Source organism: Oreochromis aureus, linkage group 17 (genome assembly GCF_013358895.1).
Source record: "Oreochromis aureus strain Israel breed Guangdong linkage group 17, ZZ_aureus, whole genome shotgun sequence".
Taxonomy (NCBI): Eukaryota; Metazoa; Chordata; class Actinopteri; order Cichliformes; family Cichlidae; genus Oreochromis; species Oreochromis aureus.
Window position 1 is genome coordinate 27,139,503 of NC_052958.1, and position 72,089 is coordinate 27,211,591.

General features: G+C 37.2%; 1 protein-coding gene across 1 annotated transcript; it reads right to left on the bottom strand.

Moving 5' to 3' along the window:
* Window positions 1-22,569: 22,569 nt before the first annotated feature.
* Window positions 22,570-56,080, bottom strand: LOC120433840 (mucin-5AC-like). The gene is made up of 22 exons (XM_039600788.1): window positions 55,931-56,080; window positions 52,745-52,846; window positions 52,450-52,617; window positions 52,214-52,324; window positions 50,221-50,676; window positions 49,927-50,094; window positions 49,691-49,801; window positions 47,945-48,400; window positions 47,651-47,818; window positions 47,415-47,525; window positions 45,669-46,124; window positions 45,375-45,542; window positions 45,139-45,249; window positions 27,583-28,056; window positions 27,289-27,456; window positions 27,053-27,163; window positions 25,292-25,765; window positions 24,998-25,165; window positions 24,762-24,872; window positions 22,999-23,472; window positions 22,668-22,872; window positions 22,570-22,579 (listed from the first exon to the last, which is right to left on the bottom strand). The coding sequence occupies exons 1-22, from the start codon at window positions 55,974-55,976 to the stop codon at window positions 22,570-22,572; spliced, it is 4,827 nt and encodes a 1,608-aa protein (XP_039456722.1). The 5' UTR covers window positions 55,977-56,080.
* Between the last annotated feature and the right edge of the window lie 16,009 nt (window positions 56,081-72,089).

A 72,089-nucleotide genomic window follows, 5' to 3' on the forward strand; every position in this document is an offset into this window, starting at 1 on the left:
GGGCAACATTCGAGGAGGACTCGGGAATCTCCAAAACTGTTGAGGGTTGTCCTCAATCTTAATCCTGTGTTGGGTGTAGATTGTTGTTTCAAATTATTGTAAATTTTTCTAGGACGACAGCGGCGTCTGTTAAGAAGCGCATTTTCTCGGAGGTAACGCTCCCTCCTGGATAAAGACGTTTATCCTTGACCTAGCGGCGACTAATGGGATAGTACGGTACGACAAACCGGGGAGGACTGGGGAAGCTCCAAAATTGCTAGGGGTTCAAGTCCCCTATTCTTGCGCTTTTTTGGCAACCTGTAAATTAAGTTAGGTTTAGAAAATCTGGACAGAGCAGTTCAAGTCTGGTCTGATGAATTGATCGCAAAAAACCTGAGGTTTGCCCGTTCGAGTCGGTTATGTTAAATTTTCGAAATTGGTAGGTGTTAAGAGGCCTGAAACCTGTGCAGTTGTAATTAATAAGACGTCTGTAATATAAAATATGAGATCTATGAGTAAGATCAGTCTCTGTGTCAGTAATGCACAGCCGGATGTGCACTGATGGTGTGTGTAAATGCAAATGAGCAGCGGGGACGCACAGAGAGGGTGGTTTCAGTTTCGACAGAATTGAGCTTTTTGCTAAATGCCTGTATATAAGAGGTTGGTTTTGCTTATCACGAGAGTGTACATACAGTTTGAATATATTAGTGTGGATGTATAGTAAATGACTGAATTTTGATAGATGTATATTTCGTGAGCCATAAATGTTGGTGTGTTTTATTTTTCAGTTATGTGTGTGTGGGGAGAAGCGGGGTGTGAGACGATGAGAGGTTTCAGTTTTCTTTTTCTTTTTTCTTTTGACTTGCTCTTTCTGATCATGGAAGGCATGTCCAAAATACTCGTATGAAAGCGTATTTCGAGTGATTTTAACCGTGTGAATGCTGTCAGTATTTGAGTTGAGTGACTCTGCATGATTTGTCTGAGTGAGTGGAAAATGGAAGTTTGAGAGAGAAAAGGCAGTGCGTGTGAGACGATTTATGGCGTCTGAAAGAGGTTAGAACATTTAAAGGTGTGTGTGAAATATATTTCTTGTGTGATGAAAAGTAGGATGTGCTAAAGTTTGAAAGTGCTTTTAATTCAAGAAATGCATGAGTGATGGTATGAGAGGTTGAGTTTCTTTTCTCTCAGTTCAAAAACACATAAGCATATACACTTGGTTAATTGTTTGGATGGTTGAAAGAGCTCTATTTAAATGTGTGGGAGTGAAATGAAGGTGTATTGTTTTTGGACTAAGATTTAGTAGAATAAAAGAGGGCCTGTAGACTATAAATACAAAGAAAAAACAAAGGAGTTAGATTAGTTTGAAGAACAGGAAATATGGCTCTGTGTACCGGGGCTGCAGCGACAGGAAATAGTGAACAGGAACTTTGCATGCCCATATATGGGAACTGAGTGTGTAAAGAAAGAACACAGAGAGACAGACGAGTCAAACTCGAGGGAGATGAAGCAAAATGGAGGTTTTAAGATGAAAAATGAATATAATACTAATTGTATGCTTTAGTGTGTCAATACAGGTGGACTTCTTTCAACTTTGGAACCTTGAGACGACCTTTGAACCTTCTGACGAAGTTGTGTTTTTGTATTTTCCTACTCAGTTGTATATAGTATTTGTATTTGTATTTTATTCTATTGTATATATTATTCTATTCTATTTTATTCTATTGTATATAGTATTTTATTTTATTTTATTGTATTTTATTGCATTCCAGTGTTTTCTAATTTCTGCTACATAACTTTGCACTTTTGCTGTAACAAAACAAATTTCCCACCTGTGGGACTAATAAAGGCCATCTTATCTTATCTTATCTTATCTTGAGTGCAGCAGCAGAACAATAGATTAACAGAATTGGGAGAATAAGCCAGTCTTTGGCTCGAAATTGTGCGGCTTGATCTCTCACTTTGTCCCTGAAGCTGAGAAGAAGTTCAAAGGACAGTTAATCGCCTGATGAAGACCGACAGAACATCGTGGACTTGAATACAGCAGGCAAACGACAGTGCCACTGATCCATTAACACTGATGACGACTGACGACCAGCAGCAGCATGTAAGAGTAATGCAACATGTACTGTGAAAATACAGGCTGGGCAGTTGAACAGTGGGAAAAAGAATTGTGGAAGAGCACTGGACATTGAGTGATATTTTGCCATGCTGGGACTTAATCTGAAAGAAAGACTGTAAAGAAACAGAGAAGAAGACAACAGCTGAGTTGAGACTGTGTTTGCTGGAGCTTTGAAGCACGAACAGGACACTGTGAATGAAAAAGAGACCGGTGAGAGATGAAGCTGGACGAGTTTGACTGCGAGAATATAGGATATAATTGGATTGAAAATTGAAACCTGAACTCATGAATTGTTTAGGGATGTCCACCACAGCATGACAAAGAGGTAAACATTAGAAAAGGTAAGAATAATGAAAGAAATAATTGTCATTACCTTAATGAATAGAAAACACACATACAAATTGTTACATGTGAGATTATTTTTGAAATGAATCAGAAGTGAGATAGTTTGAATCTAAAGCTCAGTGGTGAAATGCATAAACTAAATATGAATATATAGGATGCAATGAAGAAACAGCTTACACGTAGTGTACATTAACATGAATAAATAGCAAGGCAAAGAAGAACTCAATGAATTAATTTAATGAAGAAGCAGTTTACACTCAATTAACATAAAATGCAAGGAAGAACACGCTTACATGCATGGCATAATTGGTATTTCTGACCAGAGATAGAGAAATGGGTTATTTCACCACTGGTGATAATAATGAAAATGTCTTAGTTTTGTTATTTTCAGGAGTAAAGCAGGCTTGGACCAGTTCTCCAGACGCACCAGTCGGAAGAAAATTATAGGTTAACATCACTGGATAAGTTAAGGCAAGTTTCTGGTTGAATTGTTCACAGAATCTTGTGTCCATGAACCTGGAAAACAGGCCCTAGCTCCTGGCTGAAGACTAGGAGTGCTTTATTTAAGGTGGGAAATCAAAACAGAGGGTTAGTAATTCGGGGAAGGAGAAAACTGACTGTTTAACTGGAGGGTTGGAAAGGTGTCTGACGGACTGCGAAGCCATAGATGCAAAATACCACACACAAACAGAAAATGTATTAACCGTACAAAGACAAGCTCATGAAGCTTGTCTAATCAAAGCTTGATGCATAGAGACATTGATTTAAAACCTGGCTAAGAACATAAGCATATGCAATGAAGATCTGCTTGCTGCTTGTATGAATGAGAGAATGGTGTGAATGGTTAATACAATTGATGGAAAGATTTAAAATAGATGGAAAAAACAAAAGAAAAGTGTTTATAAGAGTGACTCAGGAGTGCTCTTGCACTGATTGATCAAAATCGGTGATTAGTATAGAAAGAAAATGAGAATAATTCAATAATGTGATAAGGTCTAAACATGTATTTTTCTTGTCAAGGTGGTTGTTGAAGAGTATTTGGAGAAATATAATGGTAAAGTATCAGGATATTTGATTACGGTGGTCAGGTCTGTTCAGAGGGGCAGATTTGGACAGGAAATTTATAATTTAAGGATGATACGTTGTTGAAATTGGTTTAGATCTTATGCAGAATGAAAACATATGGCAAAGTGAGGAAGGGAGACATTGTGCAAACGGTCTTTGATCTTTTGACGAGGTTTTCGGTGTGTTGAACGGGTGAAATTTAAGATTGTTTCAGATTTTTGAGGCTGTTGTTTTATTTCCAGAGAGGGTGTTTGATTAAGACATGGATATGTCTGAGAGGGGCCCCAAAAAATTTTTTGTAGTAGTAAGTGCACTCAGGAAAAAACCTGTCAGGTGATTTTGTTTTGTACTTTGATGAGCTAATAATCAGCTCTCTTTTTTCATTTTTGTTCTAAGCAGGCCTGGAAGACAGTGAACGGACGGCGTTGACAAAATTACCAAGTACGAGAATCAGGTGGGCTTTACAGAATTATAATTGATTACAATCAGAGACTGAGTGGCGGCGAGTCCCTGTCCAAAAATGATTGCAGCGTGTCAATCCAGTCAAAAGTATAGTGAACTATTTTCCTAAAAAGGAAAGCGAAATAAAACAACTGATTGAGCTCATTTTGCTGATGTGGAGCATCTGATGACGTGCGCAGAAGGCTGCAGATCAGCAAAAAATATCATGTGTGAATGCATGTGAGTGAATGCGAGTGATGGGACCAAGAGGGGAAATAAATAAAAGGTTGACAAACAGGAGGAGTGGAAGACTTAATTCTGGGGATGTGGATGTTTGTTTTGAGAAAATTATTTACTGGGGTTGGATTATGTTATTACATTATAGAATGCTAAATGCTAAAAGGGAAACATTGATGTAACTCAAGTTACCATGAACTGAGGTGACACATGATTAATAACTGTTCTGTGTAAGTTTATTTTGTGTTATAACACAGGTTGGATCATAAGTGGGGAAATTGAGTATGAAATGTGAAGTTCTGGTTAACACACAGGTTTTGTTTCCAGGAAGTTCCAAGGATCCAGACTTTCCATGGAGCAACGATTTTGAGGAGATTTGACATGATGATTAAATTGATTTTGTTCCTTAAACACAGGTTTTCAGGGCTGGAGCAAAATACCGGAGAGGAGGATGGCTGAAGTGTTCTGAGAAATGAAATGACTAACCTTTTTTCCTTTTAATTGGTTAAGCTTGGGTGGAGCATTTTGAGTTTTTTGCCACATGAGATGTGTCAAAAAGAGAGGGGTTTAAGATTTAATTTGAAATGGGTTTTAGTATGATTTTATAACTATTGGGGTTGTTTGATAATTTAGATATGGTAAAACTGAGGCAGAGATTGTTAATTCTAAAGAAAGGAGTAAAATGAACTGAATTCTGTTTAGAAGATAAATTGCTGGGGTTAATAAGAAGTTGTACACCAAATTTAGAGGGAAATTGTGGGAATAAAGGATATGCTTTGGGGAAAATAGTGAACATTTGATGAGTAGAAAATGTGGGATTTCTTTTTGATTTTTAGGATAAGATGTCACAGTGACATAATGTTAGAATGTTGTTAGAATGTAGGCTTTAGAAACAGATAGTAAATAGATTTATTTTTAGGGTAGAGGAGAGCTTTCATGAGGATGTTAAAAGTCTCGCTGACTCAAATGAATAATATTGGAGATTATATATGTAGAAATGATTTTTTCATACACATTGCATTTTGGTGCCTTTAACGGAGTTGTGGCTCAGAGAGTCGTCTCTTGAGGGTCATAAACTTTTGGTTAACGTTATGATTAGCCAATCTACTGTGAGAAGGACCTGAGTTTTGAAGGATTGCACGCGCTTACAGACATATAGAGCTCATTAAGACACATGACAGTACTGATTCCAGGCAAAAGGCCTGAAATCCATTTAGCATTTAACTGAATAGGAGTTTCGCTGGTAACTAAATTGGGTGACATGTAAAATATTGAGATAACACATGCAGCTCCAAATGAGTCTTATTATATAAAATGCAGCTACAGAATAACGAACGCTTGTCGAAGTGACCGAGGTTTCTTTTTTGCTTTAAACCAGGTCCAAAGGGGGGAAAGCTTATGTATTTTGGTTAAGACTGATAAAATATAATGACTGATAAAATATAATTAGAATGTACCATTACATTAAGAGCAGCAAAATGAAATAAAATGATATATTCAAACAGGTTATCACCCAGGAAATGGGAGCTCAAAATACAGTTAGAGTTCAGCTTTTAGCTATGATGAAGTTTATTTAGGAGCTATTGATAATGTGCTTACACGTAGTGATTAAAGTGGTTGTTTTTATCATCCTTTTAGTAGAATAAGCCGTTATAATGATTTTCTTGATACATTTTCTTGTAATAGGTGACTTTAGATGAGAGGTAGGCCCTTGCAGCAGTGACAGTTTGTGTACAGGATGTGGGTGATCAGATAAGGAACAACAGGAAACGTATGACAGCAGTGCTGTAAGACTGTTAGAAAGCTGTAGATTGAGATGAGTGATGTTAAGATTATATAGGAATAAAAGTCAAAAACCAAATACGAAATTAGGTTCATGTTTTGAGTAATATTAGCTGGAATCAGGTTTGAATAAAGAGAACTAGAGAGGGTCAGAGCTAAGAACAGTGATCCTAATGTCCATGATGTCTGGGATGGACAGGGGAGCAGCTGAATGGGCCAAGGAGTGACCCAACATAATGTATGGCGACCTCTGGTGTGCCAGAGGTCGAGAGAGGGGATTGAGAGGAATAGAAATATTTTCCTGCTATCATTTGCTGCTATTTTTATAATCATCATTACCATTTCATGTTAATAGTGATGTTGCTTTCACAGATGCATTCAGATGTTCAAATATATTGGTATTATATCAGTCTTTATTACAAGTCCAGTTATAACCACGTCGAACTGTTGAGTTGAATATATAATATATAATTTTAAATGCTTTTCTAATGCTGCTATGATCTCAGTGTTTCTGTGTAGACTGCAGGGACAGGAAGTTATATGTCTTTGAAGTTGCAGGCTGGTGCAGAAGTGAAACCGAAAGCAGAGTGAGCGTAAGCTGAAAGAGTAGGGTGTTTATTCAGTAGATTACATATATAGTTCCATTTAGGTTATTATATGTAAGGGGAGCCTCTGGTCACGTGAAGGTCAGAAGTGTAACGGGTGAGATGTGAGAGCATTTAAGGGCGAGACATATACATACAGACACAAATAGTGAGAGGTCATGACACGTACGCAGTACACAGCATGCACGCGCCCTCGCACGTGCACACACACACAGATATAAACTCTTACCTACTAAATGAGTTTTAGACTGCAAAGTTGTGCCTGTATGAGTGACATTTTGTACAGGAAGTGCACCTGATGTCCTAGGAGATAAGCGACAGCGAGGATGGAGACAGGAAGCATCAGCCGTCGACACGAAGATGATGTTCTATGTTAAAAGTCATTGTGGTTTTGGTGTGACGTATTTCTGCCTAGTAACAGAAAAGGGGGCTGTACTATCTTAACCCCATAAAACAGTTGTCTGAATATGAGAAAGACAGTTCAACACTGATTGGGTTGTTGAACTCACACATGTGTTTATTAAAATACTGTCTAATTGCACACCGGACCGGATCTGTGGTTATTTATGGATTCTTCTCTCAACATTGAACCCTTAACACATGCTATTTAAAAAACAAAAACAAAAAAACAAAACAGCAAGAAAAAGTAAAAAGTGAGCATTTTACATCTGATTTATTTCAAAAACAGGGATCCACAATGAGATTTTGAGCAGTACGGTAAAAGTGTAGACTCTCTGTTGGAGAGTGGGCAAGCCATTTTTATCTCGACAAATTTTGGATGAAACAAAGAAAATTTCCAGAGCCAGTGTGTCCCCTCCCCTCATAGCACCCCTGCCCACTTGGCCCCCGTATCAGGCGAGTATGGAAGGCTGGATAGCCCATGACGGGTAAGATCCCACCTCGAAACCCTGGGACAACCTAAGGCAGGCACAGTCACGATTACTCGGCCTCAATCCCTGTGAGCTCAAACTCACTGGTGAGATGAAGTGAAGAAGACGGGACTTCAAGGGTAAAACCGCTGGGCTGAGGCAGAGGAGGAAATGTCATTAACAATGACCAGAGATGAGCCAAAGAGAGAAAACACTCCCTGTCTTTCAGGGTAAATTGTTCACAGCGCCATGTCTCCATACACCTGACAAGTGGGCCCTAACTTCTGGCTGAGGACAAGGAATGCTGTTATTTAAGGTGGGAAATCAAAATTGGGGTTAGCAAATTTGGGAAAGAGAAAACTGACTGTTTAAGTGGAAAATTGTGAAGGAGTCTGAAAAAACCACAAAAAAAACATACACAATCACACACACAAATAGAAAATGCATTAACCTTAGAATACAAAAGAGTTCATGAAGATCAGATTGCAGGTTTAGCATAGGAGTCTGTTTATCATCTTGTCCAACTCGCTTAGTGTGTTGTAGTTTTTAGAAGAGAAAATTCAGAATTTAGTGTTGATGGTGTGCAAGTTGTGTGGCGTTTAACAAGATTTTCTGTGTATTGAGCAGGTGAGATGATGTTAGTTGACCTGAGAGTGTCAGGACCCTGAAGAACTTGTGGCAAAAGGTTCTGTGTTTAAGATTGTTGAGGTTGTTGTTGTAGTGATGGGTTACTTCTATCGGTTAGATTTGTGTTGTTTTCTTATTTTAACAGAGGGAGTTTTATTGAACATGGACATGTCTAGAATTGGGCCCATTATTTTTGTAACAGTGCACTTAGAAAAAACCTGTCAGGTGATTTTGTTTTGTGTTTTGATGAGCTAATAATCAGCTCTCTTTTTCTCATTTTTGTTCTAAGCAGGCCTGCAAAAGAGTGAATAACAGCGCTGACAAAAGTCTCGGGAGAACAAACATAAGGTGACCTTCTCCAGATTACAATGGGCGGAGGAGAAGGCTAAGTCTCTGTCTAAAAGGATTGCAGCGAGCCAATCCAGTCCAAAAGCAGAAAGAACTATTTTCCTAGAAAAAAGTAAAAAGAAAATAAATGAGTTGATTTTGCTGAGAGTGGAGAATCTGATTATTTGTGCGGGAGTCTCCACTATTAGCAATACCCGATGTTAATGGTAAATGGTAAATGGCCTGTATTTATATAGCGCTTTACTAGTCCCTAAGGACCCCAAAGCGCTTTACATATCCAGTCATTCACCCATTCACGCACACATTCACACACTGGTGATGGCAAGCTACGTTGTAGCCACAGCCACCCTGGGGCGCACTGACAGAGGCGAGGCTGCCGCACACTGGCGCCACCGGGCCCTCTGACCACCACCAGTAGGCAACGGGTGAAGTGTCTTGCCCAAGGACACAACGACCGAGACTGTCCGAGCCGGGGCTCGAACCGGCAACCTTCCGATTACAAGGCGAACTCCCAACTCTTGTTAATGAGTTGGGATGTTAATGCGTGTGAGGGGATGTGTGTAAATGGACGGTGACTGGATGGACGAGGACCGACTGGACACTGAGATAAAGATTGGACTAAGGTTGGACACATGACTGATAACTGTTCTGTTTTAAGTTTCCTTTCTTATAACACAGATTGGATCATAAGTGAGGAAAAACTCAGTATGAAATGTGAAGTTGAGGTTAACATACAGGTTTTTGTTTCTAGGAAGTTCCAAGGATGCAGGCTGTGGATGGAGCCAAGAAAAGATTTGACATGATGATTAATTTGATTTCATCCCTTAAACACAGGTTTGAAGGGCCGGAGCATGTATACCTAATATGATATGACTAACCTTTTTCTTTTAATTTCCTAAGCTCGAGTGAAGGATTTTGAGTTTGTAACACATAAGATGTGTCACAAAAGGGGGGAGTTACAGGATTTAAGGTTTAATTTGAAATGGGTTTTAGGACCGAATGGAACCAACCAGAGAAAGGAGAAGAACAGAGCACAAAGACACCTAGTTGTTTACATTGCAAAGAAGATCAAAAGCTTGTTAGACACAGGTTATAATGGGAGCATAAAAGTGATGAGAGGGACTTTATATAACATAAAAATCCTGCAACAATTCTTAAATTGCCCAAACACAGAGTTCAGACCGGATATGCGCTACCCGTTAAAGGGGGCGAAGAAATCAGGCCTAAGTTTTAAAGATGAAATGGGTTAAATCGATAGAGGATGTTTCCAAAGGTTGAGAAAATAATGTAGGACCTTTTACCAGGAGAAAGCTAATTGTATCTTTTACACTTTACAGTGTGCACTGAGGGAAGTCAGGAATAGTTTAAACTAGGATTGAAAAAATTAAACTGGGTGAAAAGGGGGTGTAGCAAGTAGATTTAGGGCAGCTCACAGCCTGGCGTAAACGCAAGGTGCTGTCACACAGCTTAAGTTATCTGCCGGAGGTTTCTTCCTGTTAAAAAGGGAGTTTTTCCTTCCCACTGTTGTCAAAGTTCTTGCTCAATAGGGGGTCACATGATTGTTGGGTTTTTCTCTGTATCTATGAAGCGCCTTGAGGCAACTTTTGTTGTGATTTGGCGCTATATAAATAAAATTCAATTGGATTGTATTGAAGTAAACTTAAATGTGATAAATTAGGAATTAGTTCATTTCTTAAGTGAGAAATGAAAAAGGTGGACTGGTGTTAGGAATAAAAGAAATATTTTTAATGTGCACACAGCAATGCATCAGGGGTTGCCAAAATAATACAGAAAACAGCACATGTTGGGAGAGAACACTGTTAAGGTTCAGAATATTGAGGGGAAATCCAAAAATAACCACAGATCCAGCCGGGTGCAAATTAGACGGCATTTTAATGAATACACATATGCGGAGCCAACACTGCTCAGATTCAGTATTGAACTGTCTTACAAAAGTCAAAACAAAGACTTTATAGAGGTGAGAATTGTACCGCCCCCTCTTCTGTTGCTAGGCAGATTTAATATAGCATACGTCAACTCAAAACCACAATGACTTTTAACATAGTTTAAAACAGAACATCTTCTTCGGGTCGAAGCCAGGTGCTTCCTGTCTCCATCCTGCCCAGGCTTATCTTCTGGAACATCAGGTCCACGTTCTGCACAAAATGTCACTCATGCAGGCACAACTTTGCAGTCGCAAGCAAAACATAATTAAACTTTTACCTACTCAAAGGAGTCTATCTAATATGTGTGTGTGCGTGCACGTGCGGGGGCGCGTGCGTGCTGTGTACTGCGTACCTGTCATGACCTCTCTCACTATATGTGTCTGTATGTGTGTCTCGCCCTTAAATACTCTCACATCTCACCCGTTGCACTTCTGACCTTTCACCAGAACAGAGGCTCATCCTTACATATAATAACCTAACTGGAACTATATATGTAATCTACTGAATAAATGTTTTAATCAAAAGCCTCTACTAAAAGCTTAATACAGTTTCATATCCTACTCACAGTACTTGCATTCAGAGTCTGCTTTCAGTTTCACTTCTGCAAAAGCATGCCTTGCAGACGTGTTTCCTGTCCCTGCTCTTTGAGTGCTTCACCCACTGAAGACTTCAGTATAAGAATATAAAAACATTCAATAGATTCAACTCAACAATTTAAAGTGGTTCTTCTGGATTTGTAATAAAGACTAATATAATACCCATATATTTGAACATCTGAATGCATCTGGATGCAACATCACTATTAATAATGAAATGGTAATGATGATTATACTAATAGCAGCAAATAATAGCAGTAAAATATTCCTACTCCTCTCAATCCCCTCTCTCGACCTCTGGCACACCAGAGGTCGCCATACATTATGTTGGGTCACTCCTTGGCCCATTCAGCTGCCTCCCTGTCCACCCCTGACGTCATAGACATTAGGATCACTGTTCTTAGCTCTGACCCTCTCTAGTTCTCTTTATTCAAACCTGATTCAACCTAATATTACTCAAAACATGAACCTAATTTCGTATTTGGTTTTTGACTTTTATTTTTATATCTCATTCAACCGTACTCAGCATTTGTAAACCTCTGAAAGCGCTGTCTTTAAGAGGATCAAAGGAAGCACGTCTCTGCATGTGCTTCCTGTTGCTCCTGTGCACAAAACTGTCGCTGCTGCACGGAGCTCTCCCTTAACGTCACCTTTCACAAGAAAAATCATCATAAACACTTATTCTACTAAAGGATCAAAGAAAAAACAACCACTTTAATCACTAAGTGTAAGCACATTATCAATAGCTCCTAAGTAAATTTCATCATAGCTAAAAGCTGAACTCTAACTGTATTTTAGAACTCACATTTCCTGTGTTATACCCTGTTTTAATATATCATTTTATTTCATTTTTGCTGCTCTTAATGTTATGATACATTCTAATTTATACTTTATCAGACTTAAACAAAATATATAAGCTTTCTCCCCTTTTGCTTCTGTTTTAAACAAAAACTTGGTCACTTCAACAAGCATTTGTTATTCTGTAACTGCATTTTATAATAAGACTAATTTAGAGCTGCATGTGTTATCTCAATATTTTACATGTCACATAGTTTAGTTACACGCCAACTCCTATTTAGTTCCTCTTGTCTGTCACTTGTTACTGGGCCAACTCAAATTCAGTTAAAAGCTGAATGACTTTCAGGCCCTGGGCCTCACCTATGTTTAAACCATATGTGTTTGTAAGCGTGAATGCTGTTTATCCTTCTGTTGCTCCAAGTCCCCTACAATATATCGACTGAGACATAACGCTCATCGAAGCTTATGACCTTAAATGGACCGAACATCAACTCTGTTAATGAGCACGATTGCAATGTGTAAGAAAAAATCATTTCTACATATTTAATCTCCAATATTATTCATTTGAGTCAGCGAGACTTTTAACATCCTCATAAAAGCTCTCCTCTACCCTAGAAATAAATCTATTTACTATCTGTTTCTAAAGCCTACATTATAACAACTTTATTCTAAAAATCAAAAAGAGATCACACATTTTCTACTCCTAACATCTTCCCCATTATTATTATTCCCACAGTTCCCCTTTAAGTTTGGTGTACAACTTCTTATCAACACCAGCAATTCATCTTCTAAACCGAATTCAGTTCATTTTAATCCTTTCTTTAAAGAATTTAAAGAATTTTACCATCTCTACATTATCAAAAAAAACCACTAAAATCATCCTAAACCCATTTCAAATTAAACAAATTAAATCTTAAACCCCTCTCTTTTTTGACACATCTCATGTGGCAAAAAACTCAAAATGCTCCACCCACGCTTAACAAATTAAAAGGGAAAAAAGGTTAGTCATATCATTTCTCCAAACAGCTCAGCAATCCTCCTCTCCGGTATTTTGCTTCAGACCTAAAACCTGTGTTTAAGGAATAAAATCAATTTAATCATCATGTCAAATCTTCTCGAACTCCTTGCTCCATCGAACTCTGGATCCTTGGAATTTCCTGGAAACAAAACCTGTACTTTACATTTCATACTCCCCCTTTATGATCCAATCTGTGTCATGACAAAAATAAACTTAAACAGAACTGTCATCAGTCCTGTGTTTCTTCAGTTAATGGTAACATGAGTTATATCAAACAATGTTTCCCTTTTAGCATTTTATAATGTAATAACATGGTCTAACCCAAATCAATAAAACAGAAATTCACTCAAAGGAACATCAGCATCCCCAGATTTAAGTCTTCCACTTTTCCTGTTTGTCAACCTTTTATTTCTTTCCCCCCTTGGTCCAGTCACTCGCATTCACTCACATGCATTCACACATGATATTTTTGCTGATCTGCAGCCTTCTGCGCACGTCATCAGATGCTCCACATCAGCAAAATGAGCTCAATCATTTGTTTTATTTTGTTTTCCTTTTTAGGAAAATAGTTCTCTATACTTTTGACTGGATTGACTCGCTGCAATCCTTACTTGGTAATTTTGTCAGCGCCGTCAGTTCACTCTCTTCCAGGCCTGCTTAGAACAAAAATGAAAAAAGAGAGCTGATTATTAGCTCATCAAAGTACCAAACAAAATCACCTGACAGGTTTTTTCTGAGTGCACTACTACAAAAATTTTTGGGCCCCTCTCAGACATATCCATGTCTACTCAAACACCCTCTCTTGAAATAAAACAACAGCCTCAAAAATCTGAAACAATCTCAAAGTTCACCCGTTCACTGCACTGAAAACCTCGTCAAAAGATCAAAGACCGTTTGCACAATGTCTCCCTTCCTTACTCTCCCATGTTTTCGTTCAGCATATGATATAAACCGATTTCAACAACGTACCATCACTAAATTATAAATTTCCTGTCCAAATCTGCCCCTCTGAACAGACCTGACCACCGTAATCAAATATCCCGTTACTTTACCCTTATATATTTCGCCAAATAATCCTCAACACAACAGCCACCGCTCTCTTGAACTGAAAGCCTCCGAGACACAGACACAGGAAGTGTCTTTGTCACTCACTCACTCCAGCTAATTTGCATAGTGACTCACAGCTCAACAGCCAACTTGAGAAGAGAAATACATGTTTAAACCTTATCACATTATTCAATTATTTTCATTTTCTTTCTATACTAATCACTGGTTTTGATCACTCAGTACGAGAGCACTCCTAAGTCACTCTTATAAATTACTTTAATCACTTTTCTTTTGTTTTTTCCATCTATTTTATTAAACATTCACACCATTCTCTCACTCATACAAGTAGCAAGCTGATCTTCATTGCATATGCTTGTGTTCTTAGCCAGGTTTTCAACCAATCGCTATGCATTAAGCTTCATGAGCTTGTCTTTGTAAGGCTAATGCATTTTCTGTTTGTGTGTGTTATTTTGCATCTATGGCTTCGCAGTCTCCCAGACACCTTCTCAATTCTCCAGTTAAACAGTCAGTTTTCTCTTTCCCCGAATTACTAACCCAAAATTTAATTATCTCCCCTTACATAACAGCCCTCCTGGTCTTCAGCCAGGTGTTAGGGCTTGCTTTTCAGGTTCATGGACACATCATTCTGTGAACAATTCAACCAGAAACTTGCCTTAACTTATCCATTGATGTTAACCTCTAACTTTCTTCTGACTGCTGCCGTGGAGAACTGGTCCAAGTCTGCTTTACTCCTGAAAATAACAAAACTAAGACATTTTCATTATTATCATCATTGCTTAAACGACCCACTTCTCTCTCTTTCCTGTCACAAATACCAGTTATGTCATGTTTGTGTCATGAATATGAATGTAAGCGTTTTCCTCGTTGCATTTCATGTTAATTGAGTGTAAGCTGCTTTCTTCATTGCAGGGCATGTGATCATCTTAATTAAGTGTAAGCTGCATCTTCATTGCATCCTATATATTCATATTTTTAATTTATGCATCTTTTCACTGAGCTTTAGATTCAAACTATCTCACTTCTGATTCCTTTCAAAAATAATCTCACATGTAACAACTTGTATATGTGTGTTTTCTATTCATTAATATAGTTGTCAGTTATTTTCTGATTATTTTTACCTTTTGTATTGTTTACCTCTTTGTTGTGATGTGGTGGACATCCCTAAACAATCATGAGTTCCGGCTTCAATTTAATCCAATCATATCCTATATTCTCGCCATCAAAGTCGTCCAGCTTCATCTCTCACTGGTCCTTTTTCATTCACAGTGTCCTGTTCGGGCTTCAAAGCTCCAACAAACACAGTCTCAACTCAGCTGTTATCTTCTTCTCTGTTTCTTTACAGTCTTTTCTTTTAGGTTAAGTCCCAGCATGGCAAAATATCACATTCAGTGCCTTCAGTCTTATTTTCATTTGTTCTGTTTTCTTCTCCATTCATCCTTTCAGTCTTCTCTTCCAAGATTGCTCCAAGCTTGGCAAATATGAGAGTCAGTGCCTTCAAGCAGACACATCACACTGTTCTTCACCAGCATGCATGTTGCATCTTTCATACTGCTGGACTCATCAGTCGTCATCAGTGTTACTGCTTTCGCTTGCACTGCTTTTAGGCTTCAGTTAATTGTTCAAGTCCACGATGTTCTGTCGGTCTTCATCAGGAAATTGACTGTCCTTTGTGCTTCTCAGGGTCAAGGACAAAGTGAGAGATCAGGCTGCACAATTTCGAGCCAAAGACTGGCTTATTTTCTTCCAATTCTGTTAATCTATTGTTCTACCGCTGTACTCAAGGTTCCAATGTTGAGAGAAGTCCACCTGTATTGGCACACTAAAGCATATAATTAGTATCATATTCATTTTTTATCTTAAAACCTGCATTTGCTTCATCTGCCCAGAGTTAACTCTCTCTCTCTTCTCTGGATGCACACTTGTCACAGTGACTTTCCCTTTTATGGGCATGCATTTCCTGTCCCAGACACACACATTTCCTCTCACACAGCAGGCACACAGAGCCATATTTCCTGTTTTCTGCAGACTCTGTCTCCCTTTGTATTTATAGTCTAAAAACCCTCTTTAATTCTACTAAATCTTGATCTAAAAACAATACACCTTCATTTCACTCACACACTTTTGAATAGAGCTCTTTCACACATCAGGACAATTAACACTTCTCCACACACACACCCTTCTTTAGGTCAGTTTTATAGCATCAGTCACCCAATAATCTCTTAAGTGGGTGTACCAAGTGTATATACTTAAGTGTCTTCAATCAGAAAAAATAAACTCAACCTCTCATAACATCACTCATACGTTTCTTGAATTAAAAGCACTTTCAAACTCTAAAACATCCTACTTAACATCCCAAAAGAAATATATTTCATACACACCTTTATTTCATACACACTTTTAAATGTTCTAACCTCTTTCAGACGCCATAAATCGTCTCACACACACTGCCTTTTCTCTCTCAACTTCCATTTTCCACTCACTCAGACAACTCATACAGAGTCACTCAAATCAAATACTGACAGCATTCACACGGTTAAAATCACTCAAAATACACTTTCCTATGCGTATTTTGGACATGCCTTCCATAATCAGAAAGAGCAAGTCAAAAGAAAAAGAAAGCTGAAACCTCTCATCATTCTCACAGCTTCTCACCACACACACATAACTGAAAAAATAAAACACACCAGCATTTATGGCTCAAGATATATACATCTATCAAAATTCAGTCAATTACTATACATCCACACTAATATATTCAAACTGTATTTATACTCTCATAATAAGCAAAACCAGCCTCTTAATTACAGGCCTTTAGCAATATTGGCAAACAATAGTTATAAAGCTCAATACTCTCGAAACTGAAACCACCCTCTCTGCGCATCACCGCTGCTCATTTGCATTTACACACCATCAGTGCACATCCGGCTGTGCATTGGTGACACAGAGACTGATTTCATACATAGATCTCATATTTTATATTACAGACGTCTTATTAATTACAACTGCACAGATTTAGGCCTCTTAGCTCCTACAAATTTCGATAAATTTACCATAACGGCTCCAACCGATAAAGTCCCTGACTTTTTTGCGACCAATTCACCGGACCAGCTCCAACCGTTCCGTCCACATTTCTAGCCCTAACTTAATTTACAGGTAGCCAAAAAAGCGCAAAATAGAGGCTCCAACCTCTAGCAATTTTGAAGATTCCCCAGTCCTTCCCGGCTGTTCGTGCCGTACTAACCCTTAGTCGCCGCTTCAATGAAACTCGAAAAGTGGGACACACAATATGGAGATGATGACTTGGCATTTGTTAGGGAGGAGTGTAAGTATAGAGAGGAGGAATTCCCATTCATGTACTCTGCAATGTGCATTGTTTCCTTGTAACGTGTTTTACTTTTTTTCTACATAAATAGCTGTGCAAAAACCCATCAAAGTTGAGGTAAGTATTCACCACAGTATCATGTTTTTTATTATTAGGGTCAAATTTCTCTTTGTGTAAAAACTTAAGCCAACATCCAAGTGTCAAAGGTCGGTTCTAAAAAACAAGTCAGTCCCTGAAGCTTATTTGTGCCACAGATGCTAATTCAGTGACTGCGTGTAAGGAATGTGTTGGGACCTGTCTGATCTTAAAAAACTAACTTTGTTGTTACATTACAGCAATACTGAGGAAAGTTTTAACGGCTGATCATGGAGCAGGATGAAGGTCAAAGGGAAACTCGCTGCCACGCTTCCGGTTATGCTTCCATCCGGCGTAGTCATCCAGCCGGTCCGTGTTATATCGCCCCCCTTGCCCGGAGTGGTATAATGTGTTGTAGAAAAGTTTGATCGATTCGCTCTCTCTCTCTCTCTCTCTCCTTCTCTCTTACCAAAATAATAAATTCTCTGGGGGGGGTTTTCTCATACGTTTATGGTACGAGACGGAGGAAGCGTTCCGATCTCTCGGAGGTAATTTACCGGGATGAACCAGCAATCGTCTGACTCCTTGATGTGCGTAAAACAAGGCTGTTTTCTTTTAGGGTTTCTGTCTATTGAGAGAACCTGTTGTAAAAGTAGCTCAAAATAATGAAGAAAAACTCTTTACTTTTGGTCTGATAAGGAGTGGCTGCACAAAACCAAAATACCTCATCGGGGTGTTTAGGTTATAAGCATTAAGAAATACTGATAATAACTAGAGCGGTTTGTTGACTCCTTCTTGACCCGCGATGTGTGTGTGTGTGTGTGTGTGTGTGTGTGTAAAACAAGACCATCCGAGGGTGTTTTAATTTTTTAAGTAAGACCGAGTTCTGAATATATGGGCGGTGCTCTTTTCACTAAGGGATATTTATTTATTTAATTTTTACACGTACAAGGTGGGCGGCCTGTAGGTTACAAGCAGATAGAAAGTTCTTCTTTTCATTACAAGCGATGGTGTAGCCTGCCTCCACCCCACTCTATAAAAATGCAATTTGTTGCTAGGCTGATAATCTTAAAGTTTTTTTATTGCGTCTGTATTATAAGAAAATAAAATACTATTGAAAGAAATGGTTCTCTACAGGCAATAGGAAGTTACTCTTTTTTTCCATTACAAGCGCAGGTGTAGCTTACCTCCACCTGGCACTGTAGATGTGCAAAGCTGGTAGAGACATACCCTAAAAGACTGGCAGCTGTAACTGCAGCAAAAGGTGGTTCTACAAAGTATTGACTCAGGGGGCTGAATAATTACGCACACCCCACTTTGCAGTTATTTATTTGTAAAAAATGTTTGGAATCATGTATGATTTTCGTTCCACTTCTCACGTGTACACCACTTTGTATTGGTCTTTCACGTGTAATTCCAATAAAATTGATTCGTGTTTGTGGCTGTAATGTGACAAGATGTGGGAGTGTTCAAGGGGGCCGAATACTTTTGCAAGCCACTGTATACTCCTTTCTAATTCTGTCCCCATCCCGGTCACTCTCAATAGAAATCTTAGCATCCAGCTCTGGCACTTCCATCTGTCTTTTTATCAGTGTCACTGTCACCAAACAAAACATCATAGCAGGTCTCACTAACATCTTGCAAATGCCCCATTTACGTTACTTTGCTATTCTTTTGTCATAAGTCTGTCATGGTCAATAGGCAGGCCAGACTCAAATGCTGACTCAGAGAGCAGGTTTAGTGAGTTCTGAATCTGAAGCACCGCTTCAACTTCTTTACTCAAGTAAACATGAAGAAAGTAAAAAGTAGCTATTTGAAGGACATTTCCACCAGCCTTTTTTGTGGAAAGCTAACTCAACCTCTTGCTATATTAATATAATAATATTATTATATGGGAAAACAAACTTTTTTTTTTACTGTGTATCTACATCTAAATAGAAATGGTTAAACAAAGGGTGTAGTAAAGTGCGCTGACAGAATGATTTGACAAGAGAGGAGATAAGTGTCTGAATGTTCATACTGTAAAAATGTAAACACGCCCAATCCTGACGTCATCTGTTCAATATATAAAGTGCAGCACTGCTCCTGAGGTTTAGTGTAACAGTCCAGGGAAACTAATCTGCACAAGCTACCTGTTCATCACAATGAAGCTGACTGCCCTGTTTCTGGACACACTCTAGAACAGTGACTACACTTTTTCTTATCATTCAGGATCTTATTTAAACTTTACAAATCTAAATTTTACAATAAAATATAAAGAAGACAGTAGAATTAATTTCATACAGATGTATGATGATTTAGTCACCTTTCCAAGGCACACCCAAACAGTTTTAAAGATGATGTATGTGGATGTGATGGACTCAAAAACCCCCAAATACAAACAAGAAGAAAAGAATAGAATAGAATAGAATAATCCTTTAATTGTCCCACAAGGGGAAATTTGGGTATAACAGCAGCAAGAAAGACATATACAAACAAACAGTACTAAAGACACAGAACAGAAACATACACAAGTTTTACATATTTACATCAAGGACAATGGTTACCAAAAACGGAGTACTGTACTGTTATTAAATTAAATAAAATTAAATACAGATAAGAAAGAAAGATATGCCACACTTTTTGGAAACCGTATTTTCTTGTTTTAGTTTTTAGATTCTCTTTTTGATTCTGTTTGGCAAACTGATGTGGAAATCTTTTACTTTGGCCAAATTATTTCAGTGAGTGGATTCAGTCTACTTCATATTAGCAATGAGAAAAAGCGATTACCAACTATATGTGAAGGAAACTGGGAAGTAGAGTTTTTTTTTTTCATGTGGACATGCTGATGAATATTTGAATTAATACAAAACCTAGATTAGTTTGTGTGGATGTCATAACCTGTTATCTTCTAAACTGTTTGGGTGTGCTTCTGAAAAAAGACTTAACCCAGAGATAGCTGGGGTTAATTATTTATTAATAAAATAAATAATAACAACAAAGGTCGATCAAATGGACCAATACGGCAAGGCCGTGATGATCCATTTGGTAAAGTAAATCCATTGGGTATCCTTGTTGATCTTCAGACAACAATTCTGACGGCTAAAAAACCAAATGGGACAGGCAAAAAAAAAAGTGCACCCTTATGTCAGATGAATTATAACGTTATTACTGTCACATTTGTTGTTGTTGTTGTTGTTGGGGGTTTTTTTCAGTTTTTTGGGTGTGATTGCCGTAACTAGTTTTAGAAATACTGTCCTGAATAGTTAAGTCATTTGATATTTGATAGATTTTTTTATGAATAGACAACTGATTATATATCAACATATGACCAAAAATTCCCAGATAACTAGTTATTGGTAGAGTATATAGTTGTTTATTTGTACTCATATATTGCATACTACTACATTTATTCAACACATTTAAACAATGACTTTCATAAATAGATAAATATATTTGTATTTAAAACATTATGTAAACAATTACAATTTTGAAGTCACTTGGAAAGGGGTAATAGCGTCTTAAGTATGTGTTCAGCTTTTCCCAGACACTTAAATATGATAAGATGTAAGAAAATCCCAACTACAAAAGAAAAGTAGAAGTTCCTTTTATTAAAAGAGGTGAAAGAAAAGGACTCCCAGTAGAAGAGGAATTACATTCATTCTAATAGAAGATACATTACTTCTTGTTGTGGTTGGTGAAGAAGTGGTCGTGGTTGGTGCAGCGATTGTGGTGGTTGGTGCAGAAATTGTGGTGGTTGATGCAGGTGTTCTTGTGGTTGGGGCAGCTGTGGTTGTGGTTGGAGGACCAGTTGTTGTGGTTGTGGGTGAACTACAGGTTTGTCGACTTGTTATGGTACCAACCCTCTGCATGAAAGGTAAAGAACCCAGGCTTGAAGCAGCTGCACACAGGTTTTTAGATGCACAGCCGTAAGCTGGGAAACTCTTGGTGCCGTCCGTCACTGCAGATCAAAAATTAGTTTGAACAATTTCAGAAATTTTTAATGTCATGATTTCATAATATATTATCATATTTAAAGGATTACTCAGTACATCTTAAAAATCTGTTTGCTGATATCTAGTAATATTTATTATTATGTCGTTTTAGTGCCTGTTGGTAAGACATGTTAAATGGTAAAACAACAGGTACATTTATTGCGATTTTGTACTCTAATAAAGGCCCCAATTTAATTTTATTCCAAGGCATATTTACCAGTTCACACACACTTTCATACAGCAGTTTTACAGTTTGCCTCTTTCGTGCTCTCTGACTATTGTGTGTAACGCTGATGATGCATCAGGGTAATTTGTTGTTCAAAATCTTTCATTCTGACATGTGAACTGTAACCAAAAAATATATCATAAGATAAACATGACTGTGAAAATCAAAATGTGTACTCAGAGTATTATCATTAAAAATGTTTTTCTTTTTATGCAGGACCACTCCTGTCACAGGAATTTATTAATAAATATATTGTATTGTATTACATTTTATTTAGAGCTTCTTATTAGCTTCTTATTTTTCAGTCAAAAGAAAATCATCAAGCTACACTGTAGATCACCTGTAGAGTTTTGGGCATTGACCATCATTATTGGTTTGCAAATGATCAGGGAAGTGCATTGTACCTATCGTACACCATAGGTGGTCTTCCAACATGTAGCATTTTCTGAGAACATCTATCATTAAAATCTTTCTTTCATAAGCCTGATTTTCAGTCAGTTGTTTAGTGACTTTCACATTTATGTTATTGAAAACATTTAGTCACAATGTCATAAGTCAAAGTGATTTCCTTTTAATGAACAGTGTTCCGACACTGGGTGTTCTATTATCACACATTGTTTTTCATTTAAAACAGATAAATGATTTCTCCATCAACAAGAAATCAAAGTGCTACTCTTGATTTTATCGTATTTTTTTTTTTACTTTGTCCTTTTTTGGTGGACAATTATCTCTTTGTTTTCAGCTGTTGTTGTAAACAAATGATTACTCACAACAATAACTGAGAGGTTAATGAATACCTCCATACTACAAATATTGATATATATTTTTAAAATCTGTTACATGTTATAATCTGATTATCGAATCTTAAAGTTTAAAGAGTTAAAGTCCAAAATATTACTTAAATAATGATAAAATGCTTTATGTTTCCACTGACTGATTAAAAAAAAGAATGTTGGTTGAATTTATTCCAGGCAGAAAAACTAATTTAAAGACAATCTTTGTTAAAGTACACATCAAGAAGACTTACTCGTTGATTGAAAGCATTGGTCCTCCACTCCCTGACACTGTAATGTAGTGTTGCACTGAGAGGCGACACAAGCGTTACATAGTAGGCCGTTACTTGACTGATTTAGTAGGAGCTGAAACAGAAAAGAACATCATTTAATTTTATTACAGAGAACATTTCAGCATATATCAAAATGATTGTTTCTTATCTCTTTCTGTTACTGTTTCTTTAATAAAACACTTATAGATTTGTAGTTACCAGGCAGATTTTGTGAGTTGCAGTTATCCGTGTTGCAGCACGTGGCAGAGGCAAGAACACTTTGAACACCCAGGTTAACTGAAAATGTCTGATTGCCCGTAGCTGGACACAGAGAGGAAGATGCACACGCCTTGTAGATTTGTGTTGCTGTAGTTCCAGATGAGGTAGCTGCAAATTCAACGTAATATAAATACTTTTAATAATGAATTTTATTAATGTTGATGGAAAGCACACATAACTTCATAGTCATTGAAATTTACTGAAATGTATCAGATAATATGAAGAAAAGATTACCTAAAATAGTAGCTGTAACACACATGGTCTCTGAAGAACAGTTCACTGTTACTGTGCTTGAACACGTCTCATCTGTGCAGTTTTGGCACTGAAGTGCTCCAGCTGTTGTCGATGTTGGTGCAGAAGTTGTTCTGGTATCTACGACTATTGTTGTGGTTGGTGCAGCAGTTGTTGTGGTTAGAGCAGCTGTTGTAGTGGTTTTAGCAGTTGTTGTAGTGGTTGGGGCAGCAATGGTCGTAGTTGGAGTAGTTGTTGTTGGTGCAGCAGTAGTTGTGGTTGAAGCAGCTTTTGTTGTGGTTGGAGCAGCTGTTGTTGTGGTTGGTGCAGCAGTGGTTGTGCATGAAGTACAGTTTGGTCCACTTGTTATGGTACCAGCCATCTGCATGAAAGGTAGAGAACCCAGGCTTGAAGCAGCTGCACACAGGTTTGCAGATGCACAGCCGTAAGCTGGGAAACTGTTGGTGCCGTTCGTCACTGCAGATCAAAAATTAGTTTGAACAATTTCAGAAATTTTTAATGTCATGATTTCATGATATATTATCATATTTAAAGGATTACTCAGTACATCTTAAAAATCTGTTTGCTGATATCTAGTAATATTTATTATTATGTCGTTTTAGTGCCTGTTGGTAAGACATGTTAAATGGTAAAACAACAGGTACATTTATTGCGATTTTGTACTCTAATAAAGGCCCCAATTTAATTTTTATTCCAAGGCATATTTACCAGTTCACACACACTTTCATACAGCAGTTTTACAGTTTGCCTCTTTCGTGCTCTCTGACTATTGTGTGTAACGCTGATGATGCATCAGGGTAATTTGTTGTTCAAAATCTTTCATTCTGACATGTGAACTGTAACCAAAAAATATATCATAAGATAAACATGACTGTGAAAATCAAAATGTGTACTCAGAGTATTATCATTAAAAATGTTTTTCTTTTTTATGCAGGACCACTCCTGTCACAGGAATTTATTAATAAATATATTGTATTGTATTACATTTTATTTAGAGCTTCTTATTAGCTTCTTATTTTTCAGTCAAAAGAAAATCATCAAGCTACACTGTAGATCACCTGTAGAGTTTTGGGCATTGACCATCATTATTGGTTTGCAAATGATCAGGGAAGTGCATTGTACCTATCGTACACACCATAGGTGGTCTTCCAACATGTAGCATTTTCTGAGAACATCTATCATTAAAATCTTTCTTTCATAAGCCTGATTTTCAGTCAGTTGTTTAGTGACTTTCACATTTATGTTATTGAAAACATTTAGTCACAATGTCATAAGTCAAAGTGATTTCCTTTTAATGAACAGTGTTCCGACACTGGGTGTTCTATTATCACACATTGTTTTTCATTTAAAACAGATAAATGATTTCTCCATCAACAAGAAATCAAAGTGCTACTCTTGATTTTATCGTATTTTTTTTTTACTTTGTCCTTTTTGGTGGACAATTATCTCTTTGTTTTCAGCTGTTGTTGTAAACAAATGATTACTCACAACAATAACTGAGAGGTTAATGAATACCTCCATACTACAAATATTGATATATATTTTTAAAATCTGTTACATGTTATAAACTGATTATCGAATCTTAAAGTTTAAAGAGTTAAAGTACAAAATATTACTTAAATAATGATAAAATGCTTTATGTTTCCACTGACTGATTAAAAAAAAGAATGTTGGTTGAATTTATTCCAGGCAGAAAAACTAATTTAAAGACAATCTTTGTTAAAGTACACATCAAGAAGACTTACTCGTTGATTGAAAGCATTGGTCCTCCACTCCCTGACACTGTAATGTAGTGTTGCACTGAGAGGCGACACAAACGTTACATAGTAGGCCGTTACTTGACTGACGAGTAGGAGCTGAAACAGAAAAGAACATCATTTAATTTTATTACAGAGAACATTTCAGCATATATCAAAATGATTGTTTCTTATCTCTTTCTGTTACTGTTTCTTTAATAAAACACTTATAGATTTGTAGTTACCAGTCAGATTTTGTGAGTTGCAGTTATCCGTGTTGCAGCACGTGGCAGAGGCAAGAACACTTTGAACACCCAGGTTAACTGAAAATGTCTGATTGCCCGTAGCTGGACACAGAGAGGAAGATGCACACGCCTTGTAGATTTGTGTTGCTGTAGTTCCAGATGAGGTAGCTGCAAATTCAACGTAATATAAATACTTTTAATAATGAATTTTATTAATGTTGATGGAAAGCACACATAACTTCATAGTCATTGAAATTTACTGAAATGTATCAGATAATATGAAGAAAAGATTACCTAAAATAGTAGCTGTAACACACATGGTCTCTGAAGAACAGTTCACTGTTACTGTGCTTGAACACGTCTCATCTGTGCAGTTTTGGCACTGAAGTGCTCCAGCTGTTGTCGATGTTGGTGCAGAAGTTGTTCTGGTATCTACGACTATTATTGTGGTTGGTGCAGCAGTTGTTGTGGTTAGAGCAGCTGTTGTAGTGGTTTTAGCAGTTGTTGTAGTGGTTGGGGCAGCAATGGTCGTAGTTGGAGTAGTTGTTGTTGGTGCAGCAGTAGTTGTGGTTGAAGCAGCTTTTGTTGTGGTTGGAGCAGCTGTTGTTGTGGTTGGTGCAGCAGTGGTTGTGCATGAAGTACAGTTTGGTCCACTTGTTATGGTACCAACCATCTGCATGAAAGGTAGAGAACCCAGGCTTGAAGCAGCTGCACACAGGTTTGCAGATGCACAGCCGTAAGCTGGGAAACTGTTGGTGCCGTTCGTCACTGCAGATCAAAAATTAGTTTGAACAATTTCAGAAATTTTTAATGTCATGATTTCATGATATATTATCATATTTAAAGGATTACTCAGTACATCTTAAAAATCTGTTTGCTGATATCTAGTAATATTTATTATTATGTCGTTTTAGTGCCTGTTGGTAAGACATGTTAAATGGTAAAACAACAGGTACATTTATTGCGATTTTGTACTCTAATAAAGGCCCCAATTTAATTTTATTCCAAGGCATATTTACCAGTTCACACACACTTTCATACAGCAGTTTTACAGTTTGCCTCTTTTCGTGCTCTCTGACTATTGTGTGTAACGCTGATGATGCATCAGGGTAATTTGTTGTTCAAAATCTTTCATTCTGACATGTGAACTGTAACCAAAAAATATATCATAAGATAAACATGACTGTGAAAATCAAAATGTACTCAGAGTATTATCATTAAAAATGTTTTTCTTTTTATGCAGGACCACTCCTGTCACAGGAATTTATTAATAAATATATTGTATTGTATTACATTTTATTTAGAGCTTCTTATTAGCTTCTTATTTTTCAGTCAAAAGAAAATCATCAAGCTACACTGTAGATCACCTGTAGAGTTTTGGGCATTGACCATCATTATTGGTTTGCAAATGATCAGGGAAGTGCATTGTACCTATCGTACACCATAGGTGGTCTTCCAACATGTAGCATTTTCTGAGAACATCTATCATTAAAATCTTTCTTTCATAAGCCTGATTTTCAGTCAGTTGTTTAGTGACTTTCACATTTATGTTATTGAAAACATTTAGTCACAATGTCATAAGTCAAAGTGATTTCCTTTTAATGAACAGTGTTCCGACACTGGGTGTTCTATTATCACACATTGTTTTTTCATTTAAAACAGATAAATGATTTCTCCATCAACAAGAAATCAAAGTGCTACTCTTGATTTTATCGTATTTTTTTTTTTTTACTTTGTCCTTTTTGGTGGACAATTATCTCTTTGTTTTCAGCTGTTGTTGTAAACAAATGATTACTCACAACAATAACTGAGAGGTTAATGAATACCTCCATACTACAAATATTGATATATATTTTTAAAATCTGTTACATGTTATAAACTGATTATCGAATCTTAAAGTTTAAAGAGTTAAAGTACAAAATATTACTTAAATAATGATAAAATGCTTTATGTTTCCACTGACTGATTACAAAAAGAATGTTGGTTGAATTTATTCCAGGCAGAAAAACTAATTTAAAGACAATCTTTGTTAAAGTACACATCAAGAAGACTTACTCGTTGATTGAAAGCATTGGTCCTCCACTCCCTGACACTGTAATGTAGTGTTGCACTGAGAGGCGACACAAACGTTACATAGTAGGCCGTTACTTGACTGACGAGTAGGAGCTGAAACAGAAAAGAACATCATTTAATTTTATTACAGAGAACATTTCAGCATATATCAAAATGATTGTTTCTTATCTCTTTCTGTTACTGTTTCTTTAATAAAACACTTATAGATTTGTAGTTACCAGTCAGATTTTGTGAGTTGCAGTTATCCGTGTTGCAGCACGTGGCAGAGGCAAGAACACTTTGAACACCCAGGTTAACTGAAAATGTCTGATTGCCCGTAGCTGGACACAGAGAGGAAGATGCACACGCCTTGTAGAATTGTGTTGCTGTAGTTCCAGATGAGGTAGCTGCAAATTCAACGTAATATAAATACTTTTAATAATGAATTTTATTAATGTTGATGGAAAGCACACATAACTTCATAGTCATTGAAATTTACTGAAATGTATCAGATAATATGAAGAAAAGATTACCTAAAATAGTAGCTGTAACACACATGGTCTCTGAAGAACAGTTCACTGTTACTGTGCTTGAACACGTCTCATCTGTGCAGTTTTGGCACTGAAGTGCTCCAGCTGTTGTCGATGTTGGTGCAGAAGTTGTTCTGGTATCTACGACTATTGTTGTGGTTGGTGCAGCAGTTGTTGTGGTTAGAGCAGCTGTTGTAGCGGTTTTAGCAGTTGTTGTAGTGGTTGGGGCAGCAATGGTCGTAGTTGGAGTAGTTGTTGTTGGTGCAGCAGTAGTTGTGGTTGAAGCAGCTTTTGTTGTGGTTGGAGCAGCTGTTGTTGTGGTTGGTGCAGCAGTGGTTGTGCATGAAGTACAGTTTGGTCCACTTGTTATGGTACCAACCATCTGCATGAAAGGTAGAGAACCCAGGCTTGAAGCAGCTGCACACAGGTTTGCAGATGCACAGCCGTAAGCTGGGAAACTGTTGGTGCCGTTCGTCACTGCAGATCAAAAATTAGTTTGAACAATTTCAGAAATTTTTAATGTCATGATTTCATGATATATTATCATATTTAAAGGATTACTCAGTACATCTTAAAAATCTGTTTGCTGATATCTAGTAATATTTATTATTATGTCGTTTTAGTGCCTGTTGGTAAGACATGTTAAATGGTAAAACAACAGGTACATTTATTGCGATTTTGTACTCTAATAAAGGCCCCAATTTAATTTTATTCCAAGGCATATTTACCAGTTCACACACACTTTCATACAGCAGTTTTACAGTTTGCCTCTTTCGTGCTCTCTGACTATTGTGTGTAACGCTGATGATGCATCAGGGTAATTTGTTGTTCAAAATCTTTCATTCTGACATGTGAACTGTAACCAAAAATATATCATAAGATAAACATGACTGTGAAAATCAAAATGTGTACTCAGAGTATTATCATTAAAAATGTTTTTCTTTTTATGCAGGACCACTCCTGTCACAGGAATTTATTAATAAATATATTGTATTGTATTACATTTTATTTAGAGCTTCTTATTAGCTTCTTATTTTTCAGTCAAAAGAAAATCATCAAGCTACACTGTAGATCACCTGTAGAGTTTTGGGCATTGACCATCATTATTGGTTTGCAAATGATCAGGGAAGTGCATTGTACCTATCGTACACCATAGGTGGTCTTCCAACATGTAGCATTTTCTGAGAACATCTATCATTAAAATCTTTCTTTCATAAGCCTGATTTTCAGTCAGTTGTTTAGTGACTTTCACATTTATGTTATTGAAAACATTTAGTCACAATGTCATAAGTCAAAGTGATTTCCTTTTAATGAACAGTGTTCCGACACTGGGTGTTCTATTATCACACATTGTTTTTCATTTAAAACAGATAAATGATTTCTCCATCAACAAGAAATCAAAGTGCTACTCTTGATTTTATCGTATTTTTTTTTTTTACTTTGTCCTTTTTGGTGGACAATTATCTCTTTGTTTTCAGCTGTTGTTGTAAACAAATGATTACTCACAACAATAACTGAGAGGTTAATGAATACCTCCATACTACAGATATTGATATATATTTTTAAAATCTGTTACATGTTATAAACTGATTATCGAATCTTAAAGTTTAAAGAGTTAAAGTACAAAATATTACTTAAATAATGATAAAATGCTTTATGTTTCCACTGACTGATTAAAAAAAAAAAGAATGTTGGTTGAATTTATTCCAGGCAGAAAAACTAATTTAAAGACAATCTTTGTTAAAGTACACATCAAGAAGACTTACTCATTGATTGAAAGCATTGGTCCTCCACTCCCTGACACTGTAATGTAGTGTTGCACTGAGAGGCGACACAAACGTTACATAGTAGGCCGTTACTTGACTGAGGAGTAGGAGCTGAAACAGAAAAGAACATCATTTAATTTTATTACAGAGAACATTTCAGCATATATCAAAATGATTGTTTCTTATCTCTTTCTGTTACTGTTTCTTTAATAAAACACTTATAGATTTGTAGTTACCAGTCAGATTTTGTGAGTTGCAGTTATCCGTGTTGCAGCACGTGGCAGAGGCAAGAACACTTTGAACACCCAGGTTAACTGAAAATGTCTGATTGCCCGTAGCTGGACACAGAGAGGAAGATGCACACGCCTTGTAGAATTGTGTTGCTGTAGTTCCAGATGAGGTAGCTGCAAATTCAAAGTAATTTAAATACTTTTAATAATGAATTTTATTAATGTTGATGGAAAGCACACATAACTTCATAGTCATTGAAATTTACTGAAATGTATCAGATAATATGAAGAAAAGATTACCTAAAATAGTAGCTGTAACACACATGGTCTCTGAAGAACAGTTCACTGTTACTGTGCTTGAACACGTCTCATCTGTGCAGTTTTGGCACTGAAGTGCTCCAGCTGTTGTCGATGTTGGTGCAGAAGTTGTTCTGGTATCTACGACTATTGTTGTGGTTGGTGCAGCAGTTGTAGTGGTTTTAGCAGTTGTTGTAGTGGTTGGGGCAGCAATGGTCGTAGTTGGAGTAGTTGTTGTTGGTGCAGCAGTAGTTGTGGTTGAAGCAGCTTTTGTTGTGGTTGGAGCAGCTGTTGTTGTGGTTGGTGCAGCTGTGGTTGTGCATGAAGTACAGTTTGGTCCACTTGTTATGGTACCAACCATCTGCATGAAAGGTAGAGAACCCAGGCTTGAAGCAGCTGCACACAGGTTTTTAGATGCACAGCCGTAAGCTGGGAAACTGTTGGTGCCGTCCCTCACTGCAGATCAAAAATTAGTTTGAACAATTTCAGAAATTTTTAATGTCATGATTTCATAATATATTATCATATTTAAAGGATTACTCAGTACATCTTAAAAATCTGTTTGCTGATATCTAGTAATATTTATTATTTTGTCGTTTTAGTGCCTGTTGGTAAGACATGTTAAATGGTAAAACAACAGGTACATTTATTGCGATTTTGTACTCTAATAAAGGCCCCAATTTAATTTTATTCCAAGGCATATTTACCAGTTCACACACACTTTCATACAGCAGTTTTACAGTTTGCCTCTTTCGTGCTCTCTGACTATTGTGTGTAACGCTGATGATGCATCAGGGTAATTTGTTGTTCAAAATCTTTCATCTGACATGTGAACTGTAACCAAAAATATATCATAAGATAAACATGACTGTGAAAATCAAAATGTGTACTCAGAGTATTATCATTAAAAATGTTTTTCTTTTTATGCAGGACCACTCCTGTCACAGGAATTTATTAATAAATATATTGTATTGTATTACATTTTATTTAGAGCTTCTTATTAGCTTCTTATTTTTCAGTCAAAAGAAAATCATCAAGCTACACCGTAGATCACCTGTAGAGTTTTGGGCATTGACCATCATTATTGGTTTGCAAATGATCAGGGAAGTGCATTGTACCTATCGTACACCATAGGTGGTCTTCCAACATGTAGCATTTTCTGAGAACATCTATCATTAAAATCTTTCTTTCATAAGCCTGATTTTCAGTCAGTTGTTTAGTGACTTTCACATTTATGTTATTGAAAACATGTAGTCACAATGTCATAAGTCAAAGTGATTTCCTTTTAATGAACAGTGTTCCGACACTGGGTGTTCTATTATCACACATTGTTTTTCATTTAAAACAGATAAATGATTTCTCCATCAACAAGAAATCAAAGTGCTACTCTTGATTTTATCGTATTTTTTTTTTTACTTTGTCCTTTTTTGGTGGACAATTATCTCTTTATTTCCAGCTGTTGGTGTAAACAAATGATTACTCACAACAATAACTGAGAGGTTAATGAATACCTCCATACTACAGATATTGATATATATTTTTAAAATCTGTTACATGTTATAATCTGATTATCGAATCTTAAAGTTTAAAGAGTTAAAGTACAAAATATTACTTAAATAATGATAAAATGCTTTATGTTTCCACTGACTGATTAAAAAAAAGAATGTTGGTTGAATTTATTCCAGGCAGAAAAACTAATTTAAAGACAATCTTTGTTAAAGTACACATCAAGAAGACTTACTCATTGATTGAAAGCATTGGTCCTCCACTCCCTGACACTGTAATGTAGTGTTGCACTGAGAGGCGACACAAGTGTTACATAGTAGGCCGTTACTTGACTGAGGAGTAGGAGCTGAAACAGAAAAGAACATCATTTAATTTTATTACAGAGAACATTTCAGCATATATCAAAATGATTGTTTCTTATCTCTTTCTGTTACTGTTTCTTTAATAAAACACTTATAGATTTGTAGTTACCAGGCAGATTTTGTGAGTTGCAGTTATCCGTGTTGCAGCACGTGGCAGATGCAAGAACACTTTGAACACCCAGGTTAACTGAAAATGTCTGATTGCCCGTAGCTGGACACAGAGAGGAAGATGCACACGCCTTGTAGAATTGTGTTGCTGTAGTTCCAGATGAGGTAGCTGGAAATTCAAAGTAATTTAAATACTTTTAATAATGAATTTTATTAATGTTGATGGAAAGCACACATAACTTCATAGTCATTGAAATTTACTGAAATGTATCAGATAATATGAAGAAAAGATTACCTAAAATAGTAGCTGTAACACACATGGTCTCTGAAGAACAGTTCACTGTTACTGTGCTTGAACACGTCTGATTTGTGCAGGTTTGGCACTGAAGTGCTCCAGCTGTTGTCGATGTTGGTGCAGAAGTTGTTCTGGTATCTACGACTATTGTTGTGGTTGGTGCAGCAGTTGTTGTGGTTGGTGCAGTTGTTGTAGTGGTTGGGGCAACAGTGGTCGTAGTTGGAGTAGTTGTTGTTGGTGCAGCAGTAGTTGTTGTTGGTGCAGCTGTAGTTGTGGTTGAAGCAGCTTTTGTTGTTGTGGTTGGTGCAGCAGTGGTTGTGCGTGAAGTACAGTTTGGTCCACTTGTTATGGTACCAGCCATCTGCATGAAAGGTAGAGAACCCAGGCTTGAAGCAGCTGCACACAGGTTTGCAGATGCACAGCCGTAAGCTGGGAAACTGTTGGTGCCGTCCCTCACTGCAGATCAAAAATTAGTTTGAACAATTTCAGAAATTTTTAATGTCATGATTTCATAATATATTATCATATTTAAAGGATTACTCAGTACATCTTAAAAATCCGTTTGCTGATATCTAGTAATATTTATTATTATGTCGTTTTAGTGCCTGTTGGTAAGACATGTTAAATGGTAAAACAACAGGTACATTTATTGCGATTTTGTACTCTAATAAAGGCCCCAATTTAATTTTATTCCAAGGCATATTTACCAGTTCACACACACTTTCATACAGCAGTTTTACAGTTTGCCTCTTTCGTGCTCTCTGACTATTGTGTGTAACGCTGATGATGCATCAGGGTAATTTGTTGTTCAAAATCTTTCATTCTGACATGTGAACTGAAACCAAAAATATATCATAAGATAAACATGACTGTGAAAATCAAAATGTGTACTCAGAGTATTATCATTAAAAATGTTTTTCTTTTTATGCAGGACCACTCCTGTCACAGGAATTTATTAATAAATATATTGTACTGTATTACATTTTATTTAGAGCTTCTTATTAGCTTCTTATTTTTCAGTCAAAAGAAAATCATCAAGCTACACCGTAGATCACCTGTAGAGTTTTGGGCATTGACCATCATTATTGGTTTGCAAATGATCAGGGAAGTGCATTGTACCTATCGTACACCATAGGTGGTCTTCCAACATGTAGCATTTTCTGAGAACATCTATCATTAAAATCTTTCTTTCATAAGCCTGATTTTCAGTCAGTTGTTTAGTGACTTTCACATTTATGTTATTGAAAACATGTAGTCACAATGTCATAAGTCAAAGTGATTTCCTTTTAATGAACAGTGTTCCGACACTGGGTGTTCTATTATCACACATTGTTTTTCATTTAAAACAGATAAATGATTTCTCCATCAACAAGAAATCAAAGTGCTACTCTTGATTTTATCGTTTTTTTTTTTTTACTTTGTCCTTTTTGGTGGACAATTATCTCTTTGTTTTCAGCTGTTGTTGTAAACAAATGATTACTCACAACAATAACTGAGAGGTTAATGAATACCTCCATACTACAAATATTGATATATATTTTTAAAATCTGTTACATGTTATAAACTGATTATCGAATCTTAACGTTTAAAGAGTTAAAGTACAAAATATTACTTAAATAATGATAAAATGCTTTATGTTTCCACTGACTGATTAAAAAAAAACAATGTTGGTTGAATTTATTCCAGGCAGAAAAACTAATTTAAAGACAATCTTTGTTAAAGTACACATCAAGAAGACTTACTCATTGATTGAAAGCATTGGTCCTCCACTCCCTGACACTGTAATGTAGTGTTGCACTGAGAGGCGACACAAGTGTTACATAGTAGGCCGTTACTTGACTGAGGAGTAGGAGCTGAAACAGAAAAGAACATCATTTAATTTTATTACAGAGAACATTTCAGCATATATCAAAATGATTGTTTCTTATCTCTTTCTGTTACTGTTTCTTTAATAAAACACTTATAGATTTGTAGTTACCAGGCAGATTTTGTGAGTTGCAGTTATCCGTGTTGCAGCACGTGGCAGATGCAAGAACACTTTGAACACCCAGGTTAACTGAAAATGTCTGATTGCCCGTAGCTGGACACAGAGAGGAAGATGCACACGCCTTGTAGATTTGTGTTGCTGTAGTTCCAGATGAGGTAGCTGGAAATTCAAAGTAATTTAAATACTTTTAATAATGAATTTTATTAATGTTGATGGAAAGCACACATAACTTCATAGTCATTGAAATTTACTGAAATGTATCAGATAATATGAAGAAAAGATTACCTAAAATAGTAGCTGTAACACACATGGTCTCTGAAGAACAGTTCACTGTTACTGTGCTTGAACACGTCTGATTTGTGCAGGTTTGGCACTGAAGTGCTCCAGCTGATGTCGATGTTGGTGCAGAAGTTGTTCTGGTATCTCGACTATTGTTGTGGTTGGTGCAGCAGTTGTTGTGGTTGGTGCAGTTGTTGTAGTGGTTGGGGCAACAGTGGTCGTAGTTGGAGTAGTTGTTGTTGGTGCAGCAGTAGTTGTTGTTGGTGCAGCTGTAGTTGTGGTTGAAGCAGCTTTTGTTGTTGTGGTTGGTGCAGCAGTGGTTGTGCGTGAAGTACAGTTTGGTCCACTTGTTATGGTACCAGCCATCTGCATGAAAGGTAGAGAACCCAGGCTTGAAGCAGCTGCACACAGGTTTGCAGATGCACAGCCGTAAGCTGGGAAACTGTTGGTGCCGTCCCTCACTGCAGATCAAAAATTAGTTTGAACAATTTCAGAAATTTTTAATGTCATGATTTCATAATATATTATCATATTTAAAGGATTACTCAGTACATCTTAAAAATCCGTTTGCTGATATCTAGTAATATTTATTATTATGTCGTTTTAGTGCCTGTTGGTAAGACATGTTAAATGGTAAAACAACAGGTACATTTATTGCGATTTTGTACTCTAATAAAGGCCCCAATTTAATTTTATTCAAGGCATATTTACCAGTTCACACACACTTTCATACAGCAGTTTTACAGTTTGCCTCTTTCGTGCTCTCTGACTATTGTGTGTAACGCTGATGATGCATCAGGGTAATTTGTTGTTCAAAATCTTTCATTCTGACATGTGAACTGAAACCAAAAAATATATCATAAGATAAACATGACTGTGAAAATCAAAATGTGTACTCAGAGTATTATCATTAAAAATGTTTTTCTTTTTATGCAGGACCACTCCTGTCACAGGAATTTATTAATAAATATATTGTACTGTATTACATTTTATTTAGAGCTTCTTATTAGCTTCTTATTTTTCAGTCAAAAGAAAATCATCAAGCTACACTGTAGATCACCTGTAAAGTTTTGGGCATTGACCATCATTATTGGTTTGCAAATGATCAGGGAAGTGCATTGTACCTATCGTACACCATAGGTGGTCTTCCAACATGTAGCATTTTCTGAGAACATCTATCATTAAAATCTTTCTTTCATAAGCCTGATTTTCAGTCAGTTGTTTAGTGACTTTCACATTTATGTTATTGAAAACATGTAGTCACAATGTCATAAGTCAAAGTGATTTCCTTTTAATGTACAGTGTTCCGACACTGGGTGTTCTATTATCACACATTGTTTTCATTTAAAACAGATAAATGATTTCTCCATCAACAAGAAATCAAAGTGCTACTCTTGATTTTATCGTATTTTTTTTTTACTTTGTCCTTTTTGGTGGACAATTATCTCTTTGTTTTCAGCTGTTGTTGTAAACAAATGATTACTCACAACAATAACTGAGAGGTTAATGAATACCTCCATACTACAAATATTGATATATATTTTTAAAATCTGTTACATGTTATAAACTGATTATCGAATCTTAAAGTTTAAAGAGTTAAAGTACAAAATATTACTTAAATAATGATAAAATGCTTTATGTTTCCACTGACTGATTAAAAAAAAACAATGTTGGTTGAATTTATTCCAGGCAGAAAAACTAATTTAAAGACAATCTTTGTTAAAGTACACATCAAGAAGACTTACTCATTGATTGAAAGCATTGGTCCTCCACTCCCTGACACTGTAATGTAGTGTTGCACTGAGAGGCGACACAAGCGTTACATAGTAGGCCGTTACTTGACTGAGGAGTAGGAGCTGAAACAGAAAAGAACATCATTTAATTTTATTACAGAGAACATTTCAGCATATATCAAAATGATTGTTTCTTATCTCTTTCTGTTACTGTTTCTTTAATAAAACACTTATAGATTTGTAGTTACCAGGCAGATTTTGTGAGTTGCAGTTATCCGTGTTGCAGCACGTGGCAGATGCAAGAACACTTTGAACACCCAGGTTAACTGAAAATGTCTGATTGCCCGTAGCTGGACACAGAGAGGAAGATGCACACGCCTTGTAGAATTGTGTTGCTGTAGTTCCAGATGAGGTAGCTGGAAATTCAAAGTAATTTAAATACTTTTAATAATGAATTTTATTAATGTTGATGGAAAGCACACATAACTTCATAGTCATTGAAATTTACTGAAATGTATCAGATAATATGAAGAAAAGATTACCTAAAATAGTAGCTGTAACACACATGGTCTCTGAAGAACAGTTCACTGTTACTGTGCTTGAACACGTCTGATTTGTGCAGGTTTGGCACTGAAGTGCTCCAGCTGATGTCGATGTTGGTGCAGAAGTTGTTCTGGTATCTACGACTATTGTTGTGGTTGGTGCAGCAGTTGTTGTGGTTGGTGCAGTTGTTGTTGTGGTTGGTGCAGCAGTGGTTGTGTGTGAAGTACAGTTTGGTCCACTTATTATGGTACCAACCATCTGCATGAAAGGTAGAGAACCCAGGCTTGAAGCAGCTGCACACAGGTTTTTAGATGCACAGCCGTAAGCTGGGAAACTGTTGGTGCCGTCCCTCACTGCAGATCAAAAATTAGTTTGAACAATTTCAGAAATTTTTAATGTCATGATTTCATGATATATTATCATATTTAAAGGATTACTCAGTACATCTTAAAAATCTGTTTGCTGATATCTAGTAATATTTATTATTATGTCGTTTTAGTGCCTGTTGGTAAGACATGTTAAATGGTAAAACAACAGGTACATTTATTGCGATTTTGTACTCTAATAAAGGCCCCAATTTAATTTTATTCCAAGGCATATTTACCAGTTCACACACACTTTCATACAGCAGTTTTACAGTTTGCCTCTTTTCGTGCTCTCTGACTATTGTGTGTAACGCTGATGATGCATCAGGGTAATTTGTTGTTCAAAATCTTTCATTCTGACATGTGAACTGAAACCAAAAATATATCATAAGATAAACATGACTGTGAAAATCAAAATGTGTACTCAGAGTATTATCATTAAAAATGTTTTTCTTTTTATGCAGGACCACTCCTGTCACAGGAATTTATTAATAAATATATTGTACTGTATTACATTTTATTTAGAGCTTCTTATTAGCTTCTTATTTTTCAGTCAAAAGAAAATCATCAAGCTACACCGTAGATCACCTGTAGAGTTTTGGGCATTGACCATCATTATTGGTTTGCAAATGATCAGGGAAGTGCATTGTACCTATCGTACACCATAGGTGGTCTTCCAACATGTAGCATTTTCTGAGAACATCTATCATTAAAATCTTTCTTTCATAAGCCTGATTTTCAGTCAGTTGTTTAGTGACTTTCACATTTATGTTATTGAAAACATGTAGTCACAATGTCATAAGTCAAAGTGATTTCCTTTTAATGAACAGTGTTCCGACACTGGGTGTTCTATTATCACACATTGTTTTTCATTTAAAACAGATAAATGATTTCTCCATCAACAAGAAATCAAAGTGCTACTCTTGATTTTATCGTATTTTTTTTTTTTTACTTTGTCCTTTTTTGGTGGACAATTATCTCTTTGTTTTCAGCTGTTGTTGTAAACAAATGATTACTCACAACAATAACTGAGAGGTTAATGAATACCTCCATACTACAAATATTGATATATATTTTTAAAATCTGTTACATGTTATAAACTGATTATCGAATCTTAACGTTTAAAGAGTTAAAGTACAAAATATTACTTAAATAATGATAAAATGCTTTATGTTTCCACTGACTGATTAAAAAAACAATGTTGGTTGAATTTATTCCAGGCAGAAAAACTAATTTAAAGACAATCTTTGTTAAAGTACACATCAAGAAGACTTACTCATTGATTGAAAGCATTGGTCCTCCACTCCCTGACACTGTAATGTAGTGTTGCACTGAGAGGCGACACAAGTGTTACATAGTAGGCCGTTACTTGACTGAGGAGTAGGAGCTGAAACAGAAAAGAACATCATTTAATTTTATTACAGAGAACATTTCAGCATATATCAAAATGATTGTTTCTTATCTCTTTCTGTTACTGTTTCTTTAATAAAACACTTATAGATTTGTAGTTACCAGGCAGATTTTGTGAGTTGCAGTTATCCGTGTTGCAGCACGTGGCAGATGCAAGAACACTTTGAACACCCAGGTTAACTGAAAATGTCTGATTGCCCGTAGCTGGACACAGAGAGGAAGATGCACACGCCTTGTAGAATTGTGTTGCTGTAGTTCCAGATGAGGTAGCTGGAAATTCAAAGTAATTTAAATACTTTTAATAATGAATTTTATTAATGTTGATGGAAAGCACACATAACTTCATAGTCATTGAAATTTACTGAAATGTATCAGATAATATGAAGAAAAGATTACCTAAAATAGTAGCTGTAACACACATGGTCTCTGAAGAACAGTTCACTGTTACTGTGCTTGAACACGTCTGATTTGTGCAGGTTTGGCACTGAAGTGCTCCAGCTGATGTCGATGTTGGTGCAGAAGTTGTTCTGGTATCTACGACTATTGTTGTGGTTGGTGCAGCAGTTGTTGTGGTTGGTGCAGTTGTTGTAGTGGTTGGGGCAACAGTGGTCGTAGTTGGAGTAGTTGTTGTTGGTGCAGCAGTAGTTGTTGTTGGTGCAGCTGTGGTTGTGGTTGAAGCAGCTTTTGTTGTTGTGGTTGGTGCAGCAGTGGTTGTGCGTGAAGTACAGTTTGGTCCACTTGTTATGGTACCAGCCATCTGCATGAAAGGTAGAGAACCCAGGCTTGAAGCAGCTGCACACAGGTTTGCAGATGCACAGCCGTAAGCTGGGAAACTGTTGGTGCCGTCCCTCACTGCAGATCAAAAATTAGTTTGAACAATTTCAGAAATTTTTAATGTCATGATTTCATAATATATTATCATATTTAAAGGATTACTCAGTACATCTTAAAAATCCGTTTGCTGATATCTAGTAATATTTATTATTATGTCGTTTTAGTGCCTGTTGGTAAGACATGTTAAATGGTAAAACAACAGGTACATTTATTGCGATTTTGTACTCTAATAAAGGCCCCAATTTAATTTTATTCCAAGGCATATTTACCAGTTCACACACACTTTCATACAGCAGTTTTACAGTTTGCCTCTTTCGTGCTCTCTGACTATTGTGTGTAACGCTGATGATGCATCAGGGTAATTTGTTGTTCAAAATCTTTCATTCTGACATGTGAACTGAAACCAAAAATATATCATAAGATAAACATGACTGTGAAAATCAAAATGTGTACTCAGAGTATTATCATTAAAAATGTTTTTTTTTTTTTTATGCAGGACCACTCCTGTCACAGGAATTTATTAATAAATATATTGTACTGTATTACATTTTATTTAGAGCTTCTTATTAGCTTCTTATTTTTCAGTCAAAAGAAAATCATCAAGCTACACCGTAGATCACCTGTAGAGTTTTGGGCATTGACCATCATTATTGGTTTGCAAATGATCAGGGAAGTGCATTGTACCTATCGTACACCATAGGTGGTCTTCCAACATGTAGCATTTTCTGAGAACATCTATCATTAAAATCTTTCTTTCATAAGCCTGATTTTCAGTCAGTTGTTTAGTGACTTTCACATTTATGTTATTGAAAACATGTAGTCACAATGTCATAAGTCAAAGTGATTTCCTTTTAATGAACAGTGTTCCGACACTGGGTGTTCTATTATCACACATTGTTTTTCATTTAAAACAGATAAATGATTTCTCCATCAACAAGAAATCAAAGTGCTACTCTTGATTTTATCGTTTTTTTTTACTTTGTCCTTTTTGGTGGACAATTATCTCTTTGTTTTCAGCTGTTGTTGTAAACAAATGATTACTCACAACAATAACTGAGAGGTTAATGAATACCTCCATACTACAAATATTGATATATATTTTTAAAATCTGTTACATGTTATAAACTGATTATCGAATCTTAACGTTTAAAGAGTTAAAGTACAAAATATTACTTAAATAATGATAAAATGCTTTATGTTTCCACTGACTGATTAAAAAAACAATGTTGGTTGAATTTATTCCAGGCAGAAAAACTAATTTAAAGACAATCTTTGTTAAAGTACACATCAAGAAGACTTACTCATTGATTGAAAGCATTGGTCCTCCACTCCCTGACACTGTAATGTAGTGTTGCACTGAGAGGCGACACAAGTGTTACATAGTAGGCCGTTACTTGACTGAGGAGTAGGAGCTGAAACAGAAAAGAACATCATTTAATTTTATTACAGAGAACATTTCAGCATATATCAAAATGATTGTTTCTTATCTCTTTCTGTTACTGTTTCTTTAATAAAACACTTATAGATTTGTAGTTACCAGGCAGATTTTGTGAGTTGCAGTTATCCGTGTTGCAGCACGTGGCAGATGCAAGAACACTTTGAACACCCAGGTTAACTGAAAATGTCTGATTGCCCGTAGCTGGACACAGAGAGGAAGATGCACACGCCTTGTAGAATTGTGTTGCTGTAGTTCCAGATGAGGTAGCTGGAAATTCAAAGTAATTTAAATACTTTTAATAATGAATTTTATTAATGTTGATGGAAAGCACACATAACTTCATAGTCATTGAAATTTACTGAAATGTATCAGATAATATGAAGAAAAGATTACCTAAAATAGTAGCTGTAACACACATGGTCTCTGAAGAACAGTTCACTGTTACTGTGCTTGAACACGTCTGATTTGTGCAGGTTTGGCACTGAAGTGCTCCAGCTGTTGTCGATGTTGGTGCAGAAGTTGTTCTGGTATCTACGACTATTGTTGTGGTTGGTGCAGCAGTTGTTGTGGTTGGTGCAGTTGTTGTAGTGGTTGGGGCAACAGTGGTCGTAGTTGGAGTAGTTGTTGTTGGTGCAGCAGTAGTTGTTGTTGGTGCAGCTGTAGTTGTGGTTGAAGCAGCTTTTGTTGTTGTGGTTGGTGCAGCAGTGGTTGTGCGTGAAGTACAGTTTGGTCCACTTATTATGGTACCAACCATCTGCATGAAAGGTAGAGAACCCAGGCTTGAAGCAGCTGCACACAGGTTTGCAGATGCACAGCCGTAAGCTGGGAAACTGTTGGTGCCGTCCCTCACTGCAGATCAAAAATTAGTTTGAACAATTTCAGAAATTTTTAATGTCATGATTTCATAATATATTATCATATTTAAAGGATTACTCAGTACATCTTAAAAATCTGTTTGCTGATATCTAGTAATATTTATTATTTTGTCGTTTTAGTGCCTGTTGGTAAGACATGTTAAATGGTAAAACAACAGGTACATTTATTGCGATTTTGTACTCTAATAAAGGCCCCAATTTAATTTTATTCCAAGGCATATTTACCAGTTCACACACACTTTCATACAGCAGTTTTACAGTTTGCCTCTTTCGTGCTCTCTGACTATTGTGTGTAACGCTGATGATGCATCAGGGTAATTTGTTGTTCAAAATCTTTCATTCTGACATGTGAACTGAAACCAAAAAATATATCATAAGATAAACATGACTGTGAAAATCAAAATGTGTACTCAGAGTATTATCATTAAAAATGTTTTTCTTTTTTATGCAGGACCACTCCTGTCACAGGAATTTATTAATAAATATATTGTACTGTATTATATTTTATTTAGAGCTTCTTATTACCTTCTTATTTTTCAGTCAAAAGAAAATCATCAAGCTACACTGTAGATCACCTGTAGAGTTTTGGGCATTGACCATCATTATTGGTTTGCAAATGATCAGGGAAGTGCATTGTACCTATCGTACACCATAGGTGGTCTTCCAACATGTAGCATTTTCTGAGAACATCTATCATTAAAATCTTTCTTTCATAAGCCTGATTTTCAGTCAGTTGTTTAGTGACTTTCACATTTATGTTATTGAAAACATGTAGTCACAATGTCATAAGTCAAAGTGATTTCCTTTTAATGAACAGTGTTCCGACACTGGGTGTTCTATTATCACACATTGTTTTCATTTAAAACAGATAAATGATTTCTCCATCAACAAGAAATCAAAGTGCTACTCTTGATTTTATCGTATTTTTTTTTTTACTTTGTCCTTTTTTGGTGGACAATTATCTCTTTGTTTTCAGCTGTTGTTGTAAACAAATGATTACTCACAACAATAACTGAGAGGTTAATGAATACCTCCATACTACAAATATTGATATATATTTTTAAAATCTGTTACATGTTATAAATTGATTATCGAATCTTAAAGTTTAAAGAGTTAAAGTACAAAATATTACTTAAATAATGATAAAATGCTTTATGTTTCCACTGACTGATTAAAAAAAACAATGTTGGTTGAATTTATTCCAGGCAGAATAACTAATTTAAAGACAATCTTTGTTAAAGTACACATCAAGAAGACTTACTCATTGATTGAAAGCATTGGTCCTCCACTCCCTGACACCGTAATGTAGTGTTGCACTGAGAGGCGACACAAGCATTACATAGTAGGCCGTTACTTGACTGAGGAGTAGGAGCTGAAACAGAAAAGAACATCATTTAATTTTATTACAGAGAACATTTCAGCATATATCAAAATGATTGTTTCTTATCTCTTTCTGTTACTGTTTCTTTAATAAAACACTTATAGATTTGTAGTTACCAGGCAGATTTTGTGAGTTGCAGTTATCCGTGTTGCAGCACGTGGCAGATGCAAGAACACTTTGAACACCCAGGTTAACTGAAAATGTCTGATTGCCCGTAGCTGGACACAGAGAGGAAGATGCACACGCCTTGTAGAATTGTGTTGCTGTAGTTCCAGATGAGGTAGCTGGAAATTCAAAGTAATTTAAATACTTTTAATAATGAATTTTATTAATGTTGATGGAAAGCACACATAACTTCATAGTCATTGAAATTTACTGAAATGTATCAGATAATATGAAGAAAAGATTACCTAAAATAGTAGCTGTAACACACATGTTCTCTGAAGAGCAGTTCACTGTTACTGTGCTTGAACACGTCTGATTTGTGCAGGTTTGGCACTGAAGTGCTCCAGCTGTTGTCGATGTTGGTGCAGAAGTTGTTCTGGTATCTACGACTATTGTTGTGGTAGGTGCAGCAGTTGTTGTGGTTGGTGCAGTTGTTGTAGTGTTTGGGGCAACAGTGGTCGTAGTTGGAGTAGTTGTTGTTGGTGCAGCAGTAGTTGTTGTTGGTGCAGCTGTAGTTGTGGTTGAAGCAGCTTTTGTTGTTGTGGTTGGTGCAGCAGTGGTTGTGCGTGAAGTACAGTTTGGTCCACTTATTATGGTACCAGCCATCTGCATGAAAGGTAGAGAACCCAGGCTTGAAGCAGCTGCACACAGGTTTTTAGATGCACAGCCGTAAGCTGGGAAACTGTTGGTGCCGTCCCTCACTGCAGATCAAAATTAGTTTGAACAATTTCAGAAATTTTTAATGTCATGATTTCATAATATATTATCATATTTAAAGGATTACTCAATACATCTTAAAAATCTGTTTGCTGATATCTAGTAATATTTATTATTATGTCGTTTTAGTGCCTGTTGGTAAGACATGTTAAATGGTAAAACAACAGGTACATTTATTGCGATTTTGTACTCTAATAAAGGCCCCAATTTAATTTTATTCCAAGGCATATTTACCAGTTCACACACACTTTCATACAGCAGTTTTACAGTTTGCCTCTTTTCGTGCTCTCTGACTATTGTGTGTAACGCTGATGATGCATCAGGGTAATTTGTTGTTCAAAATCTTTCATTTTGACATGTGAACTGAAACCAAAAATATATCATAAGATAAACATGACTGTGAAAATCAAAATGTGTACTCAGAGTATTATCATTAAAAATGTTTTTCTTTTTATGCAGGACCACTCCTGTCACAGGAATTTATTAATAAATATATTGTACTGTATTACATTTTATTTAGAGCTTCTTATTAGCTTCTTATTTTTCAGTCAAAAGAAAATCATCAAGCTACACCGTAGATCACCTGTAGAGTTTTGGGCATTGACCATCATTATTGGTTTGCAAATGATCAGGGAAGTGCATTGTACCTATCGTACACCATAGGTGGTCTTCCAACATGTAGCATTTTCTGAGAACATCTATCATTAAAATCTTTCTTTCATAAGCCTGATTTTCAGTCAGTTGTTTAGTGACTTTCACATTTATGTTATTGAAAACATGTAGTCACAATGTCATAAGTCAAAGTGATTTCCTTTTAATGAACAGTGTTCCGACACTGGGTGTTCTATTATCACACATTGTTTTCATTTAAAACAGATAAATGATTTCTCCATCAACAAGAAATCAAAGTGCTACTCTTGATTTTATCGTATTTTTTTTTTTACTTTGTCCTTTTTGGTGGACAATTATCTCTTTGTTTTCAGCTGTTGTTGTAAACAAATGATTACTCACAACAATAACTGAGAGGTTAATGAATACCTCCATACTACAAATATTGATATATATTTTTAAAATCTGTTACATGTTATAAACTGATTATCGAATCTTAACGTTTAAAGAGTTAAAGTACAAAATATTACTTAAATAATGATAAAATGCTTTATGTTTCCACTGACTGATTAAAAAAAACAATGTTGGTTGAATTTATTCCAGGCAGAAAAACTAATTTAAAGACAATCTTTGTTAAAGTACACATCAAGAAGACTTACTCGTTGATTGAAAGCATTGGTCCTCCACTCCCTGACACTGTAATGTAGTGTTGCACTGAGAGGCGACACAAGTGTTACATAGTAGGCCGTTACTTGACTGAGGAGTAGGAGCTGAAACAGAAAAGAACATCATTTAATTTTATTACAGAGAACATTTCAGCATATATCAAAATGATTGTTTCTTATCTCTTTCTGTTACTGTTTCTTTAATAAAACACTTATAGATTTGTAGTTACCAGGCAGATTTTGTGAGTTGCAGTTATCCGTGTTGCAGCACGTGGCAGATGCAAGAACACTTTGAACACCCAGGTTAACTGAAAATGTCTGATTGCCCGTAGCTGGACACAGAGAGGAAGATGCACACGCCTTGTAGAATTGTGTTGCTGTAGTTCCAGATGAGGTAGCTGGAAATTCAAAGTAATTTAAATACTTTTAATAATGAATTTTATTAATGTTGATGGAAAGCACACATAACTTCATAGTCATTGAAATTTACTGAAATGTATCAGATAATATGAAGAAAAGATTACCTAAAATAGTAGCTGTAACACACATGGTCTCTGAAGAACAGTTCACTGTTACTGTGCTTGAACACGTCTGATTTGTGCAGGTTTGGCACTGAAGTGCTCCAGCTGTTGTCGATGTTGGTGCAGAAGTTGTTCTGGTATCTACGACTATTGTTGTGGTAGGTGCAGCAGTTGTTGTGGTTGGTGCAGTTGTTGTAGTGTTTGGGGCAACAGTGGTCGTAGTTGGAGTAGTTGTTGTTGGTGCAGCAGTAGTTGTTGTTGGTGCAGCTGTAGTTGTGGTTGAAGCAGCTTTTGTTGTTGTGGTTGGTGCAGCAGTGGTTGTGCGTGAAGTACAGTTTGGTCCACTTGTTATGGTACCAGCCATCTGCATGAAAGGTAGAGAACCCAGGCTTGAAGCAGCTGCACACAGGTTTGCAGATGCACAGCCGTAAGCTGGGAAACTGTTGGTGCCGTCCCTCACTGCAGATCAAAAATTAGTTTGAACAATTTCAGAAATTTTTAATGTCATGATTTCATAATATATTATCATATTTAAAGGATTACTCAGTACATCTTAAAAATCTGTTTGCTGATATCTAGTAATATTTATTATTATGTCGTTTTAGTGCCTGTTGGTAAGACATGTTAAATGGTAAAACAACAGGTACATTTATTGCGATTTTGTACTCTAATAAAGGCCCCAATTTAATTTTATTCCAAGGCATATTTACCAGTTCACACACACTTTCATACAGCAGTTTTACAGTTTGCCTCTTTCGTGCTCTCTGACTATTGTGTGTAACGCTGATGATGCATCAGGGTAATTTGTTGTTCAAAATCTTTCATTCTGACATGTGAACTGTAACCAAAAAATATATCATAAGATAAACATGACTGTGAAAATCAAAATGTGTACTCAGAGTATTATCATTAAAAATGTTTTTCTTTTTATGCAGGACCACTCCTGTCACAGGAATTTATTAATAAATATATTGTATTGTATTACATTTTATTTAGAGCTTCTTATTAGCTTCTTATTTTTCAGTCAAAAGAAAATCATCAAGCTACACTGTAGATCACCTGTAGAGTTTTGGGCATTGACCATCATTATTGGTTTGCAAATGATCAGGGAAGTGCATTGTACCTATCGTACACCATAGGTGGTCTTCCAACATGTAGCATTTTCTGAGAACATCTATCATTAAAATCTTTCTTTCATAAGCCTGATTTTCAGTCAGTTGTTTAGTGACTTTCACATTTATGTTATTGAAAACATGTAGTCACAATGTCATAAGTCAAAGTGATTTCCTTTTAATGAACAGTGTTCCGACACTGGGTGTTCTATTATCACACATTGTTTTTCATTTAAAACAGATAAATGATTTCTCCATCAACAAGAAATCAAAGTGCTATTCTTGATTTTATCGTTTTTTTTTTTTTTTTTACTTTGTCCTTTTTGGTGGACAATTATCTCTTTGTTTTCAGCTGTTGGTGTAAACAAATGATTACTCACAACAATAACTGAGAGGTTAATGAATACCTCCATACTACAAATATTGATATATATTTTTAAAATCTGTTACATGTTATAAACTGATTATCGAAGCTTAACGTTTAAAGAGTTAAAGTACAAAATATTACTTAAATAATGATAAAATGCTTTATGTTTCCACTGACTGATTAAAAAAAAGAATGTTGGTTGAATTTATTCCAGGCAGAAAAACTAATTTAAAGACAATCTTTGTTAAAGTACACATCAAGAAGACTTACTCATTGATTGAAAGCATTGGTCCTCCACTCCCTGACACTGTAATGTAGTGTTGCACTGAGAGGCGACACAAGTGTTACATAGTAGGCCGTTACTTGACTGAGGAGTAGGAGCTGAAACAGAAAAGAACATCATTTAATTTTATTACAGAGAACATTTCAGCATATATCAAAATGATTGTTTCTTATCTCTTTCTGTTACTGTTTCTTTAATAAAACACTTATAGATTTGTAGTTACCAGGCAGATTTTGTGAGTTGCAGTTATCCGTGTTGCAGCACGTGGCAGATGCAAGAACACTTTGAACACCCAGGTTAACTGAAAATGTCTGATTGCCCGTAGCTGGACACAGAGAGGAAGATGCACACGCCTTGTAGAATTGTGTTGCTGTAGTTCCAGATGAGGTAGCTGGAAATTCAAAGTAATTTAAATACTTTTAATAATGAATTTTATTAATGTTGATGGAAAGCACACATAACTTCATAGTCATTGAAATTTACTGAAATGTATCAGATAATATGAAGAAAAGATTACCTAAAATAGTAGCTGTAACACACATGGTCTCTGAAGAACAGTTCACTGTTACTGTGCTTGAACACGTCTGATTTGTGCAGGTTTGGCACTGAAGTGCTCCAGCTGTTGTCGATGTTGGTGCAGAAGTTGTTCTGGTATCTACGACTATTGTTGTGGTTGGTGCAGCAGTTGTTGTGGTTGGTGCAGTTGTTGTAGTGTTTGGGGCAACAGTGGTCGTAGTTGGAGTAGTTGTTGTTGGTGCAGCAGTAGTTGTTGTTGGTGCAGCTGTAGTTGTGGTTGAAGCAGCTTTTGTTGTTGTGGTTGGTGCAGCAGTGGTTGTGCGTGAAGTACAGTTTGGTCCACTTGTTATGGTACCAGCCATCTGCATGAAAGGTAGAGAACCCAGGCTTGAAGCAGCTGCACACAGGTTTGCAGATGCACAGCCGTAAGCTGGGAAACTGTTGGTGCCGTCCCTCACTGCAGATCAAAAATTAGTTTGAACAATTTCAGAAATTTTTAATGTCATGATTTCATAATATATTATCATATTTAAAGGATTACTCAGTACATCTTAAAAATCTGTTTGCTGATATCTAGTAATATTTATTATTATGTCGTTTTAGTGCCTGTTGGTAAGACATGTTAAATGGTAAAACAACAGGTACATTTATTGCGATTTTGTACTCTAATAAAGGCCCCAATTTAATTTTATTCCAAGGCATATTTACCAGTTCACACACACTTTCATACAGCAGTTTTACAGTTTGCCTCTTTTCGTGCTCTCTGACTATTGTGTGTAACGCTGATGATGCATCAGGGTAATTTGTTGTTCAAAATCTTTCATTCTGACATGTGAACTGAAACCAAAAATATATCATAAGATAAACATGACTGTGAAAATCAAAATGTGTACTCAGAGTATTATCATTAAAAATGTTTTCTTTTTTTATGCAGGACCACTCCTGTCACAGGAATTTATTAATAAATATATTGTATTGTATTACATTTTATTTAGAGCTTCTTATTAGCTTCTTATTTTTCAGTCAAAAGAAAATCATCAAGCTACACCGTAGATCACCTGTAGAGTTTTGGGCATTGACCATCATTATTGGTTTGCAAATGATCAGGGAAGTGCATTGTACCTCTCTCGTACACCATAGGTGGTCTTCCAACATGTAGCATTTTCTGAGAACATCTATCATTAAAATCTTTCTTTCATAAGCCTGATTTTCAGTCAGTTGTTTAGTGACTTTCACATTTATGTTATTGAAAACATGTAGTCACAATGTCATAAGTCAAAGTGATTTCCTTTTAATGAACAGTGTTCCGACACTGGGTGTTCTATTATCACACATTGTTTTTCATTTAAAACAGATAAATGATTTCTCCATCAACAAGAAATCAAAGTGCTATTCTTGATTTTATCGTTTTTTTTTTTTTACTTTGTCCTTTTTTGGTGGACAATTATCTCTTTGTTTTCAGCTGTTGTTGTAAACAAATGATTACTCACAACAATAACTGAGAGGTTAATGAATACCTCCATACTACAAATATTGATATATATATTTTAAAATCTGTTACATGTTATAAACTGATTATCGAATCTTAACGTTTAAAGAGTTAAAGTACAAAATATTACTTAAATAATGATAAAATGCTTTATGTTTCCACTGACTGATTAAAAAAAGAATGTTGGTTGAATTTATTCCAGGCAGAAAAACTAATTTAAAGACAATCTTTGTTAAAGTACACATCAAGAAGACTTACTCATTGATTGAAAGCATTGGTCCTCCACTCCCTGACACTGTAATGTAGTGTTGCACTGAGAGGCGACACAAGTGTTACATAGTAGGCCGTTACTTGACTGAGGAGTAGGAGCTGAAACAGAAAAGAACATCATTTAATTTTATTACAGAGAACATTTCAGCATATATCAAAATGATTGTTTCTTATCTCTTTCTGTTACTGTTTCTTTAATAAAACACTTATAGATTTGTAGTTACCAGGCAGATTTTGTGAGTTGCAGTTATCCGTGTTGCAGCACGTGGCAGATGCAAGAACACTTTGAACACCCAGGTTAACTGAAAATGTCTGATTGCCCGTAGCTGGACACAGAGAGGAAGATGCACACGCCTTGTAGAATTGTGTTGCTGTAGTTCCAGATGAGGTAGCTGGAAATTCAAAGTAATTTAAATACTTTTAATAATGAATTTTATTAATGTTGATGGAAAGCACACATAACTTCATAGTCATTGAAATTTACTGAAATGTATCAGATAATATGAAGAAAAGATTACCTAAAATAGTAGCTGTAACACACATGGTCTCTGAAGAACAGTTCACTGTTACTGTGCTTGAACACGTCTGATTTGTGCAGGTTTGGCACTGAAGTGCTCCAGCTGTTGTCAATGTTGGTGCAGAAGTTGTTCTGGTATCTACGACTATTGTTGTGGTTGGTGCAGCAGTTGTTGTGGTTGGTGCAGTTGTTGTAGTGGTTGGGGCAACAGTGGTCGTAGTTGGAGTAGTTGTTGTTGGTGCAGCAGTAGTTGTTGTTGGTGCAGCTGTAGTTGTGGTTGAAGCAGCTTTTGTTGTTGTGGTTGGTGCAGCAGTGGTTGTGCGTGAAGTACAGTTTGGTCCACTTGTTATGGTACCAGCCATCTGCATGAAAGGTAGAGAACCCAGGCTTGAAGCAGCTGCACACAGGTTTGCAGATGCACAGCCGTAAGCTGGGAAACTGTTGGTGCCGTCCCTCACTGCAGATCAAAATTAGTTTGAACAATTTCAGAAATTTTTAATGTCATGATTTCATAATATATTATCATATTTAAAGGATTACTCAGTACATCTTAAAAATCTGTTTGCTGATATCTAGTAATATTTATTATTATGTCATTTTAGTGCCTGTTGGTAAGACATGTTAAATGGTAAAACAACAGGTACATTTATTGCGATTTTGTACTCTAATAAAGGCCCCAATTTAATTTTATTCCAAGGCATATTTACCAGTTCACACACACTTTCATACAGCAGTTTTACAGTTTGCCTCTTTCGTGCTCTCTGACTATTGTGTGTAACGCTGATGATGCATCAGGGTAATTTGTTGCTCAAAATCTTTCATTTTGACATGTGAACTGTAACCAAAAAAATATATCATAAGATAAACATGACTGTGAAAATCAAAATGTGTACTCAGAGTATTATCATTAAAAATGTTTTTGTTTTTTTATGCATGAACACTCCTATTACAGGAATTTATTAATAAATATATTGTATTACATTTTATTTAGAGCTTCTAACTATTTTTCAGTCAAAAGAAAATTATCAAGCTACACTGTAGATCACCTGTAGAGTTTTGGGCATTGACCATCATTATTGGTTTGCAAATGATCAGGGAAGTGCATTGTACCTATCGTACACCATAGGTGGTCTTCCAACATGTAGCATTTTCTGAGAACATCTATCATTAAAATCTTTCTTTCATAAGCCTGATTTTCAGTCAGTTGTTTAGTGACTTTCACATTTATGTTATTGAAAACATGTAGTCACAATGTCATAAGCCAAAGTGATTTTCTTTTAATGAACAGTGTTCCAACACTGGGTGTTCTATTATCACACATTGTTTTTCATTTAAAGCAGATAAATGGTTTCTCCATCAACAAGAATTCAAAGTGCTACTCTTTCCATTTTCTTTACTTTTCTCTTGTTGTGATGGACATGTATGTCCATGTTACAAATAATGATTTTTTTCTTTAATTTTGAGAATAGTTGTTAACTAATATATTTATGTGTTGTGGACAAATCTGTAACATGTCATAAACTGATTATCAAATCTTCATCTTTCAAGATTTAAAGTAGAAAATAACATTTAAATACTGATAAAATGCTTTTATGACTGCAGAACATTCTGAAAAGAAAGTTGGTTGAATTTGTTCTAGGCAGATTAACCATTATCGTATTTTTTTTACTTTGTCCTTTTTTGGTGGACAATTATCTCTTTGTTTTCAGCTGTTGTTGTAAACAAATGATTACTCACAACAATAACTGAGAGGTTAATGAATACCTCCATACTACAAATATTGATATATATTTTTAAAATCTGTTACATGTTATAAACTGATTATCGAATCTTAACGTTTAAAGAGTTAAAGTACAAAATATTACTTAAATAATGATAAAATGCTTTATGTTTCCACTGACTGATTAAAAAAAACAATGTTGGTTGAATTTATTCCAGGCAGAAAAACTAATTTAAAGACAATCTTTGTTAAAGTACACATCAAGAAGACTTACTCATTGATTGAAAGCATTGGTCCTCCACTCCCTGACAGTGTAATGGAGTGTTGCACTTAGAGGTGGCACAAGCGTTACATTGTAGGCCGTTACTTGACTGAGGAGTAGGAGCTGAAACAGAAAAGAACATCATTTAATTTTATTACAGAGAACATTTCAGCATATATCAAAATGATTGTTTCTTATCTCTTTCTGTTACTGTTTCTTTAATAAAACACTTATAGATTTGTAGTTACCAGGCAGATTTTGTGAGTTGCAGTTATCCGTGTTGCAGCACATGGCAGATGCAAGAACACTTTCAACACCCAGGTCAACTGAAAATGTCTGATTGCCCGTAGCTGGACACAGAGAGGAAGATGCACACGCCTTGTAGATTTGTGTTGCTGTAGTTCCAGAGGATTTAGCTGCAAATTCAAAGTTAATTGTAATATTTTTAATGATGAATTTTATTAATGTTGACAGAAAGTACACATAACTTCACAGTCATTGAAATTTACTGAAATTTATCAGATAATATGAAGAAAAGATTACCTAAAATAGTAGCTGTGACACACATGGTCTCTGAAGAACAGTTCACTGTTACTGTGCTTGAACACGTCTGATTTGTGCAGGTTTGGCACTGAAGTGCTCCAGCTGCAAGCAGGAGAGAAACAGTGAAAGGATTTTAGTTAAAAATCAAAGATTACTGGGGTTTTTTAAATACCTGCATTATTAAATAGGCTTTATCTCTTCTATTTCTTTACACTGTTACCCAAACTAATACAATTGGTTCATATATAGCATTTTGCTACTTAAACACCTAAAGCCCTTTATTCAACATGTCTCATTAACCCAGTCATACAGTAACTTTTATATATTTCTTTCTTTCTTTCTTTCTTTCTTTGTCTCCCTTTCTTAATTTTTACATGTAATTACTTTCTATTTAAAATTCACAGTTCAACTCCCCGCATAGAGAGTCATGTTACCAGGGAGTGTCCTACCACCATTCCAATCATTAAATGATCTTGTCTACCTTTCTTAGCCACAGGCAGCGAAGGTGGCAAAAGTACAGACATTCTGCATTTAAGTGGAAGTACATATACTTGTGTTAAATATAGTCCAGTAAAAGATGAAATACAGAAGCAACTTCTTTACTCAGGTAAAAGTGAAAAGTACAGGCTCTGATATTTACAAAAAGTATAAATATCCTTGAAGGATGATTCCACTATCTATTTTTATGCAGAGGTATTTGGACCTTCAGCTATATTAATCTAATATGAAAATAATTTTAGTACATGGGAATACAAATGTTATTTGAATCTAATCTAATTCTAATGAATGTGCTCAGCTTGAATCTGTTATTTAGAATACAAACTGTAAAAAAGACTTAAAAAATAGGTGTGACTTTGCCTCTACAGCTATACAGAAAAATTAGAATGGTCAGGGGTTAAAAGCAAGATTCGGCAAGTGGAGGAACACTAAGGTCTTTTGTAGTAGCTCAAGAAAATATGAACAGTTCACAATCATTTATATTGTGAGCTCCATTCAATTTTCTTTGTGTACAAGTTTTGATCAGCTGACCTGCTATTTGTGGATTTACACAACTGAAGTAAACTAGATGAAAGTAGAGGTTTCGGCTAAGTTCCATTTCCTACATTAATAATATAATGTATATTGTCTTTATACTAGGCAGTATAAATTTGGCATAAAGATTGCATTCAGTGAATAAATCTAAGCATCATCAGCTTAAATGTAAGTTAATCTCTGCTGCACTTGATGTAACCTAACACTGACCACCACAGCCACTGAGTATAAGTCCAACACAGACCTTTACTGTGATTTCACCACATTAATGTAAGCTAACCTGTTTATCCTGGACAAAACGAATCCAGAATTGTCATGCAACAAAGTTAGCATACTAAGTGAAGGAGGTTTCACAAAATTAAAATACAACATTTATAAAAACACATCATATACGCATCCAGTATATGAATATTACAACATTGCATGTAAGCTTTAAATCTTCAGTTTATCAAGCGTCACAGAGCAGTCATTACCTTTAAATCCCTCTTCTTCCTTTCCTGTCCTGTCATTTATTACATCTTTCTCGATCTCTCAATAAAGTTAGCTGTCACTCTTTTCTCTCCCTGTGAAATACAACAGCTGGACCTCTAGCTGCAACACACTGTGCGACAAACTGCACACAGTTTGCGTATTTGTTGATGTTTGCTTAGCTGATAGAAATCTTGTAGAAACGTCACGTCTTTTATGCTCATCCCTCTTCTGTAGCACTAGCTAGATGCTGATTACAACATAAGCCCACTTTAACCCCCGAGTACAGGGGTGTCCAACTCCAGTTTTTGAGAGCTACTGTCCTACAACTTTTAGATGCATCCATAATCCAACACAGCGAAATCAAATGATTGTATTACCTCTTCAGCGTGCCATCAAGTTTGGCAAAGGCCTGGTAACAAAGCCATTCATTTGATTTAGGTGTGTCGGAAAAAGGATGCATCTAAAAGTATTTAAACGTAGAATGGGAGGGAGAGCCTTCAGTTTTCAGGCCCCTCTTCTGTGGAAGCAGCTTCCAGGTTGGATTCGGGAGACAGACACTATCTCTACTTTTAAGATTAGGCTTAAAACTTTCCTTTTTGCTAAAGCATACAGTTAGGGCTGGACCAGGTGACCCTGAATCCTCCCTTAGTTATGCTGCAATAGACGTAGGGTGCCAGGGATTCCCATGATGCATTGAGTTTTTCCTTTCCAGTCACCTTTCTCACTCACTATGTGTTAATAGACCTCTCTGCATTGAATCATACCTGTTATTAATCCCTCCCTCTCTTCCACAGCATGTCTTTATCCTGTTTTCCTTCTCTCACCCCAACTGGTTGCAGCAGATGGTCCCTGAGCCTAGTTCTGCCGGAGGTTTCTTCCTGTTAAAAGGGAGTTTTTCCTTCCCACTGTCGCCAAAGTGCTTGCTCATAGGGGGTCATATGATTGTTGGGTTTTTCTCTGTATCTGTTATTATAGAGTATACTGTACAATATAAAGCGCCTTGAGGCGACTTTTGTTGTGATTTGGCGCTATATAAATAAAATTGAATTGAATTGAATTGAATTGAATTGAATTAAAAGCTGCAGGACAGTAGCTCTCGAGGACTGGAGTTGGACACCCCTGCTCAAGTATAAACGCTATAAATAATACCAAAACGGCCTTGTTTTGAAAATGCAAGGAGTAGAAAGTAAAGTTGTGTGTGTTAAAAATATAAGGAATAAAAAAGTTTTCAGAAAAATAAATACTTCAGTATACCTGAATTTTTTTTACTTAAAAAGAGTAACAAAGTATTTTTACTTTGTTATTTCCCACCTCTGACAGGAAGATCTTAACATCTTAACAATGAGTTTATCATATTTGATACAGTTTTTGAGTTTTCTATATCATCAATGTCACCCCCACACAATACATTTTTAAGCAATTTTTAAAAGATGTAGCAAATATGATAGAAATTAAGTCATACATGGATATTAAAACATAATTAATGTTTCTAACAAATTTTAATTTGAATATATAAAATTCCAATAAACACTCCATTTTCAAAAAATTAGAATTTTCTGGCAGTTATTTTATTGTTCAGGCTTTAAAGGGTTAAGGTGCTATAACATCTATATAAAATAATTTTTAACTTCTTTCTTTGACAGTAAAATTTACATCCTAAACAATAAGCAAAAGTGGAGTTACCTGTGCTGGATAGTGCCCAGAGGAGAATCAGAGCAGTCAGCGTCATTGTGATGAACAGGTCACTTCTGCAGATTAGTTTCCCTGGACTGTGATACTAAACCCGAGGAGAACTGCTACTCCTTATACACTGAACAGTTGATCTCAGGATTGGGCGTGTTTACATTTTTACATTATGAACATTCAGAAACTCATATCCTCGTTTGTCAAGTGATAATGTCATCACCTTTACCACAACCTTTGTTCAATTGTACATTTAAACAAAGGGTTCACCACAACGTTTTTTTTAATTAAGAATGAATGAAAATTATCTCCTTTTATGCGTCACTGAGCCTTCATTTTCTCTTTTGCTATGTGAAATTACTTGGGTTAATTGTTGGTGCATGTTTTTCAAGCATGTGGGTGTTAAACTTGGTAGTCTATAATGAGCTATTTTATTGTTTTTCTTTTTCTTTCAAATCCTGCCCTGTCTGTCAGGTTTTGCATTCAAAATTCTGATCTGAATGCACTGTTGTGCCAAACATATTTTGCTTTTCCGAGATAAGACTCTCGTTCAGGTGTTTCTTTAATCTGTTTATTTCTTCATTTCTATTTTTTTTAGAGGTGATACAAGTACAGACATTCTGTACTTAAGTAGACGTGAAAGTGGAAGTACAGGCTCTGAAATGTACTCAAAATAAGAACGTAAAAAGTAGCTCTTGGGAGGATGATTTTACCAAGTATTTTTGTGCAACGCTAACTGAACCATGTGCTATATTCATGTAATAAAAAAAAAAATATGTAGATGGGGTTACAAACTTAATTTTAAGTCTAAATTTCAATTCTAGTAAATGTACCCGGCTTTTATCAGTTGAGTAGAACAGGTCAGTTGTGATCAGCTGATCTGTGCTGCTGTTTCTCTGAGGTTTACTGGTCTTTGTGGATTTACACAACTGAATTCAGCAAGATGTCAGCAGATGCTTCAGGAGTTCTTCTGGCTGATTTCCGTCCTCTACACTGACAGTACACTATTTATGCTATATACTATACTAGACTGTATACAGTTGGTATCAAGGTGCAAACATCATCATCTAAAATTCATATTAATCTCTGCTACACTTGATTTAATGTCACTCTGACCATGAGCACCACAGCCACTGTGCACCAGTCACACACTGCTCTTTACTTTCAATCCATCACGGTACAGCAAACTAACCTGTTTATCCTGCAGTAACTTGCCGAGTATTTTCATGCAACCTTTAAATAGCACTTAATTTACCTCAGTTTGATTTACAGCATGTTTCACAATATGATAAAACATAATGTCACATGTACAGACCTAGTATCCGATTTAAAAACATGAGGACTTAGGATAGGAAAGGAAGAAGCGAGGTTAGATTTAAAGGTAAGGACCTCTCAATGGTGTTTGATAACCTGGAAATGTAAAGCTTACATCTGGCTTTTTTATCTTTTTCCATCTCTGAATAAAGTTAGCTATCACTCTTTTTGCTCCCCGTGAAATAGAGCCGCTGGACCTTTAGATAGCAACACACTGTACAACAAACTGCAACACAAGCAACACAAGGATTGCCTTTCAGGTGTTACTCTTTAGGCTCAAATTGATTTAATATTTGAAGGCATGAAGTGACATGAAATAATAACCTCACCTCAAATACATCAAATTAAAAGTGATAAGCTCACTTTGAAAATGTAAGGAGTAGAAAGTACAGATATTTGTTTAAATGTGTAGGGAGTAAAAGTAAAAAGGTGGAAAAAAAAACCTCTCAAATACAGGTAACTGAAAAATTTACTCAAGTACAGTAACAAAGTATTTGCACTTTGTTACTTCCCACCTGTTTTTTTTTAGTTTTTACTTTTTATGTGGTATACAGTATGAGAATGTCTAAGGCAGGACAGGCAGGAAAAAAGGAGTGGGATAGAGTACAAATAAAAGTGTACAACAAACTGCCAACTGTCTCGCTTGTAAGAAAAATAAACATGCTGCACCTGGAACACAAAAAGCCAGTAATGCACAGTTACAGAAAATTATTTATCTTCTTGCGGTGTTTCTGTGTGAGAGTGTGGGGGAGAGAGAGCGAGAGAGAGAGAGAGAGAGGGTGTGGGTGTCAAGTGTGAGTGTGTGTGTGTGTGTGTGTGTGTGTGTGTGTGTCTTTGTCATAAAATGTACTTGAAAATGAAGGTGGAAAGGCACAATAACGCCCAATGGATCCAAGAGAACTGGGTCATCTACAGCCCCCATAAGTACCGAAGACCTAAGACCACACACCTCTGCGATATCTGTGCAGCCATCCCAGTACACCTAGGTCCAAAGGATGGGAATCCCAGGAGACAAGAGGTGATGGGCAGCTGACGCCACAAGAGGCTGGTGTTAGCCAAGATCAGGGTCCCAGGGCTCCAGCTGCCCAAGAACCACCTGTTACCCAGTAGAGCACCCCCTGTCACGGAAGAAGTCCAAGCAACCCCAGACCACCAAGGGAGCAGGTCAACGAACATGACAGAACATGCGCCCTGGAACCAACAAGTACACACAATCCGGGGAGGGGCAGCAAAATCCAGAAAGGAGCAGTAGAGAAGGTGATACGCAATAGGTCATGAAGTGTCCTATTGAATCGTTCACATTGTGCGTTGCCTTGGGGATGATGTGGTGTAGTACGGCTTTTTTTAACCCCATATAACTTGCACAGTTCCTGAATCACCTCACTTTCAAAATTTCTGCCCTGATCAGAATGTAACCTCTCTGGTACACCATACCTCATGAACCACTCTCTGAGCAAAATCTTAGCAGTTGTATCAGCTTTCTGGTTGCGTGTAGGGAAAGCTTGTGTGAACTTGGTGAAAACATCTGTAACCACCAACACATTTTCCCGTCCATCTGAGGCTGGCTCCAACACACTAAAATCTACTGCCACCACTTCAAGAGGTCTAGTGGCCAGAAAAGGCTTCACAGGGGCATGAATCTTGGGCTGTGGCAACTTAGTGAGCACACATCTATAGCATTTCTTAATCCACTGGTCCACTTCTTCATACATACCAACCCAAAAACATCTCTGCCTTAACAGATTCTGGGTCTGCTCCACCCCCTGATGCCCCATCTGATCATGCACACTCCCCAGTACAGCTTCCTTTAAACAAGCTGGCAAAAGGAGCTGCTGACACCTCCCCAAATGTCCATCCTCAATGACCCGATACAACAATCCCTCAATCTCTATGATACGTGACCACTGCCGGAGCACAGAAATCACAGATTTAGCCAAACCTTTCCTCTGCTGGTATGTGGGTTTCTTCTTTTTGTCCCAAAACTGCCTAAAGGACTTGATAGTAGGGTCAGAGCTCTGAAACTGTCACAACTCTTCCTTAGAATACCCTGGCAGGGTGGGTGTATTCCCTTGGGAATCAGTAAAATGAGTGTCTTGCTCAACTGCTGTAACCCGCGCCTGCCTCACCTGACAACATTTTACACCTGCACTTACTAAATCCAGCCCAAGTGTTGTCCCTCTGCTGACTAGGTTACAGTTGGATATGCATTCATCAAACTCCTCCTCATCTCCTGTAGGCTGGGGCTCCCCTGCTAATGGTTGCCTAGAGAGGGTATTGGCTGCTGTGTTACACCGACCAGGGCGATACTGCACCTCAAAGTCAAATGGCGCTAACTGGGCAACCCAGCGCTGTTCGATGGCTCCCAGCTTTGCTGAGTTCAGGTGGCAGAGGGGGTTGTTATCTGTCACAACTGTGAATTTGGAGCCTAAGAGATACCCCCTAAACTTCTCAGACACAGCCCATTTAAGGGCGAGGAGCTCTAATTTCATGCTGCTATAATTTCTGTCATTTCTCTCTGCATTTCTCAACCTTCGGCTGGCGTATGCTATAACACGTTTCCTGCCACCCTGCACCTGATAAAGAACTGCTCCCAGTCCTAAACTGCTGGCATCTGTCTCAACAACAAATGGCAGTGAGAAATCAGCATAAGCAAGTAGGGGGGCACTTGTGAGCTTCTCTTTCAGCTGTTCAAATGACTCTTGACAAGATGGCGTCCACACACTTTCAAGCAAGTTTCTATATTTAGCTGGACTGTCATCTTTGCCCCATGCATTAATCAGATCATGCAAAGGACCTGCCAGCTGCGAAAATCCATGGAGAAATCTTCTGTAATAACTGCAAAATCCCAGGAAGGATCTCAGCTCTTTAACTGTGGTGGGTACTGGCCACTGCCTCACTGCAGCTATCTTGTCTGGGTCCGTACCTATCCCTTCAGCTGAGATCAGGTGAAACAAAAAGCGTACACTAGATTGGAGAAAATGACATTTCTCCACCTTAACCTTCAGCCCAGTTTCCCTGAGTCTCTGCAACACTGTCTGACAACGTGCCAGATGGTCTTCAAAAGTGGATGAGTAGACTAATATGTCATCTAGGTACACGAGCATAATCTGAAGGATTAAGTCACTCATAATGGCCTGCATGAGTCTTTGGAAGGTGGCTGGACCATTACACACACCAAAGGGCAACCTGGTATATTCAAACAACCCAAATGGGGTTGTAAAAGCAGTCTTGTGCCTGTCCCTTTCGTGAACTGCCACTTTATGATAGCCACTTGCCAGGTCGATAGTCAAGAAAAACCTTGCACCATGTAATGCATCAAAGGATTCATCTATACGGGGCAAAGGAAAGGCATCACGTCTGGTCTTGGCATTTAGCCGCCTGTAATCGACACATAACCTCAAGCTGTTGTCTGTCTTCCTCACCAGCACAATGGGCGATGCATAGGCACTAGTGCTTTATTTGATCACACCCTTTTTCAGAAGCTGGGTTATGTGTTCTCGCACCTCTTTGTACTGTGTTGGAGGTATCCGTTGGTAGCCCTGGGTGACAGGGACATCATCGACTAGGTGTATCTCATGACTGACCTTCTCTGTATAACCTAGATCTTCATCTTTGAAAGCAAAAACATCTGCATACTGAGCCAAAAGTGCAGCTAATTTGGTCTGTTCCTCTTGGGAGCCTCCAATACTCAGCTGCTCTATCAGCAATTTCAGTTCACCATCAGATTCTGTAGCCCCTTTCTTATTCAGTGACACTTCCTCGTGGTCAGCAGAAATGCGATTAAACTGCACCTCAGCTGCATTTTCAACACACTCCACTACAGTAAGCACACCAAGTCTGGTCCGGGGAGCCAACCACACATCTTCCTGAGAGGAGTTCACAACTTGAACTGGAAACACGTGCCTGTCAGTTTCAACAAGAGTAGGAACCACAACCAAACCGCTGGGAACGAGCGTGTTGGTTGGCTCAAGTAACATTAGGGTCTGGTCATCTGAAACTTTCCCAAGCCCCCTAGCAAATACTGTGGCCACGGATGATGCGGGCACGTGTACAGTATTTTTACCAGCTAACCGGGCCGTGGATGACCTCTCTAATACTTCGCAGGCTTGCACCCTCTGAAAAGCTTCTCCCCAAGCGGCATTTAACTCTCCTCCGAGAGTTGAATCAAAACTAGCAATGGCTAGCTCCTTACATCTCTTTATTAAGATAAGATAAGATAAGATAACCTTTATTAGTCCCACACGTGGGAAATTTGTTTTGTCACAGCAGGAAGTGGACAGTGCAAAAGTTATGAAGCAAAAATTAGAATAAAATAAAATAAGAATGTTCATTTCAACAAGAACGGGGGGGATCCCTCTAGTCTGCTGGCACCTTTTTCAACCTGCTGTTCCGCATCATTTTCCTGCACTTTAACTTTAGCTGACATTAGCTCTTGGTCCTGTGGCCCTCCCGGTTCTGGGGCGGGGTCCCTGACTACCAAAAACCCACACTCCTCCGGCAATGAGTTAGCTGCAGTCAATTTAAGCCATTTAGCTGTAGAGGTTACGTCATCATCTTCACCCATTAGGTGTTGTCGGAAAAATGCCTCTGAGATGGTGCTAACCTGGCTCCCTGTATCCAAAAGGGTTCTAGCCCTAATCCCTCCCACCTCAATTTCAACTTCAGGACATTTACCAACTGCTCTGTCAAAAAATCTCTCACGAGTTAGGGTCTTTGAGCCAGTAGTCTCCCTTCGAATTGCCCGGCTCTTGGCAACCGAGGTAGCTAGTTTCCCTGAACAGGTGCAGGAACAGAAACTGGAGAAGCTCCTTGCTTAAGGGTTTTGCACTCTCTAGCAATGTGTCCAACTCCCTTACACTTGAAACAGATGGGCTTCCCATCTTCAGTGAACTGGAACTTTGATCTGGGAATCCCACGTTTAGGGGCCCTTTCTCCGGATGTAACACTCTCCCGAACCACACTGAGTAACTCCCCAATAGCCTTGCCCTGCTCAGACACCACCTTAAGGATTTCATCTAGAGTTGCAGATGACCTATCTGGAACTTCACGGGTACTCTGATCCCCTGCAACCGCACTGTCACTTAATATGGGCCTGCTCTTGGCAACTCTGGTGCCACTAGGTTTTTCCTCCATAGACCAAGCAATTGCTTCCTGACGTACATCAAAAAGCGTAGACTTTGGCTTTTCGCTCACCATCTTGCGAAGCTCCCTTCGCAGAGTGGAGTCCCTTACTCCCTCCACAAACTGGTCTCTAACTGCCATCTTTGCGTCTCGTACTGCATCAGGCCTTTGTTTAAGGGCTAAGCGGAGGATCTGGGACAGAGCGTGTGAGTACTCAAAGAAATCTTCACCTTCTAGCTGGAAACGGCTAAAAAAGGTTTGTAGTAATTGTGCTACACTGCGCCTCTCACCGTAAGCTTCTCTGAGAAAACAAAAAATTTCTTTGGGTTCAGTCTGCTCTCCCCCAGTACACAACTTGAAGTGCAGAACCCCTGAGGAGGGAAAAAATGAAGTCAACCTGATCATCATTACCCAAGCCTCTAGTTCTGATACCCCTCTGTACTTCATCAATAAACTCCTCTACAGAACGTCCATCCATGGTTGCATCCCCACTAAAGGGTTGGATAGGTCGCTCTCGCGGCAGATACACATACGACCTACTTGCCCCGTCACTCAAAGCAGTTATCCTGGCCATAGCCTGGTCATGTTTATTACTCAGTTCTGACAATTTTGCCTGAAGCTCAGTGACAGGGTCCCTTCCAGTGGCCCCTGCCAAACCCTGGTCATCGTCACTGTTTGTGTCTGACATAATGAAATGTCTGTGTCCAGATTAGTCTTTGGTCAGGATGCAGAAATTGCCTTAGCAGTCTATTCAGCTAGGTGCCACTGATGTCCTCCTCTCCTCTGGAAAGAATCCTTCCCTCGATCGAAATCGCCTTCTTCTGGACAGACTGGCCACTGCTCCTCTGCACACCTCTGGTATGGCCCCAATCGTCAGGTCCTTTCCAATCCCTCGCGCCGCGGGTGACCACCACTACAGTTATTTTTTGCACCGTAAAATAACCTACTTAAACTGAAACCCATAAAAAAACAAAATCACTGAGCTGCCACTTTTGCAGATACCCCACTCCTGGTACCAAATTGTGTAGCCTGGCTAAATTAACCAGCCCAGAACACAGATTATCTTTGGGGTTCTTTTAATCTGAATGATAAAGTAAGCGCTCAGAAGAAAATAAAAAAAGGTTGTAAAAATAAAGAAATAAACTTGTTACAGACAGTTCCTATCCAGTAACAGCTTTGTGCACTGGTAACCTACTGCTACTGCAGGTTATTTCCTATTGAGAGGAATAGAAATATTTTCCTGCTATTATTTGCTGCTATTTTGATAATCATCATTACCGTTTCATGTTAATAGTGATGTTGCATTTAGATGCATTCAGATGTTCAAATATATGGTTATAGTCTTTATTACAGGTCCAAGAAGAACCACTTTAAATTGTTGAGTTGAATCTATAATTTAAAGGTTTTTGAATGTTTTGTATTTTTATACTGAAGTCTTCAGTGGGTGAGAAGCTGACTGCAGGGACAGGAAGTTACATGTGTTTGAAGTTGCAGGCTTCTGCAGAAGTGAAACTGAAACCAGAGTTTAACTGCAAGTTAAGAGCAGGGTGTTATTATGCATGTATCGTTGATTAACACACACACTTAGTTAGAGGGATCACTGATAGGGGAAAGTTCAAATTGTTTTGCTTGGGGTGGCTTTTAGACTATATTAGGAGGAGCAAACATATTAGCAGATCTGAAAAGGAAAAACCTGTGTTATGAGAATGATTTTAATCTTTTATACATGATTGCATTTGAGCTTATTGAAGAGCTGTGGCTCCTGGTCAAGTGAAGGTCAGAAACTCTTGGCGGGCGTTAATGAGCAGCCAATACAAGGTGAGAAGAACAGGAGCTCTGAAAGGAATTGCAACACACCTGCTTACATGTCAGATGCCTGGAGTTATATCCTTATATCCTTATATCCTTGAGAGCTAAGAGTTAAGTTTGTATCATTTATCATTTATATCCTTTTAAGTAAGTTTAAGTTTCATTTATGTTCAGTTTAAGTAAGTTTCCTTTATGGTTTGAGTATCATCATTCGAGTGTGACCTTTAGTCTAGGAGTCACTCATAGTTTAGCTGTGTAAAAGCTCAGGCCTTATGTCTGGCTATGACAGAGGTGTGAGGTGAAGCTGGGGTACAGGAGAGGTCACAACACGTACGCAGTACACAGCACGCACGCGCCCCCGCACGTGCACACACACACAGATATAAACTCTTACCTAAATGAGTCTAACTGCGGGGTTGTGCCTGTATGAGTGACATTTTGTGCAGAATGTGGACCTGATGTTCCAGGAAGATGGGCCTGGGCAGGATGGAGACAGGAAGCATCAGCCGTCGACGCGAAGAGGATGTTCTATGTTAAAAGTCATTGTGGTTTTGAGTTGACGTATGCTTTGTTTAAATCTGCCTAGCAACAGAAAAGGGGGCTGTACTATCTTAACCCCATAAAACTGTTGTCTGAATATGGTAAAGACAGTTCAACACTGATTGGGTTGTTGAACTCACACATGTGTTCATTAAAATGCCGTCTAAATTGCACACGCCTGGATCTGTGGTTATTTATGGATTCCTTCTCTCAACATTGAACCCTAACATTCCCCAACTTTATCAGCGTCTGGAACTCAAGGATGTCTAGCGTCAATTTGTGACTGATATAAACCCATACAGAAATACAGCAAACTTAGCAGTGCAAAAATAACTGTAGTGGCTTCTCCTGCTAAGATACAGAGCCAAGATTAAATAGTTAACAAGGTACATTTTCCCTGTTACCCACAGAAATATTCTAATACAAGTGTGAACTCAAATACATACAGTGCATTAATCCAGCAGAAAACGGAATACAGATCCCTCTGAGATGAACGGTGAAGTTGGTTGCAGCAACTCCTGGTGCCTTAACTGTTCCACACTTTGCATTTAAAACAGATCACGCAGTGAAAAACGGCATTGCACACCGACATAACACCAATGCAAGCTAGCACTTCTGTGAATGTCTCCGTAGATCCCCATCATCCCTTGCGCTCTGAGAGGTACCCCAAAAGAAAACAGCGCCCTCCAGTGGCATGTCCCATAGTATTGACCTTCCACCTGGCTACAATAATAACACATTTTATTTATAAAACGCCTTTCAAGACACCCAAGGACACTGTACAATAGATAAAAACACATAATAGAACAATGACACAATGAAGAAAAATAAAACAAAAGCACAAGATAAAATTAACAAACAGTGGGTTCACAGTGAATATGCAGATTTGAACAGATGGGTTTTGAGTTGAGATTTAAACTGGGGGAGAGAACCAATGTTTCTTGTATCTGCTGGCAAAGAGTTCCACAGCCTGGGAGCAGAGCAGCTAAAAGCTCTGCTTCCCATGGTGGTTAGGTGGAAGGAAGGCACAGAAAGCTGGATAGAAGAAGAAGATCAAAGTGAGTGGGCAAAAAAGGTAGTGCTTAACAGGTCAGAAAGGTAAGGAGGTGCAAGATTATGGATGGCCTTGAAGGTGAGCAGAAGCAGAATTTCACTGGGAGCCAGTGAAGTTCCTGAAGAACAGGGGTGATGTGCTAGTAGGAGGGGGTTCTGGTGAATAGGCGAGCAGCAAAGTTCTGAACCAGTTGAAACTTATGGAGGGATTTTGGGGGGAAGACCATGCAAAAGAGAATTGCAGTAGTCAATACGGGAGGTAACAAGACTGTGGACAAGAATGGACGTAGACTGGGTGGAAAGAGAAGGACGTAATGTGTTATTGTTGCGTAGATGGAAATAGGCAGAACGGGTGAGATTATTGGTGTGAGATTTATAGGAAAGTGAACTGTCTAGGATGACACCAAGGCTCTTAACTTGAGGAGAAGGGAAAACTGTGGAGTACCGATAGTGAGTGAGAAATGGTTTGCCTTCAAAAGGTTGGATTTGGTGCCAATAAGGAGGATTTCAGTTTTATCCTCAATGAGCTTTAGAAAATTAGAGCTAAATCAGGATTTTAATTTGGATAGACATTCTTTAAAGGAAGAAGGTGGGAGGGAGGAATCAGGTCTGCAGGAGAGATATAACTGAGTGTCATCAGCAAAACAGTGAAAGTGAAGATCAAATTTGCGGAAAATGGTACCTAGAGGGAGGTTGTATATTATGAAGAGAAGAGGGCCTAAGACTGAACCTTGGGGTACACCAGAAGTGACCGGGAATAGGCAAGAGTGGAATGATTTCAGTTGAATAAACTGGGAGCGGTCAAGGAGATATGATTGAAACCAGGCTAGGGGTGTGTCAGAGATGCCGAGAGAGGAAAGTCTGCTTAGAAGCACAGAGTGAGAGATGGTGTCGAAGGCTGAGCTCAGATCCAAAAGGACGAGAATGGTGAGAAGACCAGAGTCAGCTCCGATTAGAAGATCATTAGTGACTTTAAGTAAAGCAGTTTCTGTACTGTGACATGAACGAAAACCAGATTGAAATCCCTCGTAGATGTTATTATTAACCAGGTGTGAATGAAGTTGAACTGCAACTACTTTTTCAAGTATTTTATGAAGGGTAGATTCGAAACGGAGGGAGGTTGTTAAAGTTGTTAGGGTCTAAAGAAGGTTTTTTCAGTATGGGAGTGACTGAAGCAATCTTGAATAAGGAGGGAACGATACCGGTGGTGAGTGAAGAGTGGATGAGAGCAGAGGTGAGTGGGAGTAAGGAAGACAGGCAGGATTTCACAAGCCCTGTAGGCATAGGGTCAAGATGACATGTGGTAGGCTTTGATTTACATATAAACTCAGAAATATCAGATAAATCAGGAAGATGAAAAGTGGAAAACGGCTCAAAATAGAGAAAAGGTTCTGGAGAGGGGGTAGACACAACATTTGACCTGAGTTGCTGGTGGATGTTATTGATTTTTGTAGTCCAGACAGCATCAAGGAGTTACAGGTTTCAGAAGAAGAGAAGTGTGGTGGTAAAGCATTGGGGGGTTGAATTAGTTTGTACATCTAACATCATACATCTAACGCTACAGTTTTTACTGTCCATTTTGCTTTTCGGTGATGTTTATTTGACAGTTCTGACAGATCGCCAACTATCGATGGAGGCATGACTCTTTTTTAATGTTTTTCTTCTTGTTAAAAAAAACCCTATTGGGTCAATTAAAAAATTCCAAGATAGTCTGGAATTAAAATACAAAGAAAAGATTACTGTAGATATCTTGATGCATTCTCAATCATCCAGGAAAGTAAATCTCCAAAAGTTGAATCTGTTCATCTGGACGTAGCGTTTTGTGGGAGAAACGTTTCGTCACTCATCCAAGTGACTTCTTGGATGAGTGACGAAACGTTTCTCCGTTTCGAATGAGTTTTGCTTTCTGATAACTTTGCCACACCTCCTATTGACATCCACTGCAATCCCTATATATATATCTTTAATAATAGCATGTTGAAAATCAAACATAAGGCATTCTCTGTAGGAGGTCTGCTTGTGTGTCACAGGTACACACACACACACACACACACACCTTATGCATGTGTTTTTGCTTCTGGTTTGTGTGTTTTGTGCATAAAGGGACAACAAAGGAGGTTGATTTTCATGCACAACGTATTTATTTTAGATTTTGTCTATTATAGGATAACACTGTGGTAAATACAGCATAGAGTAGAATCTCGTATAGGACCACATTTCGAGTGTACTTCTTAAAGAGCCCTTGTGGATTAGGCTTAGGATTGCTATTGACTTGAGTTTACTTTTTGTTTGTTTTATTAAACACAGAAGTTGTTGTTATGTTAAGAAAAATGATCTAGTCCTTAGCAGGTTTTAAAATGAAATAAATACCCTCTCAGATGAACAGCAACATATGAAATATTACATCTTGTCATTATTTATTTAACAAAAATAAATCTCTATTTTTGTATTTTTTTTTTTCTGAATATTTATTTATACACAGCCCTCTACAGTCCCACATCATTTCAGTTGGCTTGAGGTTTGGGCTTTGACGGAGCCACTGCTACATCTTTATTCTTTTGTTTTCAGCTATTCTGTTGTAGGTTTGCTACTGTGCTTGGGACCATTGTCGTTTTGCATTTCCCCGATTTTGGCCAAACTTTATCTGTCAAACATATGGCTTCACATTTGAACTTAATAATAATTTGATGTTAATTTGATGATAATTTATCTGAATTTCAGGAACAAGCCCACACCTCCAATGGATTAATAAAGTTGTATTTCTATTAAAACTTGAAACAAATAACATTGTACTGGGTGAATGAAGAAAAACAGGTCAAGAGCACCCAGCTTGTAAATGCTCTAGGGAGACTGGCCAGATTAACCCCGCCGACCCCACCAGTATCAACCTGTAAGACAACATAAAGGGACAAACAAGAGAAAACATAGCAGGCCTGCCCAAGGCAAAGGGCTGTCACACCCATAATAAAGTCCAATCCAATCCAATCCAACTTTATTTATATAGCACTTTTAAAAACAACAAAGTTGACCAAAGTGCTTTCCAAAACATGAGTAAAATAAACAATAAGATATACAATAAATAAGATTAAGAAAGTAAAAAGATTAAGAATGACCAACAGCTGACTAAAAACTGACTACAAACTGACTCTGATAATACTCCTAAAAAGCCTTTGAAAAAAAATGTGTTTTTAAAAATGATTTAAACCTTTCAAGTGTTGGGGCTGACCTAATATGGAGGGGCAGTGAACATATTTCACTGGAAATGCTTTACAAATAGCTCCTGGGAATGTGCCAGTGGCTAGGTTTGACTTGATATCAGTCCAATGAGTAGGTGTGAGTACTCTTATCTTACATTACAAGACTGCTCATAGGTAAGATGCTGGAAAAAATGAGGAACTATGCTGCTATGCTGCTATGCTGCATGACAGACCGGTGTCATGCAGCATAGCAACTGAGGGCTGATTTGCAACCTTCCCTGTTACTGACACAAACCCTGTGGAAATAAAGAGTTTTAAACATTCATCTGGCTCTTTTGCACGTGGAGGCTACTACACATTTTGGCTGTTTGGAGTCAGATGCTTTTTACTTCTTTCTAAGAGTATCAGTCTACTAAAAAGAAACCCCTCCCCCAGAAAGGATAAAAGTGATGACTCAAAACAACCACACTGATTTTCAGTGACTCTTCCATCTAAAGGGACAAATGTCAGCATTTTCCGTTAATTGTCACCCATTTATGTATGAACATTTCATAAACACACGGGTTTAGGTTTGATTTGTTGATGAGAGGAGGTCTATAATGTCATTTCTGCTTGTTACTACTGGTTCAGTCGCTTAGTCATGTAGGGACCTGACTGACCCGGTGCTGTCATTGTGTAGCTGGCCACTGAACTCTTTCATGCTGAGAATGGAAATACAAGATAGAAAACACAATGAAAACAAACAAATAGACAAAAATAAAAATAGTGCTGTGGAAATGACGGCCTCAAGACCAACAGAATTTGCAGTTACACAAACCCCCTGCTTGTAGCACACATGCCTCCCACCTCAGATCCCAGCACATCTTTTATCAGGGAACCATGACTAGATGATGGAGCTCAGGTGTGTGTCACAAATGCACAGAGAAGGTGTGTTTGTGTGTGTGTCTGACACGTGCGTATGTGTACGCACGTGTCAGTGTGATAATGTGTGATGTCCTATTATTGAGATATAAAAAGACTTTGGCAGTGGCATCAATTTAATTACAGCAGGTGTGGCAAATTCAGAGACATCAAAAAGTTTATCACCGAAATTCTTTGAATTCTTTCACACTTACTCAGATGTAAATACAATAAAGTTACAGCTTCATCTGTGCTTGATAATCATTCTTAAAACCTTGTACTAAAGTTGTAGTCATGGCAAAGCCTGAAACAATAAATGCTAAAGTTTGGATATTTTTTTCTGATCATTTTAGGTGTAAAATCAAAATATTAGGAGGAAAATGCAGAAGTTACCCAAAATTTAGATGTATCAAAACACAAAAACAAAGTCTTTGCTAAAATGTAATTGAGAAGAGTAGGTGACTTCTTGGATGAGTGACGAAACGTTTCTCCCACAAAACGCTACGTCCAGATGAACAGATTCAACTTTTGGAGAATTACTGTAGATGTTTTGATAGATCAATTACTTGAGCATTATATTTATTGTTTTAAGTCTATTAACCTTTTGTGCTTGAGCTTTGTTGTTATTTCATGCCTGTACTAGGCACCTAACACAAGAGCTGTACGGGATGGTGCAGAAAGACGTGCATATAGTTGCTAAAAATGTATGCTTTATTAATGCATCTATTATTTTCCTTATTTGATCTGCTCTCTCTAACCATATTTACATATTCCATTATGGTTTTGAGTATTGGGTATACGAGGTTGGATAAGGAAGGACAGGGTGGACTTTTGTATGTCATATTTTGCACTTTTGCAACAAAGATAATGGTTTTTATAGTGGTTTTTCTTTTTACCTTTCACTTTTGTATAAGGTGTATACAAATAAGTGTATAATGGTGTAATTGTTACCAAAAATAAATGACTGAGTATGAAGCTGTAACTAAGGTTAACGCATAATATGTTTGAAAATATTTAGTGTAATTAGTTAAACAATTGTAAACACAGGAGTGTTTTTCAGACAGGGCTGTTTTGCTTTCTGATAACTTTGCCACACCTCCTATTGACATCCACTGCAATCCCTATATATATATCTTTAATAATAGCATGTTGAAAATCAAACATAAGGCATTCTCTGTAGGAGGTCTGCTTGTGTGTCACAGGTACACACACACACACACACACACACCTTATGCATGTGTTTTTGCTTCTGGTTTGTGTGTTTTGTGGCACATTAAAGGGACAACAAAGGAGGTTGATTTTCATGCACAACGTATTTATTTTAGATTTTGTCTATTATAGGATAACACTGTGGTAAATACAGCATAGAGTAGAATCTCGTATAGGACCACATTTCGAGTGTACTTCTTAAAGAGCCCTTGTGGATTAGGCTTAGGATTGCTATTGACTTGAGTTTACTTTTTGTTTGTTTTATTAAACACAGAAGTTGTTGTTATGTTAAGAAAAATGATCTAGTCCTTAGCAGGTTTTAAAATGAAATAAATACCCTCTCAGATGAACAGCAACATATGAAATATTACATCTTGTCATTATTTATTTAACAAAAATAAATCTCTATTTTTGTATTTTTTTTTTCTGAATATTTATTTATACACAGCCCTCTTACAGTCCCACATCATTTCAGTTGGCTTGAGGTTTGGGCTTTGACGGAGCCACTGCTACATCTTTATTCTTTTGTTTTCAGCTATTCTGTTGTAGGTTTGCTACTGTGCTTGGGACCATTGTCGTTTTGCATTTCCCCGATTTTGGCCAAACTTTATCTGTCAAACATATGGCTTCACATTTGAACTTAATAATAATTTGATGTTAATTTGATGATAATTTATCTGAATTTCAGGAACAAGCCCACACCTCCAATGGATTAATAAAGTTGTATTTCTATTAAAACTTGAAACAAATAACATTGTACTGGGTGAATGAAGAAAAACAGGTCAAGAGCACCCAGCTTGTAAATGCTCTAGGAGACTGGCCAGATTAACCCCCGCCGACCCCACCAGTATCAACCTGTAAGACAACATAAAGGGACAAACAAGAGAAAACATAGCAGGCCTGCCCAAGGCAAAGGGCTGTCACACCCATAATAAAGTCCAATCCAATCCAATCCAACTTTATTTATATAGCACTTTTAAAAACAACAAAGTTGACCAAAGTGCTTTCCAAAACAT

Coding starts and splice junctions, on each gene's coding strand:
- LOC120433840 (XM_039600788.1), bottom strand. CDS start 55,976: ATGACGCTGACTGCTCTGATTCTCCTCTGGGCACTATCCAGCACAG. Junction 47,819..47,944: donor TGTTACAGCTACTATTTTAG/GTAATCTTTTCT, acceptor TTGAATTTCCAG/CTACCTCATCTGGAACTACA. Junction 23,473..24,761: donor CCAATGCTTTCAATCAACGA/GTAAGTCTTCTT, acceptor TTTGATCTGCAG/TGACGAACGGCACCAACAGT.